Raw genomic sequence first — 72,089 nt, forward strand, 5'->3', positions numbered from 1 at the left:
GCATGAGATGTTGCTTGGATATCCTATGGGTAAAGATGAGGTGGCATGCATTAAGTCAACACTTCCATTTCTCTTTGGGTTTGGGCCTTTGGGCCGAGATTTTTAAAAAGGGAAAAGAAAAATTTGGGCTTTTTCCTTAAGCCCAAAGTTTGAGTTAGTTAGAGTGTGTTTTATGCTTAAAAGAATGTAGTATGATTTTTATATTTTTATTGGACTAGTTTAGGTTATTCATGGCCCAAAGCTTTCAATTCATTTCATTATAGGCCCAACATGACCTAAAATGTTAAAATAAATAAGAGTGGGTCCAATTAGAGCCCAATTAGGGTTCTAAGCCCATGATAGTCCAATTGGAAACTTATTGGTCCATTTGGATCCAATAAGGAAGTTCTAGTCCAAAATAGACTTAACAAGAACTTCTAGGGTTTTCCAATTGTTTGATGACTACTTGTAGTACTTGCGTAATGTATTTACTTGAAGTTTCTGATTCACATTAACTTGAATGTATAGATTACGTGGCTCAAAATTTACAGTTGTGACATCATCCCCCCGTTAGAGGGAATTTCGTCCCGAAATTCTGTTTGAAAGCTAGATTTGAGAATTGCTAGAATAGGTGAGGGTACTTCTGCTTCATTTGATCTTCGCGTTCCCACGTGAATTCTGGCCCACGCTTTGCATTCCACCGTACCTTCACGATCGGGATGCGACTTTGTTTAGTACACTTCACCTCCCTGTCCATGATTTCGATTGGTTCTTCGACGAACAGGAGATTCTCGTTGATTTCGATTTCGTCAAGAGGAATGACAAGGGTTTCATCTGATAGGCACTTTTTCAGATTAGAAACATGAAACACGGGGTGTACACCGTTTAGCTCCGTGGGTAGTTGTAGTCTGTATGCTACTGGACCTATTCGGGCGACGATTTCGAAAGGTCCAATGTATCGCGGGTTCAGCTTTCCTCGTTTTCCGAAACGTATAACTCCTTTCCAGGGTGAGACCTTCAACAATACTCGATCACCGACCTGGAATTCTAAGGGCTTTCGCCGTTTATCAGCATAGCTCTTTTGCCGGTCACGCGATGCCTGTAATCGAGCTTTGATCTGGACAATCTTTTCCGTGGCCTCGCGAATGATTTCCGGTCCTGTCATTGCCATATCCGATGTATGTGTTCTTGCTAGCTGGGTGTCACCTACTTCAGCCCAACATAACGGTGATCTACATTTACGCCCGTACAGTGCTTCGAAAGGGGCCACCTTAATGCTCGAATGATAACTATTGTTATATGAAAACTCGATCAGCGGTAGGTGGGTATCCCAAGACTTTCCGAAGTCTATCACACATGCACGAAGCATGTCTTCAAGCGTCTGAATGGTTCGTTCGCTTTGACCGTCCGTTTGTGGGTGATACGCGGTGCTCATATCGAGATGAGTTCCCATGGCCTTGTGGAGCGACTGCCAAAAGCGTGACGTGAACCTACTGTCCCTATCCGAGATGATAGATTTTGGCACTCCATGAAGTCTTACAATCTCTCGTAGGTACAAACGCGTCAGCCTCTCCATCTTGTAGGACTCTTTGATTGGCAGGAAATGGGCAGATTTCGTCAGTCGGTCGATTATTACCCATATGGTGTCCAATCCTTCCGACGTCTTGGGTAGCTCGGTCACGAAGTCCATAGAAATCCCCTCCCATTTCCACCCAGGGATTGCCGGTTGTTGCAACAACCCGGAAGGCTTCTGGTACTCCACTTTCACTTTGGCACACGTAAGGCACTTACTAACATAAGTCGCGATTTCCGCCTTCATGTTAGGCCACCAATAGTGCTGCTTAATGTCCAAATACATCTTGTCCGAACCAGGATGAATGGAGTATCGTGTCTTGTGGGCTTCCTTCATAACGGTCTCTCTGAATCCTCCGATTTTTGGAACCCAAATACGGTTCATGAAGTAGTATACCCCATCCTCTTTGACTTCTAGGTTCTTCTCCATTCCGCGTATTGCCTCGCTAGTTCTATTTTCCGCTTTCATAGCCTCTGCCTGGACTGATGCAATTTGAGCGGTCAGATGAGACTGAATGGTTATCGAGTGCGTCTTCGTACGGCGGTTTGTGTATTCCTTCCGACTTAATGCGTCAGCTACCACGTTGGCCTTGCCTGGATGGTACTTGATCTCGCATTCGTAGTCGTTTAACAACTCCACCCATCTTCGTTGTCTCATGTTCAGCTCCTTCTGATTCAAGATGTGCTGGAGGCTCTTGTGGTCTGTGAAGATGGTGCACTTGGTACCGTACAGGTAGTGCCTCCAAATTTTTAGGGCGAAGACCACGGCTCCCAGTTCTAGGTCATGGGTCGTGTAATTTACTTCGTGCGTCTTTAGTTGACGGGACGCATATGCTATCACTCTTCCACGTTGCATGAGAACGCAACCTAAGCCTTGATTTGACGCGTCACAGTAAACTACAAAATCTTCCGTTCCTTCAGGTAGAGATAGTACAGGAGCGCTGCAAAGAGCTTGCTTCAAGGTTCGAAACGCAATCTCTTGTCGGTCTGTCCACTTGAATGGCACGCCCTTTTGCGTAAGCAAGGTAAGCGGCTTGGCGATCTTAGAGAAGTTTTGGATGAATCTCCTATAGTACCCTGCTAGGCCTAAGAATTGACGAATTTTTGTGGGCGTAGTCGGAATTGCCCATCCTTCCACAGCTTTGACCTTAGAGGGATCCACATGAATTCCATCTTGGCTAACTACGTGGCCTAAGAAATTCACACTCCGAAGCCAGAACTCGCACTTGGAGAGTTTGGCGTAAAGCTTTTCCGTGCGCAGAGTCTCTAAAATTTGTCGGAGATGTCGGCCATGCTCCTCTTTGCTTCGAGAATAGACGAGGATGTCATCGATAAACACAATGACGAAGTTGTCCAGAAACGGTCGACAGATTCGATTCATTAGGTCCATAAATGCAGCAGGTGCATTGGTTAGACCGAAGGGCATTACAACGAATTCATAATGTCCGTAGCGGGTTCGGAAAGCGGTTTTAGGAATATCCTCTTCTCGGACTTTGAGTTGGTGGTATCCGGACCGTAAGTCTATTTTAGAAAAATAGCTAGCTCCTTGGAGCTGGTCGAATAGATCATCGATTCGTGGGAGTGGGTAGCGGTTTTTGACAGTGAGTTTGTTTAACTCTCTGTAATCGATGCACATTCTGAAAGATCCGTCCTTCTTTTTGACAAAGAGCACCGGAGCTCCCCATGGCGAGTAGCTAGGTCGGATAAATCCCTTGTCCAGAAGCTCACTGAGTTGGCTGGATAATTCCTGCATTTCAGCAGGTGCCAACCGATATGGTGATTTAGCGAGGGGAGTTGCTCCTGGAACGAGGTCGATTCGGAACTCAACCTGTCTCTCTGGGGGTACTCCTGGAAGATCTTCGGGAAACACGTCCGGAAATTCACACGCTACCGGAATGTCTTGGATGTTAGTTTCTTCTTTGGTCTTGTCCACTATGTGGGCCAAGAACGCCAAATTGTTCTTTCGCAAGTGTTTTTGCGCTTTGATGCACGAGATGAGGCGGAGATTCGTACCGGGTTTGTCTCCGTAAATTACTAGGGTTTCGTGATTTGGGAGACGAAGGCGAACGGCCTTCTCGTGGCACATAATCTCAGCATGGTGGGGGCTTAACCAATCCATGCCGATAATCACATCGAAACTCCTAATTGATACTGGCATTAGGTCTATTCGAAAGACGTGCTGGTTAAGGGTTAGGGTACATCCGATGTAGATCTCCCTAGTGGATTCGGTTTTCCCATTGGCCATTTCCACCGTATAGGTTTCATTTAGCTTCTGGGGTTGTTGTTTTAGTAAATGTTTAAACTTCTCGCTTACGAAACTTCGCTCCGCTCCGGTATCAAATAAGATGCATGCATGAGTGTGGTTTAGGAGAAACGTACCGGTCACAACTGCGGGATCTTGAACTGCATCACTCTGACCCATAGTCAGCATTCTTCCTGCTCCTCTGTTTCCTGAGTTGTTGTTGTTAGGGCAATCTCGGCGAAAATGCCCCGTCCTTCCACACCCGAAACAGGTGTGGCTAGGCCCTGCGTTGTTGCCGCCGGCATTGGTGTTGTTGATGTTGCGGTGGTTGTTGTTGTTGTTGTTCTGGTTGTTTCCCTGACTCTGGTTCTGAGAAGGATAAGTCCTGCAGTATCTTGCAGTATGTCCCCTTCGGTTGCAACTGGTGCAATGGAACTCCTTACATTCTCCATGATGATGGAAACTGCACTTATTGCACTTGGGAGCGCTACCAGAATAGGGCCTTGAAGCATTTGAAGCAGCTGAGGCTGGAGCATGTGAGGTGACTGGAACCGGCGCAGTAACAGCGTTAACTGCCACTGTTTGTTGCCTTTTTGAGGTCTCGGGGCCCTGACGCCCCTTTCTTTTGTGGTTCCATCCCTTCTTACCATCCCCCTCCTTCTTCTTCTCGGTCTCCACTGGTTTTTCGCCCTTTTTGTGGTTATGATCATATAGCCTCTTTGCCAACCTCTTCGCGCTGTCAAACGTTTCAGGGTTAGCAGCTATCACATTCCCTTGAATGGGGGATGTCAGTCCCCAGATGAATCGTTCAATCTTCTTTCCCTCTGATGTGATCATACCCGGGCACAACAGGGATAGTTCGCTGAATCTCGATATGTAAGCATCGATGTTCCCATTCTGCACCGTGAGATTCCACAGCTCCTGCTCCATCTTCTGTATTTCACCTCGGGGGCAGTACTCAGTCGTCAACATCTCTTTCATTTCCGTCCAGGGTATAGAGTTGGCGACAGGGAGTGTCATAGCTTCTATGTGACCATTCCACCAAGTGAGTGCTTGGTCCACAAAAGTGCAGGCCGCGAACTTCACCTTCATCTGCTCGGGGCACTCGCATATCTCGAATACCGACTCTATCTTCTCGATCCATCGCTTTAGAGCGATCACTCCCCCAGTGCCGTTGAAAGTTCGGGGTTTAGCGTTCGCAAAATCCTTGTAGGTGCACGTTTTAGTGAGTCCTTGGTTCGTCCCGTTGTTCGAACTTCCGGAGCCTTGACCATTGCCTCCTCCATTGTTTCCTCGGTGAAGTTGTGCCATAGCTGCCGTGACCGCAGCAGACACGGCTGCCTGGAAAGCAGTGGAGTCAACTTCCGGCGGGGTTGGTTCGGGATTTCCGCGAGTAGCTGGGCGAGGCATCTTTCTGTCATGAAACGGAAAGATGTTGAGTGTACGTGGTTTCGGTGAGGTTATGATCCTACTAACTAGGTGTAGGGTACGAACCTAAGCATTACTATCATCAAGCATACAATCATAACGCCTCAACATATAACAACTGAGAATATCATAGCAAAACACACAAAAGTTTATTAATATTATCCGTGTTTAGTACAAGAAAATTTTCTCGCAAGAGCATACATAAGTAACACTAATCCGACAGCATAACGGCTCCATGAGTAGTGTAGTCACTTAAACATAGAGCCGGAGTACATAACATAGTTACTAATATCCTACTACGATAGGTCTATCCCTAACCGCGATGAGCTGCGTCAGGAGGTGGTGCCGAGGTCATATGCCGAAATGTTGCGCCAGTAGCTGCGCCATCTCTGCCATGTCTCCTATAACTTCATCCCTCTCGTGCTCTGCTCTCACTGCCCGAGCCTCCATAGCATACAGCTGTTGTCGCAGTGCGGCGATCTCAGCTTCGAGGGAACGGTTCTCCCTTGGGGGGTTCACTGGTGGAGCGGGGTGATCTGGTTGTGCCTCGTCCTCGCATGGCGGGATGGGGTCCTGGCCCCCGACCTGACCCTCCTCGTCGTCATCGTCGACCTCTCCAAATTTGTAGTCGGTGTCTATATATTCGTCGGGTTCGACGTCGTGTGCTTCTCCTGGATTCTCTCCCGGCTCATCCACCAGCATCCCGTGAGCTACTAAGGCCTGATGAAACTGGATACCCGGCTGCTCCTCCTCAGGCTCCTCCTCCTCCTCTAGCCACCCGTTGTTTCCCTGATTAGGGAAGTAGGGGTCTCCAGGGTGATGAAAACCAGCCATGCTGTCTGCGCGAGTACATAATTATGCTACATTATTCCTAGGGTACTATGACTATTGTACAGACTAAGCAAACATTCTCTTTTTGGGTGATAAAGGGTATAGTTTTAGGTTCCCTGGCTATTCCGATCTCATCAAGACGTGTGTTAGTTTTACCTTGGAGAGAATGTAGTTGATCAGGCTACATTCACTCCTTGGTATCACTAAGAACAGTCCCGAGTTAACCGAGATACCAGCATTATGGTGTTTGATTCAGCGTTAGGTCCTTACTCCTAATGCAAGCAAGTGTATTTTATTTATTTGTTCTGTTCAGAGTTATGTTAGTCCTTCTTTTTGGTTTATAGTTGCATATCAATGTATGGCTCGACATGCTAGTTCACTATAAACAAAGCTCTGATACCAACCTGTCACACCCCCGAACCAGACGGCGGAAACGTCCGGGGGCTGTCGTGACTCAATTGAATACCATAACATTGAATATATATGAAACATAACAACATTCGTCACCATTCATCAACATAGTACAACCAGTAGTGTTTACATATCATACATTGTTTAACATTACATTCCCCAAAAATTAATTTGTTCAATTCATACAAAAATAAACTGCAACCGTCACTGAGTATGATTTCCCTTGATTCACTGGTTCCCTGAGAATACAAGTATTTTGAAAAACGTCAACATATGAAATGTTGGTGAGTTCATAAGTAGTGTTTGAAATCGGATGTTTGTATTGTTTGAAAACCACCAGAAAATCCGATATTTTCTGAAAAGGTAAGCTTTTGAAAACATTTGTGAAGATCCGTAGGTATGCTTGTTTGTTTCTATACTTGTAAAAAAAATGTTCATTGAAAATGTATGCATTTCAAATCTGTACGTATTGAAAACCCTAGGAAAACCCGATGTTCCCCTAGTTCCTTTGGAATCCATTAAGTTGCGTTGAAACCATTACGAAGATAGCAGTGTCAGTCCCAGGCGACGTTGGAAGGTTCTCGAGCAGGATTATTTACTACAAACCCGCGTTACGCAAACGCCCAGTTTGTAGATATACTAACGATTCCCGAAGGCGTCGTCAGTACTAATCGCGTTATCCAATCGCCCGGACAAGGTGTAGTCCCACATCCGAAGAGAAAGAGGTCACGAAGACCCCGGTGACTCCATTAACCGGTTGGGGAAAATATGCGTGCGAGGGGTCCCCGACCCGCCTCGTAAAATATGCAGACTCTTCTAGCAATACCAAGGACCCTTGGGGACCGGTGGTACAAGCCATTGAAAGTCACTCTACGTTGTGCCAAGTCGGTGAAACTCAACACTTCGTAGAAAATATGTGTCTTCGGGCCTTAAGATCAGGTCATTGGGCTAGCTAGGCCCAACAAGCAAGATTTTACACTTTTGGGGCCCGAAGATGGTGCGTAGACGTCTGTGCACACTCGTATGTATATGTATTACCAAACGTTATTTGTATGTATCGTAGAGTTAGTAGTTGTAGATTTCCATTGGCTCGAGACCGAGCCAATTCGTTTAACAACGACTTTTGGTATTGTAATGAGTTGTATTTCGTCGATAGTCGCGGTGTCATTATTTGATCAAATTGTACATATTGAATTAGCCTTGAAATATTTCTGTTTTCAGCCCCTCATTATTTGTAAAATTTACATTTTCAACCCTTTTTATGTAATATTTCCCGGTTTGGTCCTTAAACTATTTTTCTTGACATTTTAACACCAAAAATTATTGAAATTAATATTTTCCAGCATATTTTTCATAGAAAACAGTTTAAGTCCCTGAAAATGCAGTTTTTCTCGGTTTTAGCCCTTCTTTTCGCAATTTTGACAATTTTGGCCCAAATTGGAAAATTTTCGCAACTTTGGTCCTTTTTAAATTTAAAAAGCATTTTAAACCTTTGAAAAGGATTTGGGACACTTATAGTCCACTGTTTTACAGAAATTCACAGTTTTGGTCCTCCAAAACAGAAAAATTCGCATAATGGGCCTCCTTGGGCCGAAATTTTCATTTTTAGCCCAATAAGCTTGAAATTTATGTTTTTAATCCTCTATTTGAATATAATTCCAGAAATAGTTTTATGGAAACTGTTTTGGCACATTTCATCCATCAGAATCTGTGAAATGTCAATTTGGGCCCTTAATTTTGTATTTTTCACATTTTTGGCCCAAAATGTGTGTTTTTAGCTTAAAGAAAATTGTTGCTAACCACTTAGCTATTTTTCTTGTATCACTTTATATGTAGAAATATATTTGAAGCTAAAATCATAAAACATAAGTTATGTCTCGGTTTTGAGGGGTTTAATGGCTAGATCCAACATTAAAACACATAAAAGCATACATATAAGCATGGAAATCATACAAGGCATACAAAACACATATAGATCTACACTTTCACTTGTATTCCCCCCCCCCCCCACAAAACTCATAAAAACAGAAAATAGGGGGTATGAAGCTCACCTTGGGGTGTTGACTCGGTTTTGCAAGGAAAAATGGAAGGAAAATGAAGTGATTTTTGGCCTAAGCTCCCTTTGATGAAGATCTCGAGTTTGAGATGGTTCTAGGGTGCAAGATCACGATTTTTGCATGGATTAGGAGGAGATTTTTGATAAATAAAGAATACAAGTCATAGATCCAAGCAAAACCTTACCTTAGATGGTGATTTTTCTTGAAAGATCTCCTTGAAAGCTTCTTGAAATCTCGAATTTTTGGGGAGGAAATGAGAGAGTTTTCTTGAATGTTCTTTGAGGGAATTTGTGAAATGTGTGTGTGTGTTTGAGATGTGGCCGAGAGTGAGAGAGAGGAAGAGAAAGAAGTGATTTTTGAAGTGATGCTTGCATGGAGGCATGAGATGTTGCTTGGATATCCTATGGGTAAAGATGAGGTGGCATGCATTAAGTCAACACTTCCATTTCTCTTTGGGTTTGGGCCTTTGGGCCGAGATTTTTAAAAAGGGAAAAGAAAAATTTGGGCTTTTTCCTTAAGCCCAAAGTTTGAGTTAGTTAGAGTGTGTTTTATGCTTAAAAGAATGTAGTATGATTTTTATATTTTTATTGGACTAGTTTAGGTTATTCATGGCCCAAAGCTTTCAATTCATTTCATTATAGGCCCAACATGACCTAAAATGTTAAAATAAATAAGAGTGGGTCCAATTAGAGCCCAATTAGGGTTCTAAGCCCATGATAGTCCAATTGGAAACTTATTGGTCCATTTGGATCCAATAAGGAAGTTCTAGTCCAAAATAGACTTAACAAGAACTTCTAGGGTTTTCCAATTGTTTGATGACTACTTGTAGTACTTGCGTAATGTATTTACTTGAAGTTTCTGATTCACATTAACTTGAATGTATAGATTACGTGGCTCAAAATTTACAGTTGTGACACATTGCATACTGTTTCAAACTTTCAACTTTATACTTGAATTAAAACAATAGTTGTCCCATGCTCCAAGCATGTACACTATGTTTTTCTAAACACTAGTCATGCCATACACCAAGTATGCATACTAAGTTTGTCTATGATCTTTACTTTGTGAAATAGATCGATTGAACATAATTCCAATGATCCTCATTTCATAATCCCGAATCCTTACCGCAAATGCATGAATTCCAAATTCATTCCATTTACCGAAATCTGTTAGATTCTAAACTTATATGCATTGATCCTCTTGTAATGATTATGCACAAAGTCACAAGACTTGACAACAAACATTACAGAGCATTCCAAAGGAGACCAACTCCATGGAACCGAAGTCTCATATTCAAAGTTCATTGCCTTTGAACATTCTTCTTGCATTAAGTTTCCTAGTCTTACACAGATTTAATGAATAACTTCCACCTATGGGAACATTTCCATATTCCCCTTTTGACTATTAATCTTGAACAAGAGTTTCCTCTTTTTAGAGTGCGTCAATGTGGTCCTTCCAAAATTAACACTATACTTCCAACTGTCCTTGAGCAACCAATCTTTGGTAAACCTTAGATTGTCCTCGACAATTGCTTAATCCTTTTAGTCATATCCAATTCTAGACCTTTCCCTTCTTAATGCCCCAGGCATTTGGAAAATTTTAGAAAGGATGAATATTATAGCACATGTAATCGATCCTATATCCGAAGCATATGGGACACGATTCATGATGTCCCACATAAAGACATGATTCTAGACCAATATTTTGCTACAATATTTCTATTTGCCAAGTTCTCATAATTCAGATTATGAAAAGAGATGCCGTAATCATAATCAAAATTTAGAACGCAAATAATAGACCCATATATAGAATTTCCTTATGTTGAGCCATTCCAACACAAAATTCATATATATCCTTGACTAAAGATGATTAAAACCTCAATCTAAGCTTTTAGAATTGAAATGAAGTATAATTTCCTCTCCCTTAATTATAGCAAAACAACTTTTCAACCCCTGCAACTTCACAAATTGAAAGTTTTGTTTTTCTGTAATTAACATTGCTAATTTGCAACCTTTATCATAATTATCATGCTCCCACTAACATGATGATTATTAGCATAACACTTATGCTCCCACTAGCTTTGACATATATTCAGAGATCAGCCGGACTTCTAGAAGTCAATACTTTACTGACTTTTTTACCAAAGTTCAGATTTCTGAGACGAGATTGCCTTGATAAGACTTTATCAAAAACATACACCTTATCTTAGATAGCTCACAGGCGTGTCTAAACAATTTTAGATTTATGAAAAGGGATGTCGAGGATCACAAAACAAGGTGTGAAGTAACCATGCAAATTACTTGGTACCCTTAATATTTACCCCTTAATCGATGCGCCGGTTAATCACACGCGCTCCACCGATACTATGATAAATATTAAGTTACCCTTTGCCTACCTTGTTAAATCAAGCTAGTGTGCCGGTTAACCACACACGCTCCACTAACCGACTTAAGCAAAGTGTAAAGTGTAATTTCATGGATTAGCACCTTATTCACATTTTCCTAAAGTAACTAAGACAAGTTGTAAAGTGTAATTTCATGGATTAGCACCTTATACACTTAAGCAAAGTGTAAAGTGTAATTTCATGGATTAGTTACTTTATATTTATCATTAATACTTTTAATGAAGGAAGAATTATAGTCCTTGTCCTACTTGTTCGACTAACGACCCTCCACCAGCCAAGGAAGCGGTAGGTGAGAGTGGACACCCATTAAACTGCCATTTTATAGGCAGTAACCTTATACCCCCCCTTATAGACCGGCTTCGTGAATGAGGCCTACTAATGGTAAGACGACTTGTTGTTATACATATATATATATAGATATTATTAACTTATAATATTATAAAGTATAAGGGTTGAATTTTAACTTTTAAAATTCTAAGGGCTTAACTTGGAACTAAAGTATTCATGAGAAAACTTTACAAATTCCAAAACTTGAGGGCAAGTTTTGAAACTATTCAAAACTCTTGGATTTTCATAACTTATGAGTTTAATTAAAGTTTTAAAAAACTTTTAATGAAGAGACTCTTGAACATCCATAACTTATAATACTATTTAATGAAAAAGACTCTTCATTTTTATGTAACCTATGACACATTTATGAGTTTTAAGATTCATAAATGTGTCCTTTTATGTAACTTGAGGACAAGTTACAAAAACACATCTTATGAACTACCTCTAGATAAATTAGGATTGAAAATAACTAAAACCCAATTTTTTTTCCATTAGTCTAAACTAACTCATAAATTAAGGAAACATAAAAAGCCTTTGGTAATCTATAACTTGAGGACAAATTAAGGACTCCATTAAAATACAATTAGATCAAGAATTAACTAACAAACACTTTTGTAAATAATTCCTATGATCTACCAAAACTCATAATCATGAACAATCCATATCAACAATTTCAAGAATTACATCAACATAAATAAAACTTGAAATTTGATTTTAACCTTGAAATTGGTTTACTATAATCATTACCACTTTAAAAATAGGTTTTATAAGTCCAAAACAGCTTAAGGTAATGATTCTAAATCAATTCCAGCTTTAAAACTCGAAGATATGCTGTCTGGGTGTCCAACTCGTCGAGTGCACGAACCAACTCGGTGAGTTGGATGATTTTTGTCTTGGACTCGTCGAGTCCCTTCATGGACTCATCGAGTCCCCTGTCCAGACAGCACAAATCTTCGATTTTTCAGCAATTTAAGCAAGTATAACAAGAAACCAAGCCTAGGCTCTGATACCACTGTAGGGTTTTGAGCATTCTAACACTCCTAAGTGTACATGCAACCCTAAATACGTTGGATCTTTGTTTTCTCTGTTATACATGCAAATATGAATAGGTATTACCCTAACTAGGATACAACCTTTTATACTTGGGTAATAAAATGGATAGAATACATACCTTATCGATGTAACTTGTCTTCATGAAGCTTGAGTGCATAGTGTCGCTAGTATGACACCTCAAATGGTTCACACAACACCATGAACACTTGGAATAACCTTGAGAATAAGGATACTTTGGTTCTCTCCAGTGAAATCAGCCTTGCCCTTTTTGTGTACTCACACTAGTCCAAATTTCACCAACCAAGGACATCTTTATATAGTGTGGAGATTAGGGTTAAACCCTAATACCCATGACTTTTCATTTCATATGATCCATGGGTTAAACACTCCATGGACTATCCATGAAAGCTTAGCCCAACCTAAATGAACTTGGCCCATCATACATATATATATATCTAAGAGTCCATATTTAATTAGTTCCTTTTGATCACTTAATTAATTATAAATTAATTCTGGATAAATACTAATTAAATAATATGATTATATATTAATATATTAGAATATATAATATATTAATATAAATCATTAGTATCCTTTTTCCTCATCTTGTCAATCCAATTGTCTCGATGCCTTGCAACCCAAATGGACCATGCCGGGTCGGGTTAAGTCTTACCAATTATAGTTATGGAATTAGACATTAATCCAACATAATCACCATAATAATTACGACTTTATTCATTATATAATGTTTCGAGTAATCAACTAACCATTTGAATTAAATAACATCAGCTACGCCATGTCATGAACATGCATACTATTCATTTCTGTGGTCCTTCCTTTGTGAACAGATCAACTAGATATTATTCCAATGATGCTCATTTCATAATTCCAAAATTCCTGTCACTGTCTAAAATGTATTGGAATTCCAACCTTACATTCCTTGACCTTCTGGTCATGTCGAGTATTCAAAGTCACAGAGACTAACCCAACGATATTATAGAATGTCCCATTGGAACTTTGTTACTAGAAACAATTCCATGGTAATGAAGTTTCAAATTCAAGGTACACTCCTTGAATACTTATTTTGCATTAAAGTTTCCAATTCACATGTGGACTTAATAATAATCAATTTCCCATTATGGAAACTTTTCCATATTCTCATATGACCATCAATTTTGACCATAAATCATCTAAAAAATGTCACTATGATCTTCCCAAACAATACCATACTTCCAACTATCCATAAGCAACCAATCTTCAGTACACCTCAGAATGCTCTTGTCAGTTGTTTAACAACTTTAGTCACAAAATTATAGTCCTTTTTTTTTTCTCACAATGCTCTGACCATTTGAAAAAATTATGATAAGTGAATATTATAACATATGTAATCGATCCTATATACAAAGCATATGAGACTCGATTCTTTATGTCTCACATAAGGATTTCATATTTGTTTAATCTCTTGTTATAATATTATAGTCCTTGTATTTTGAATGGTTTTAAAACACACCATATATATAGACAATTAAAGGTTAATTACTATATGTATAAGACTAATTCAGTCGAATCGCTAGTATGCCTCATTCATAAAGCCATGCTATAAGGGGGTATAAGGAAGCGACCTATAAAATGACTACCAATGGGTGTCCACTCTCACCCACTGCTCCCTTGTATGGTGGAGGGTCGTTTGTAGAATGGATTCGATAACAAATAATCTCACTAAAACTACAATGATATAAAGTAACAAAATTATTTTAAAATCCCACTCTAGTTACTTTAGGAAAAATGTGAAAAAGTATGCTAATCCATGAAAACGCATATCGTACTTTAATATGTTGTTAGTGGAGTGTGTGTGGTTAACCGACACACTAATAGGGACTTTAAAGAGAAATTATGGGCATCTCGAAAATTATCATTGTTAGTGGAGCATGTGTGGTTGATCAACACATTAATTGGAGATGATAAATGACATTGAGGGTGCCAAGCGGGTTTGCATGGTTATTCACATCTCGTTTGTGATCCTCGACATCCCAGTCACAAAAGTGGGAGCATAATCGAAGATTAAACATGCTATTGATAAGATTCAATGAATCTCAAAATATCTAGGTGCATCATAAGATTGGAATTGGTAAAAGCCTTACCTACCTAAAATAGATTTGAATTTGATTACGTCAACCCTCTTTAAATTTCGAATCTAAAATATGGATCCTAGCCTTAATCTATAATTTTGGGTTAATAATTAGGATTAAAATCAACTAATAAGAATTCTCTTTTCTTCTGCTTCTAGATGTCTTATGAAGATAGAAATGGTCTTCCTCATTCGTATAGAAATGGGTTTCCCCAATCTTCTAGAGATGGTCTTCCAATTTCAAGTCAAGGTGAAATTATTTTACCTTCCTTAGGAAATTATGGAATTGGACACCACCTCTCTTCAACTCTTCTACTTCCTCCTCCTATGACTCTCACAACGTTACATTTTTCCTCAAGTTAAATGATATGAGACAACTCAAGCTCTATTGGCATGTAGACATCAAGACGAAAATTCTATGTATAAACATATTCTGAAAATGAAATCACATGTTGACAAGTTGGATAGAATGGATGTCGTTTTCCCAAGGGAGAAAGCCATTGATTTCGTTCTTCTTTTGCTTCCAAAGTCATATGATTTGTTCATTGAGAAGTTTTATATGAGGAAATCGACATGACCATAATTGATCTCCCAAATGTTGATAGTTGTTGAAGCAGAAATGCTTAAGAGCACATCTAAAGCAAAGATGCTTATTGGATCTAATTCTAAAGTTTCCATAGACATTGACAATGGTGGTACAGAGAAGATTTCTCTTCCCAATGGAAAAGGGTCGTTCAAGATCACACCGTTTGATCGAATGGTAAAGAGAAAAACTAGTTTTGGGATCATTCCAAGTGTTAACCTTAAAGAGTCCAGTTGTTTCTACTACCAATTGAAGGGACATTGGAAACGAAGCTGCCCGAAATACCTGAAAGATCTTAGATATAGTAAAGTCAAGTTGTGTGACTCTATTTCAGGTACATCCATTATCTAACTGCGTTATTTTATGAGTTCCTATTCATAGACTCTTAATACATGATGTGATGGTCACATTTTGATTATATTAAAGGAGTTAAGAAAAAGAAGGAATCTTAAGCAAGGTGAGTTGAATCTGATCATGAGAAATGGACTTTGGTCACATGGTTCGAAGATCAGTTTTTGGAGCTACTACTAAGGAGTTAGGATAATTTAATAGATTTCTATTGCTCTTTGGAGATGTCTAGAAACATATTTTTCATTTTATGCGTTGTAAGGACAAGTTCCAACTTTTCGTTTATTTCAATAAAAGTGAACTTTTGGTTTATCTGATTGCCTTGTTTTATATTTCCTTGCAATGACATTTATGAAAGTACTGGTTACATTTCTAATAATAGCAATATTAATTGTGAATTTAGTTCTTATGATATCGCTTCTGGTATTGTCATAGTTAGCCAAGTGAAAAAAAATTCATCACCAATTTTAAAATTGGATAGAAACTTGGAGTCATGCAATTCAAATTATGTGATGCATGAGAATCTTGGTCATTGGAAAATTATGACTAATTCATTAATCACATGTTTATGTGATTCAAGTGAAGGATGACTGGATCTAGTACATGTTGATATTGACTATTCAGATCCATCAAAAATGACGATAACTCTATTCTTCATGATTTTATGATGTTTCAGTAAATATTGTTGTGTTTATAAGATTAAGCATAATTCTGATACTTTGAAAAAGTAGCAGAACGAATAAGAAGAATCTATTAGGCAGAAAGATAAAAGATTCTCCAATCTAAAAAGGAAGGAGAATGCTTTAGTATCATGTTTTACGATCATCTTAGTAATTGTGAAATTGTATCTCAATTGACTCCTCCAAAAACATCTTAGTGCAATTGTATGACTAAGAAGGGGAATCGAATATTGTTGGAAATGGTTCGATCATAGATGAGTCATACTTTGTTCCAATCAAGTTTTAGAGTCATACTCTAGTAACTACAAATCGTATCTTGAAACTCCTTCCAAACTAAGAAGGTTGAAAACACCTCGAAATATGTTGAGTAAAAATGTTTTCTTACTCTAGCACATATAGAATTGGAGTTGTTATGTTAATCGAGAAACAAAAGATAAACAGAGACCTATTCTATGAATTGTTTTCTGGTCAAGAATCCACACAGACTTTTTAATATTTGTTTTATCTCGTCAAGGAATGTTCCTTGAGAGAAAACTCATATGTTAAGAAGTCAGTAGGAGTCGTATTGATCTCGAGAGTTTCAAGATTCAATCGACAATAAACATTTTAGTTATCACTAGCATGTGACCTAAGGTTGATAACATGTCATGTTTGATCGACACATTCTTATTTCTGTGCACTTCTAGTTGAGTTGACAATGCTTATGAGTTCTATGTCTTCATTTAAAAGAAAAAGCAAAAGCGCGTTGTTCAGTGAAAGTACATTGATCAATATGGGTGAGCTGCTAACAACATGGAAGCATTGGTAGGCCCTTGAGCTACTAGAGGGAATGAAATTTGGAATATCGAAGTTCAGTCCACAAAGGAAATATAAATTTGAATTTGGTATTGTCCTAAACCTTGTCTGGTAATTGTAGGTTGGAAATGATGGATTCACATGGATGGGAACGTATGAACTATATGATCTTGGTGGTAAAGGTTTCACTCTAATTCATGGAAATGGTTATGAGGAAACACTTTTGCTAGTAGATTTTAAAGATATGCTAAAGATCAATATGGATATTGGTTGTGTTAATTGCATTCTCAAATTCTTAATATGATTACGACATCTCTCTTCATATTTCGATTATGAGGAATGGCAAGGAATTGCTTGAACTTTCAAGACATATGCCTAAAAGTTCTGAAAGGGTTTAAACACATACATATTGTGACAACATGAAATTTCTATCTTGTACAGTTGTTCAACTCAATCACACTTAACCTTATTTCTGCTAGCTTTTAGCACAGTTTTGAGTCTATTTGAGTGTTCTAATCATAATGCATTCAAGATTCAAGCGTCAGGAAGTATCTTCTAGGGTTCAATGTGCAACAAACTAAACCCTAAACCTAAAATGTAGTGTTTACGGCCAAACTTTAGGAGTTTGGGTCGTAAACTCTCTTATGGTCGTGAACTCATGCTTAAAGCATGAGTTTACACCCTTTTCTTCATTATTTCCATTTTCAAGCCAAAGAACTTCCATTCTCTCTCAAGTATCATAAAGATCTTCATTTCAATCTTCCAAAAATGTAAGTATTTCATCCTTTGATTTGTTGATACATCCCTTTATCTAGTACACTCCATTTATTTCATCCATGAAATCATTCCATTTTGATAGATTTTCAAGTGTTCTTCATTTCACCAAGAACACCAAGAACACACACCAGTGTTCTTGAGCCTTAATCATATTTACAAGCTTCTATATTGTAAGTACTCTTGTCTTAGCTTGTTATATACTTGAATCATCTAGTTTACACCTAGAAAACATCAAGAAATCATGATCAAAAGGGAGTTTACGACCAAGGAACCTCCTTGGGTCGTAAACTCTATTTATGGGTCCAAATGAGCCCTAATCCCTTCCAAAGCCTTGGGATCATGACTAGAACACTTCCATCATAAGCTAGGGACCTTAAACTTTGATTTGGTACAAAATACCATGAGTTTATGGCCGTAAACTCATGGAGAAATGATCCTTGGGCCGTAAACTCTAGTTAGTGGTGCAAAGGTGCCACCATTCCTTCCTAAGGCTTAGACTTGATCATAGAACACTTCATATTGACTTGTAAGACCTTGTAACACAACTTGGTACTTATTACCATGAGTTTACGGCCGTAAACTCATGGGGAAATTACCCCTTGGCCGTAAACTCATGTGGTTCTTACCATATGGGCCATAAACTCCCAAGAGAAGCCCTACACCCCTTATATGCAACCCTATGTGGTTTAACACTTCAGTACAAGTGTTTCCTAGTCCCTAAGGTTGTTCCATTACATAATTAGTTGATATAAACACTAATTATAAGCATATATGTGTCATTATATGTTAAATAGGATCCGTGTGTGCTCAAGTCCTCACTTGACACTTAGCATCCTTTACCGATCTTACATTCGCATCACTCACTTCACGTGAGTTCATACCCCGTAAAATTATCTTTTAAATGATTTTATGGGGGGGGGGGGGAATACAAGTAGAAAACATGGTATTTATATAATCAATCACATGTGGTTTATAACAGTGTTTCAAACAAGGATTTCATATGCTTCAAACTGTGTTTCAAAACAAACTACTTTTTAAATCGTTTTATAAACTGACATCAAGTCATTATTTACTTATTGTTCAAAACTCTTTAAATGTATTACAAAACTTCTTTTTAACTTATATATACTGTCAAAAGCATGTCTATATATGTATAGTTATATACATAATGTTTAAAGGACTTAGGACTGCTAGCTCGTTTTATTTCCTTTTCCTTGTTTGGATGTGGACTTAGGGTACCGGCCAGTTGTCCGAAGGTCGTCTAAATATTAGATATATATATTATGTATACATATGCAGACATAAAAGTTCTATTCAATCAGTTCAGTACCTTTGGGTAGCAAAGGTATAGATTTATCTATTCATATACATAACTTACTAATAGGTATAGTTTAGGAGAATACTATCATATACAAATACTATAAAAGAGAATACTAGACAGAGAATACTATAACAGAGAATACTAGACAGAGAATACTATCATAGAGAATACTATACAAAGGATACTATAACATAGAATACTATACATAGAATACTATTACTATAACAAGTATAATATAACAAGATTCAGAGATAACATAATGTGAGATACTACTTCATGGCACATCGACCATTTCGTTATGTCACGTTTTGTAACCAGAATCTCCTGGAGGGAGAGTGTAAGTTTGCGTACAGATTTATACTGGATTGACTATCCTCCTGTAACAACGTAAATTTTCAAAATAATTTTTCATTTTTAAAACATTCATTCATTCATAAAATAATGTCAAACACATTGTATCAAATGTTATTGTCACAAAACATCTCCCCATAATCTCAACAAAAACTCCAATGCGTGTGTGTACGAATCATGTCGGCGCCTTCCCGCACTCATCACTAGTACCTGAAACACATAACACAACAACTGTAAGCATAAATGCTTAGTGAGTTCCCCAAAATACCACATTCAACACATACTCCACTCGAGGCTATAATACGACCCTCCGGTCGATGTGTCTCAACGGGACCCTCCAGTCCTGTAGCTCGTTGGACCCTATGGTCCGGTCATAGCTCATTGGACCCTCCAGTCCGGTCTATATACAACATACAAATATCACATAGCACATAATCTCATACATAACACATAAGACCCTCTGGTCATCGCATAGTACCAATATAGGTAACGTATAGTGTGAAGACTTACCTCGATGTCTCGGTAAATATCTGACTCGGAAGAAGTGTGATCTAGCCTCCACCTAATCACATAAAGTAATACTCTCATAAATACAACTGTACTCAACCCTAAAAGTCAACAGGTCAACGGTCAAACTTTGACCCGACTCGTCGAGTGCACTAGGGCGACTCGGCGAGTCTACACGTGTCCACTGACTCTCTTAGACCCTCTCTTGGCACGTCAAGCACTTCCCTTGGCTCGACGAGTTCCACCTGGCATGAATCACGGGGCCACCCCGACTCAACTCGCCGAGTCTCAAGAACAACTCGGCGAGTTCCAACTTGAACTCAGACCCCTGACTCTCCCTGACTCACCGAGTCATTCCCCCAACTCGACAAGTCCACTCACTGAGTGATTAACGGGCAACCTTCATACTACTCGCCGAGTCTGTTCTTCAGACTCGGCGAGTTCATGCCATGCACAAACTCAATACAACATCTGAGGTTAGATTTGTTCCATACAATCATAGATCTGGCCTCCCTAAGCATGATAATCACGCAAAGTTCGGACCTTGACACTCATATAACATCTAAATGGTCCAAAATGGTGATTTAGCCCCAAAAATGACATTCCAAGCTCATGGCTCCCAAAATGACTCATAAAGCTCCAAGGGTTAAGGTCTTTGGACCTCTTTGGGTCTAGATCCAGAACACAAACTCGAGAACGGACCAAATGCTCCACTTAATCAACCTCTAAAAGGGTTAGAAAACCCTAACACTAAGAATCAACGCAAAAACTGAAGAATGTCTGAGAATAATACCTCAATACAATCTCTATGAGCTCAAAAACCACCAAAATCGCACCTCCTTCAGCCTCCTCTTGCCTTGGTCACTTCCTTCTTGCAAAAACACCCACAAAAGGATCAAGAATGGCCTCTCCTTCCTCACAAACGCTCTAGATCTCTTAGGGTTTCTCTCTGGGGGTTGGTGGCCGCAAATGACGGCCATAAGGGCCTTTAAATAGGTCCCAAACCCTGGAAATTAGGGTTTCATTAAACAGTGTGGACTCGCCGAGTCCAGCTGTGAACTCGCATTCGACTTCGCGACCATACTCGGTGAGTTTAGACGCCAACTCGCCGAGTCTCCTCACATCCCTCAAAAATAAAAGAACAAATAATATACCTGGGAATCCAGATGTTACAATTCTCCCCCACTAGAATCAGACTTCGCCCTCGAAGTCTCATTCTGCAAACAACTCCGGATGCTGCTCCCGCATCTCACGCTCCGGTTCCCAAGTCAACTCTGACCCTTTCCGATGCTGCCACTGGACCTGCAACAGAGGCACTTCGTTGTTCCTCATAACCTTGATCTTCCGATCCCTGATCGCCACCAGTCTCTCAACATAATTCAAGCTCGCATCCACTTGAATATCTTCTAATGGCACCACTGCCGACTCGTCGGCTATACACTTTCGCAACTCCAAACGATAGGCTACCTTGCCTACCCTCGCGATCACCCTGAAAGGACCAATATATCGGGGCCCCAACTTGCCCCTCTTCCTGAATCGGATCACTCCTTTCCAAGGAGAGACCTTTAGGAGCACGAAGTCGCCGACCTGAAACTCGAGCTCGAACCGGCGTCTGTCCGCATAACTCTTCTAACGACTCTGAGTGGTCAACAACCTCTGTCTGACCTGCTGGATCTGCTCTGTCGTCTGAAGCACAATCTCGGTGCTGCCCATCACACGATGCCCTACTTCTCCCCAGCAAATAGGGGTTCGACACCTCCTCCCATACAACAGCTCAAAGGGTGGCATGCCAATGCTCAAATGATGGATGTTGTTATAAGAAAACTCTACCAAGGGCAAATACATGTCCCAAATCCCGCCGAAATCCAACACACATGCCCGAAGCATGTCCTCGAGCGTCTGGATCGTCCGCTCACTCTGCCCATCAGTCCGTGGGTGGTATGCGGTACTAAAATGTAGTTTCGTACCCAAATCCTCGTGAAGCTTCTTCTAGAATCTGGAAGCAAAACGTACATCTCGATCTGAGACAATGGAGATCGGCACTCCATGCCGCGATACCACCTCTCTCACGTACAACTCTGCCAACTTCTCCACAGAAGAGCTCTCACTGATGGCCACGAAGTGAGCACTCTTCGTCAATCTGTCCACAATACCCAAATCGCATCGACGCCCCTCGCGGTCCTTGGCAATTTGGTGATGAAATCCATGGTAATCTGTTCCCATTTCCACTCGGGAATCTCTAATGGCTGCAGCTTACCATGTGGACGCTGCTGCTCGGCCTTCACCCTGCGACAGGTCAAGCACCTCTCTATAACCCATACGACATCCCTCTTTGTAAGTCCCTAAAATGCTTGTGTATCAATCAGATCCGTTTGATGGTGCGGAATCCCAATCAAACGGATGATGTCAGATCAAATAGAAGAGAAGGAGAAGAAGAATAATATGAATCTCAATGTATTAATGAATAGAATGATGATCCGGATACAAGAGATTCACACACACACAATAGTTCTTCTCTCTCTCTGGCCGTAAACTTTCTTCGTGTTCATTAATCTCTACTCCTCACCCTAACACCTATATTTATACTTGGAGAACATGGGCCGGATAACATGGGCCGTAAATGGTTTTACGGCCGTAAGGTGTTTACGGCCGTAAAATCAACCGTAAACATGACCGTAAACTCCAAAAATATTACAGAAAAATACAATTGCCCAGAAAAGCAAAGTATAAACCATATGTTGACCCAACAATCTCCCCCTTGGTTTATAGCTTTCTTTTCTTAATTGACCCAACAAGCTCCCCCTAAAATGTAGCTGACTTTTCTTGTTAATCTTCATTGGGAACTCGACTTCAGCATTAATCTTCAAATTCTTCACGACTTCAAGATGAACATGATGAATCTTCAATGAATGACTTCATCTTGAGCGGTTGGGCTTTTCTTCAGAGTTTGGCATTAAACGCACATTGGGTGAGGAGGCTTGACGTACTGATTCTTGAAAGATAGCGCTTTAAGCTTGAAAATCTTCAAAGAGAACATCAGAGAGAAATAATCTTCTGGATCACTTCAGCAGGTTCATAGATAGCAGCAGACTGATTGAGGAGGCTTCAATACAATCCGTCACATAATCTTCAATTTTAGCTTCACCTTGCTTTTGGGGTTGAAAGATTGAATGTTGAAAGAATAATCTTCATTTCTTGCTCCTTCGAATGAGAATTCTTCGATGCTCACGGACGAAGCCTTTGGCTCAGAAATCTTCAACACAAACTCCATGAGTCTCATCTATACCTGAAATCACTTTTCAAGACAAAACAAAACTAAAAGAAAACTTAGCACACAAATTAAAACAGAAACAAAAATATTTTTGGATATTTTATTTTTATTTTTTTTAACAAGAAATAAAACCTTTTTTTTATTTTCTGATTTTTTTTTGGTTTTTAAAATTTTTAATTCTCCCCTAATATTTAAATTAGAAGAACACTATGAACAAACTTAACAAAAATAAAATGATATCTAACTTTAAAAGTGATTTGGGATCAAAGTTGTTGGACAACTTTATTCCACTTGTCGTTACCCTTATCTTCACATCTTCGTCTGACAGATCACCAGTATTGTGGTCCACTTAAACACGAAAAATTTGTGACAGTTTTGGACAGTTTACCAATGACATGACATATGCACACACCTAATTGTAACTTTATCATCATGATTTGCTCTAATTCTTAAATAAATTTTTCTTAAGACTATTTAATTGACTACAACCAGGGATATTGTTGTGCACCTATATCGAGCAGCGAGATCTACAGACAATCTATATGTGTTCAATTTTAAGTGTACTAGAACGTGTTTCCCGCTTCCTGATATGCCCTAGCCATCAAGAACTTCCAGAGTACTCCTTACACCGGGTGTGCAGACAACCATTCAGAGAGAAGATAGATTCAGAATTCTATTACTTATTGTTTTAGAGGGGTTGAGAAGTAGAAGGTTGCATATGTTGTGTACCAGGTCGGATTGGAAGTCATGCAAAGGAGACAACATATAGCTAACAGATAAGAGGAATTTCATATATATATATATATATATATATATATATATATATATATATATATATATATATATATATGTATGTATATATATATATATATATATATATATATATATATATATATATATATAACATGCAGAGAAATAGAGTTGCATATGTTGTGTACCAGGTCGGATTAGAAGTCGCGCAAAGGAGACAACATATGGCTAACAGACGGAAAGAAAGAAAATGATATTCTACAGACCTAATTTATCGGAATTTACCAGTCGCCCCATCCAATCGGAATTAAGGACAGAATCCGCACATCGAGGAAAAGTTAAGCCACGGTTCCAAGTACGGGTTCAATTAATGTGACGAGTAGATTCCCATGTATATCTCCCTACTCAACCTATCCGAGCGTCATGACATCAGGTTAAACAGATCTAACTAGGTCAAGGTTTGTCAAGTCCTTAAAATTCATTAGGTTCAACTTTTCCTAGTCAAGTCCATTTAAAATCTTTTGTGCCTACCAGCACATCGAGCACATAGCGTAGACGATTCAACTTAGGTACGTTACACCGATTTAGATTGCCCGTTATCACTTGATAATTTCATTTCCCAAAACATCTCCCTCAAGCACATTTCATAACCAACATATATATATATATATATATATATATATATATATATATATATATATATATATATATATATATATATATATATATATTTGATTTTCTATGTTTTTGGATTTTTAAAATTTTAAAATTTTTGTTTTGTTTTTATTTCTCCCCCTAAATTTGTGCATAGGAGAGAAACGAAAGTAAATGCGCAAATTTAAACTATCCTAAAACAAAAATTAGTCTTTTAAAACGAATCAGCTTAAGAAAAACTCAGGAGTATAGAGAAGAAAATTCAAACCATAAGTCACCGATTGAATTTGCATCCAGAAGGTCTGAGAACAGCATCCGTAATCTCATAACAGATCCGAAAATTCTTTGTCATTAAGCATTAACCCCATGAGTGAGCCCTTCATTTCTTCCCTTCCCGCAAAGGACACATACTCTCAAATAATGTTCTGAGTGTTGTACAGTTGAGAGATGTCCCCAATCATATGCCAGGAGTAGCCACCACCAACAAACCGAAGTCTGATGATATGCCTCCATAGCTGCTCCAGCACAGAGCGAGATCAGTTGGTCTTTGGAACCCAATCCATTTTGAAACTGGGTCGACCTTTGTCATCAACGCACGATACTTTCTCCCATGACATATCCTGCTTATCACAAACAGAAGATGTAGAAACATTAGAAGCATTAGGAGATTTTGGAGTTTTCACCTTTGGTACCCATTTATATTCGGGTTTAACCCATTTCTTGTTCGATCCGGTGGGTGCCTCGGCACTTGCTTTGGAACTTGAAGCCGATCTTCGAGATGACTTTGACTTAGCCGATCTTTGTTTCACCGGAGCATCTCTTGGATTGTGCTTCTTGGCCGACACTCCCTTCTTGCCCTTGGCATTCGGATTCTTGGCCTTGTGGGTTGAGTTCTTGGCCTTCATGGCATTCCATTCGGCGTTATCTGAACGTGACCTTGAGGGGTTTCTTTTGAAAAATCTCCTTCTTGGCGCGTTCTGCCATCCTTGTGCGCAGTAGGGAACGTATGCGCGATTAGGACAATTCTGGTAATGTGTCCAGGTGTTCCACAGTGAAAACATGTCTTTTTCTTCACTGTGAAGTTATTTCTTCCTGCCCCTGGTGGCGTATCCTTGCCTTGTCTCTTGCTTTTCCCACACGCACAGTTGCAACAGACACTCTGTTTAGCTTGAAATGGTGGCCTGTATGTACCAACGACATGTTGATTAGAAGCAACAGATTCAGAGTTCAAGGGGCCGTTTGTTTGTTCAGAAGAACTCTCCTTGTTCTCATCCTCTATTACTTTGCTTGCACAAGAAGTAGCAACATTAGTATCTTCAATATTAATAACTCCTCCTGACACAAATCCAGCTCGTTTGCCATATCGAAGATGTGGCTCCCTGTCAGTTTTGTCTTGTGTCATAGGGATGAATGTGTAGTTATGATTATAAGGAGGAGGTACACTATCATACCCTAGACCCTTGTTTTGATTTTCTTTGAATTTTAATTGGGTTTCATATAAGGACTCGACTGTCTGACTTAACGCAATATAATTTTTGAAACTGACATCTGTTTTTCCACACTTCATTTTTAAAGCGTCAAGTTCATCAGTTACAGCAGCAAGTTGTCTCTTAATATAATCATACTTTTCACACTTGTTGCTATACTCTTCCTGAAGCTTCCTAAAGTCCTTGGTTTTTGCTTCTAATTCAGCCTTCAGGGGTTTCTGTCCTTTCCTAAGTTGATATCCTTCATATCTCAGGTCCTCAACTTTTCTTTTTAATAAATCAATTTGTTCCCGAAGAAATTTAATCGTATCTTCACTAGATAGTGTACATGAAACTTCACATGATTGAGAACCTGAAACTTCATTGACCGAGATGTTTGCAGAACTCGTTGTATTTCCACACTTCAAAGCATCAAGTTCTTCAATTACATCAGCAAGACTAAGACGATTGAGATCTTTTGTCTTCTTGATGATAGCCACGTCCATATCCCACGATTTTGGAAGTGAATTCAATAGATTTTTGTTTATCTCAGATTTAGACAAGAATATCCAAGCTATATTCATCTCGGTAATAAGTGTAGTAAATCGCTGCAACTGAGTTTCAAGAGTTTCTCCAGGGATATAATCGAAAATGTTGAAATTTTGTCTTAACATATCCTGACGACTCTCTTTCATGTTTTCAACTCCCTCTTAGACCTTAAAATCAATTAAAAGCACAACTAGAAGCTAAGATAAAACTTAAAAGTCAAACCCTTTGATTATAAACCTCAAAAGTCAACCTTAAAAGTCAAATTTAAAAAAGTTAAACTCAAAAGTCAAACTTGAAAAAGTCAAACTGAAAAGCTAAATTTGAAAATTTAAAAGTCAAACGAGAAAGTCAAATTTTAAAGTCAAAGGTAAAACTTGGAAATCAAAATCAAAATTTTAAATAAAAAATCAAAAATCAAAAATAAAAGTTTATAAAATGTATATATATATATATATATATATATATATATATATATATATATATATATATATTATTTTTTTATTTTTTAAAAAATTAATTTATTATTATTATTATTATTATTTATTTATTTATTTATTTATTATTTTATTTTAATTTTTTATTTTGGATGAAAAAGGAATTTAAAACTAAAAAAAATTGAGTTTTGGGCTAAAAGTGTAAAAAATATGAAATTAGGAACGAAGGGAACAAGTTATGTTTTACATTTCGAAGAGAGGAAACAAAGGACTTGCTATCCGAGTTGGTAAAACGCTTCTGTTCTTGATTTGGAGGTCGTGGGTTCGATCCCCAACAACTTCAAAGTCCCGTCCGATTTTTTTTAAACGCGAAGCGAGGGTGGTTCTTGCGAGGCTGCGTTTGCGAGGCCGAGAACTCAGAAGCCGGAAACGTGCGAGACCGAGCCGCAAACCTCGGGCCGTGAACTCCTCAGAAACCCTAGCTACTGGCCGCCACCCCCTCGCAGGTTACGACCAAAAACAGTGATGTTTTTGCCATTTTTTGCTCCAAAACTCGATCAAAAACACTTTTTTATGAAAAACACGAAGAACAAACCCCCCTTAATTTTCAGAGATCTATCCAAAAACTTAAGAATATTTCGAAACTAAGATCAAATAATGCCCCAAATCTAACAAAATTGACTGATACAACTTGGCTCTGATACCAATTGTAAGTCCCTAAAATGCCTGTGTATCAATCAGATTCGTTTGATGGTGCGGAATCTCAATCAAACGGATGATGTCAGATCAAATAGAAGAGAAGGAGAAGAAGAATAATATGAATCTCAATGTATTAATGAATAGAATGATGATCCGGATACAAGAGATTCACACACACAATAGTTCTTCTCTCTCTTTGGCCGTAAACTTTCTTCGTGTTCATCAATCTCTACTCCTCACCCTAACACTTATATTTATACTTGGAGAACATGGGCCGGATAACATGGGCCGTAAATGGGTTTACGGCCGTAAAATCAACCGTAAACATGACCGTAAACTACAAAAATATTACAGAAAAATACAATTGCCCAGAAAAGCAAAGTATAAACCATATTTTGACCCAACACTCTTCATACAGGGCCACCAATAATCGTTTTTCAGGTCCAAATACATCTTAGTGGCCCCGGGATAGATCGAGAATTTCGATCGACGAGCCTCTTTCATCAAGATGGTACGCGTTCCGCCCACGGACGGTACCCATATCCGACCCTGAAATGTCATAAGCCCCCGGCTATCGGTAACTAATTCCGATACTATCCCGACAACTCGCTCTCTCTTCTGGCTTTCTAGCTTCACAGCCTCAGCCTGGGCCCCACGAATAGCAACTAACACCGGGGTCATCATTGTCAATCTCAAACAGACATCTCGTATTGGGGTGCCCTCCGCCCTACGACTCAATGCATCGGCTACAACATTAGCCTTGCCCGGGTGGTACAGGATCTCACAATCATAATCCTTGACCACGTCTAACCACCTCCTCTTCGCATATTCAGGTTGGGCTGATCCATCAAATACTTCAAGCTCTTGTGGTCTGTGTATATGGTACACCGAAACCGATACAGATAATGTCGCCAGATCTTGAGGGCGAACACTACCGCTCCCAACTCCAAATCATGAGTGGGATATCTCGACTCATGAGGCTTAAGCTGCCTCGATGCATATGCTATCACATGCCCCCTCTGCATAAGCACCGCTCCCAATCCGGATATCGATGCATTAAAATATACCACAAAATCTTCCATCCCTTCCGGAAGGGCTAACACTGGGGCTTCGCATAATTTCTGGCGAAGTGCCTCGAACGAGGCCTGCTGCTCCGAACCCCAAGAAAACGCAACACCCTTCCGGGTCAACTTGGTGAGTAGCACGACGATCTTGGAGAAATCCTTAATAAATCTCCGATAATAGCCGGGCACACCCAGAAAACTCCTGATCTCGGTGGGTGATCTCGGTACCTCCCACCTCATGACCGCCTCAATCTTGGCCGGATCGACCAATATCCCATTCTGGTTAACGAGGTGCCCCAGAAACTGAACCTCTCGTAGCCAGAACTCACACTTGGAGAACTTGGCATAAAGCCTGTCTGATCTCAGAACTCCGAGGATCTCCCTCAAATGCTCCTCATGCTGCTCTCGGGATCTCGAATACACCAATATGTCGTCGATGAACACGATCACTGAGTGATCCAACATCGGTCTGCACACCCTGTTCATGAGATCCATGAACACCGCCGGTGCGTTGGTGAGTCCGAAAGGCATCACCACGAACTCGTAATGCCCATAACGAGTCCTGAATGCTGTCTTCTGGACGTCCTCCTCCCGTACCCTCTCCTGATGATAACCAGACCTCAAATCGATCTTGGAGAACCAAGATGCTCCCTGCAATTGATCGAACAAATCATCGATCCTCAGCAAAGGGTAACGGTTCTTAACCGTTAGCTTATTCAACTCACGATAATCAATTCACATCCGGTGCGAACCATCCTTTTTCTTGACAAAAAGAATAGGCGCCCCCCATGGCGAACTGCTCGGCCTGATAAATCCCTTCCCCAGCAGCTCCTGGAGCTGTGAGGATAGCTCTTGCATCTCCGGAGGCGCAAGGCGATAAGGCGCAGCTCCCGGAACCAATTCAATACCGAACTCTACCTGCCTATCCGGAGGCACACCCGACAACTCCTCTGGAAACACATCCGGGAACTCATGCACTATCGGAACCTCATCAACCGACTTCGGTCTCTCTGAATCAACCCCTACAGCCCTGCTGTAGACTCTGTCTCGCTCTGGCGGCCGAACAAAATGCTGACCCCATACGTGTACCCTCTTCGTACACCGTACACTCGCAGTTTATCACAGCTCCATATCGGCTCATCCAATCCATACCTACTATAACACACACGTCCCCCATCGCGATCGGAACCAGATCTATCGGGAACTCCACACCGAAGATCTCAAGGACACATCCTCGAATCACATCTGAAGCGTACACTGCTCGCTCATCAGCTATGGAAACTCGCAGAGGCCGATCCAACGCCTCTCGACGGACACTAATATGTTGACCAAATGCTACGGAAACAAACGACCGACTTGCACCCGAGTCAAATAATACCAACGCAGGCACAGAACTCACAGGAAAAGTACCTACGCATATCATCATATAAGCATAAAAACTCAACTCGAATAAAAGATGAAAAGAGAATACATACCAGCCACAACATCGGGCGCCGCAAGGACCTCCTCCGCGGTCAACTAAAATGCTCTCCCACGAGCCTTCGGGGCCTCGGCCTTCACCGGACGAACCTCGGTAGTCCTAACAGCAGGCGCAGATCCCTGCGCTGATCCCTGAAGAAGCTGCGGGCACTCGGCCTTCCGATGGCCGGTCTGGTTGCAATGAAAGCAAACTGAAAATCCCTTGGGGCAATCCCTCGCGATATGCCCCTTCTTCCCACACTTGTAGCACACCCCAGCCCTGCACGACCCCTCGTGAGTCTTACCACACTTCCCAGAAGTGCGGCCCTTCGCAACCCCAGATCTCGAATCAGCGGGTCTAGCCCGCTTGGCTGCCCGCTGAGACTGAGCAGGCCGCCGATCCACCCTTTGTGACTCGGCCTCCTCCCTGGCCTGAGTCTCCAACTCGATCTCCCTCTTCCGGGCATTTGCCTAGAGCTCAACAAATGTTCGGTAAGTCGATTTCGCCACGAACTCCCGAATATCTCTCCTTAGCACACTCAGATAACGGCTCATACGAGCCTGCTCAGACGACACCTGCTCAGGGCAAAACATCGCCCTCTCATGAAACTTCCTGGTGATGACTTCCATAGAATTAGTACTCTGCTTGAGGGTCAAGAACTCCTGAATCAACCGTTCCCTCTCCACCGGGGGAACATACTCCTCTCTGAACATAGCGGTGAACCTCTCCCAGGTCACCTCGTAAATCTCCGCCAAAGAGAAGTTCGCCGTCACGAACTTCCACCAATCCTTCGCTCCCAGGTGGAGCTAGTTCAAGGCGAAACGAACCCTCAAGTGCTCTGGACAAGAACACGTATAGAAACATCCCTCGATGTCATAGATCCACCTCATAGCGGCAATCGGGTCCTGCGTCCCGTCGAACTCTGGTGGCTTCGTGTTGTTGAACTCCCAGAACAACAACGAGTCACCTCCCTGAGGTCTGGCAGCAGCAACAACAGCAGTAGCTGCAACTACAGCAACCTCAGTCAGTGTCGCGTATCGCTCATCAAAAGTCTCAATCAACGTGGTCTTGATGTCCCCAAACATCTCCGGAATCTCAGCCCAGATGGCAGCAACCACCTCCTCATGAATCAATCGACGGATCTCCTCGTCGCTGACACCACTACTCTCAGGTGTGTGTCGAGTCCCAACCATGATGCTTCTGAATTACAACAAAAATTATCAGAGACTCGATCGAGCATACACATACTCGATGACGCAACCTTACTTGTCCTTCGTGGTCCAAAAGATTCTTACTTGGAATGCCCACTGATCTGGTGTCTCCAGTAGTATGGGCCCAATACTACTGACCACACCGCATCATCATTCACTCCAAGGCCTCCTCCTTGGATCTTGGATTACAAGTACTCTACCCTCATGAGCTCCTAACTGCTATCTACTCGCTCTCAAAGCATCTCAGCAGCAGAAATCTCCTAGGCTAAGGCATCACAAATCAAGCCACTCTAGTCCTAATATGTATACCCAGCCTACTCTAGCATGCATAACATAACATATCTCATAACATATAATGTAAGGGTACTTTTGGGGATTCACCGTTCGGGCGTTGGCTGATCGTACACACGGCTCTGCTCTGTTTGTCTCAAAACTCTTTTTACTCTTTTCAAAAGTTTTACTTCATTATCAAGATTTTCCTCAAATCCTTAGTTTGAGTTCAGATACGCCCGAAGGTGCATCCGAATCCCTCAAACCAAGGCTCTGATACCAACTTGTAACAACGTAAAATTTCAAAATAATTTTTTATTTTTAAAACATTCATTCATTCATAAAATAATGTCAAACACATTGTATCAAATGTTATTGTCACAAAACATCTCCCCAGAATATCAACAAAAACTCCAATGCGTGTGTGTATGAATCATGTCGGTGCCTTCCCGCGCTCATCACTAGTACCTGAAACACATAACACAACAACTATAAGCATAAATGCTTAGTGAGTTCCCCAAAATACCACATACAGCACATACGCCACTCGAGGCTATAATATGACCCTCCGGTCGATGTGTCTCAGCGGGACCCTCCAGTCCCGTAGCTCGATGGATCCTCTGGTCCGGTTATAGCTCGTTGCACCCTCTGAACCGGTCTATATACAACATACAAATATCACATAGCACATAATCTCATACATAACACATAAGACCCTCTGGTCATCGCATAGTACCACTCTAGGTAACGTATAGTGAGAAGACTCACCTCGATGTCTCGGTAAATATCTGACTCGGAAGAAGTGTGATCTAGCCTCCGCCTAATCACATAATGTAATACTCTCATAAATACAACTGTACTCAACCCTAAAAGTCAACAAGGTCAACGGTCAAACTTTGACCCAACTCGTCAAGTGCACTAGAGCGACTCGGCGAGTCTACATGTGTCCACTGAATCTCTTAGACCCTCTCTTGGCACGTCAAGCACTTCCCTTGGCTCGACGAGTTCCACCTGGCATGAATCGCGGGGCCACCCCGACTCAACTCGCCGAGTCTCAAGAACAACTCGGCGAGTTCCAACTTGAACTGAGACCCCTGACTCTCCCTGACTCACCGAGTCATTCCCCCAACTCGACAAGTCCACTCACTGAGTGATTAATGGGAAACCTTCATACTACTTGTCGAGTCTGTTCTTCGAACTCGGCGAGTTCATGCCATGCACAAACTCAATACAACTTCTGAGGTCAGATCTGTTCCATACAATCATAGATCTAGCCTCCCCGAGCATGATAATCACGCAAAGTCCAGACCTTGACACTCATATAACATCTAAATGGTCCAAAATGGTGATTTAGCCCCAAAAATGACATTCCAAGCTCATGGCTCCCAAAATGACTCATAAAGTTCCAAGAGTTAAGGTCTTTGGACCTCTTTGGGTCCAGATCCAGAACACAAACTCAAGAAGGACCAAATGCTCCATTTAATCAACCTCTAAAAGGGTTAGAAAACCCTAACACTAAGAATCAACCCAAAAACTGAAGAAGGTCCGAGAATAATACCTCAATACAATCTCTATGAGCTCAAAAACCACCAAAACCGCACCTCCTTCAGCCTCCTCTTTCCTTGGTCACTTCCTTCTTGCAAAAACACCCACAAAAGGATCAAGAATGGCCTTTCCTTCCTCACAAACGCTCTAGATCTCTTAGGGTTTCTCTCTGAGGGTTGGTGGCCGCAAATGACGGCCGTAAGGGCCTTTAAATAGGTCCCAAACCCTGGAAATTAGGGTTTCATTAAACAGCGTGGACTCACCGAGTCCACTCGTGAACTCGCCGAGTCCAGCTGTGAACTCGCATTCGACTTCACGACCATACTCGGTGAGTTTAGACGCCAATTCGCCGAGTCTCCTCACATCCCCCAAAAATAAAAGAACAAATAATATACCTGGGAATCCGGATGTTACACCTACACCTTTGTTGTTCGCTACAGTGGGACTTGCAAGTCTACGGGTGCCAAATGTCATTTCTTCCGACGTCTTTCATCGTCTTGTTATAGTCAGATTAGTATGGTAACAATCATATCACATTTTGCCTTAATTAAACCATTGGTTTTAAGGTAGTTATTACTCCATTGATTAATACAAATAATACTGTAGTACACATACATTTTCCCATTATATTCAAATTTTGATCTTCCCACATAAAGGGTAATATAAAACTATATTTTGGTAATGATAGTCATTCTTGGGAAAAACACTCACTTTTACAAAGGAACAAACATACAAAATAGTTAGGTCTTGTTAGAAGAGTACTTTTTATACCAGTAGAAAATATAGGATTGTCTAGGAGTTTTCAAACATATACAAACATTTACATTGTTTAATTACAAACATTTTCATCAAACTTATACAAACATTGACACTAAATACTTATGAACTCACCAGCTTAAATGCTGATCTACGCTTTCAAAATAACTTGTATTCTCAGGTCACTAGTAGACAGGTACCAATGATCAAGTTTTGTGAAGACGGAGCATCTTCAAGACTCGTCTTTTATTTTGATTATTCATTTTTTGGTATCTTATTACTATTAAAGAACACACTTGTATGAAATTATACTATTAATGCAATGGATGATGTTGTTGCTTATTTACTACTTTGCATTGTTATGATACTGTACATGACGTCCTACGCCCCAGAACATTTCTGTCGTTCTTGGTTTTGGGGTGTGACAGATTGGTATCAGAGCATTGTTTATAGTGAATCGAGTATATCAACCCACAAAATATATACAAACTATAAACACAACGGGATTAAAATACTCTGACCAAGAGTTTGTACTTTTAAGTACTAAAATACTTAACGAGAAGTATACATAATTACATACCTACATACTTACTATAGAACAGTTTCATACTAGAACATAACAAAAGTATTACGATTGTTGAACATCATAAGTGAGCTCAGGGATGTATGGTTAGTTCTGGGAGTGACATAGCCTGATAAACTATGTTGGTCCGAAAAGTGATTAGCATATGCCGAGAATGGTTGTGATGTATCAACAAGTCTAAGAACTTACCAACACTACTACAATGAGAACATTAGAACATAACATAAACTTAAAATACTATAGGAGTATTTTGTGTTACTATAATTACTTATTTGAGAACTAAACAGGTCTTTATTAGTATGTCAATAGTTGTTGAGTGGATACACTATGGTTATATGTAACTATGGTGGTATAGACTTAGAATCTGTGATCTTTGCTTTACCTCGTGTTCCTTGTTTGGTTATGGACTTAGGGTTAGGATCACTTATTCGAAGGTCTATCCTGTTTTGATTACGTATGACTAGTATGCACTACGCAAATGTTGGAGTAACTAATAAAGATCATCTTATAATTATTTTAGTTAGTACGTCTATTAATTATTTCTTTTACCCCTACTTCTCACGTAGATATCATGGCTGGATTCCATATCCCCGGAGACCCGTACTTCCCAAATCTGGGCAATGCTGGATGGCTAGATGAAGAGCCAGTAGATGACCATCCAATCCCTTTGGATGATCACATCGAAAAAGGTTTTTCGGATGGTTCTGACTCCGAACCAGAAGTCAACAACCTACCTCAAGCAGATCAAAACCCAAATCTCAACCCCCGACCCGCATATCAAGGTCCCACACCCTTGTGAGCGACAAACTTGAATCGTTGGAGTGATGAGCAGGGTTGTGACAACCCGATATTTCAACTCTTTGTAACGACCATAATGGGTCAAGTATTGTAACCACTTCTGAATAATAAAAAGTTACTTTCATAATAACATGTATAAATAAGTTCTACTTAATTTCCTTCTATGATTACATGTCTTTGAAACATAATCGTACGTGAAAAGAACGCCCAAATCCGACTTCATATAGCGAAGATGTGATTTTTCCAAGTTCGGCTTAGCAACAGACAGCTAAAAACTCGAATCGGAAATCGAGCGACTTTTGGCCGGAATGACCTAAACGAGAATCGAAGGTCTCGTCAATGGTATTCCAGCGGTAAAAAAAGTCTGGCAAAAACCGACATCAGATAAAGAAGTTATGAATTTTCTAAGAAATTCCTTAAACACGATGGATTTTTAATAAATAATAAAAATATAATTTTGGAATTTGCCGACGGAGTCTAAACGAAAGTTGTAGAGCGTAGTCTCACCTACGCGAGGATATAAAGACCATCGAAAACGGAGTTCGTATGAAGAAGATATGGATTTTTGAAGTTTATTAAATAAATTAATTATTTATTTAATTCAAAATTCGGATATTATCCGAAGGGGAGTCAGCATCCTCCTCCGAAGTACGCGCTGCGTACTCCTGTACGCCCCGCGTAACCGAGAGGATTGGCCTCGGATCGTCCACGTCGTCATATCCGAGGAATCCGATCCATCCGACCCGTCCGACCCGTCCGACCCGACGTCCCATCCGACCCGGCGTCCCATCCGACCCACCTCCCCAGCAACCCGTCCCATCCGACCCGAGAACCCAACAACCCGTCCCATCCGAACCGAGGCAGTCGAGGCTTCGGTCATGCATGACGTACGCGTACGCAGCGCGTACGAGCGTACGCCCCGCGTACCGAGGCAGACCAGCCTTCCTATAAATAGAATGCGAGGGTTTCCAAAGAAAGGGTTCATTTCTCTTCTCTCTCTCTCAACATTTCCTCGTTTTCCGTGTTCGTTCAAACCCGAAGCTCTGGTCTTTTTGGCTCAAGTCCCGAAGGTCGATTTTACTCCCGAGATTCCCGAGAACCCCGAGGAAAATCCGTTTCCCGAGACGAAACTCTGCCCGGTTTTCCATCTCGCTATCTCCAAAACTTTCAAGTGAGTTTCATACCCCTTAATCAACCGTTTTAATTTTTCTAAATACTTTTATATGCTTTCAAGGGGGGGATTACAAGTAAAACACACGAGTATTATCGTGTGTTTCATAAGGAAACTCTTTTATATACTGTTATATATTCAAATATCATGCGATTTATAAACATTTAAAGGAACTTTTATATATATATAACATATGTCACAATAGCATCTTACCTTTTAAAATATAATGTTGTTGTAATACATGTATAAACTAAACTGTTCTTAGATTTTTCTTGTCTATCCTAGACTCTACACCAAAAATCTATACTTTCATAAACAAGTGATTTCTTTTCTCAATATTTCTAAACAAACAAGACACGCTTTTTTTGGAAACTATAATAGGTATGGTTTTACGAAACAAACTTCTAACTCTTATGTAGTAGAATCACATATTTCAAGAAGTTCACTTTCGTGTACAAGAACAAACGTAACATTTTAACAAGTAGATCTGTTTTTATACCATGGATTTGTGAGACACTAACTTCATGTACGTTCGAGTACACATTTCAAGTCCTGTATTATATACCAGAATCCCTTGGAGGGGGAGCATGGTGTTTGTGTATAGATCTATATGGGCTTGACAAACCCGCGCCCTGACTGTTAGCTGCAGTCCACCGTTTGGAGTGACAAACGTCATAACATTCCAACGCCTGAAGAACGTTGTGTATAGGCATTCAGAGTCAATAGTATGGTTATAAAACTCACAAGGGGTATTAAAATGCATTGATTTACAAGGTTTTCAAATTCATTGGTTCTTTTACATTTACATACATTTTAGAAACAAACATTGGTCTTGAGTGAAGGCTACTTTTATACTAGTAGAAAATATTGGATTTTCTAACCACAAACAAACGAAGATAAAACATTTCAGTTCATTCAAACATTGTCACTTAAATACTTATGAAATTCACCAGCTTAAATGCTGATCTACTCTTTCAAAATTACTTGTATGTCCCAGGGAATCAGTAATTTCAGGTATTCATTTCGCTTTTGATGAAGGGATGCTGCGGCGCCAGTTTAATCTCGTATTTTGACATCATATTGTAATTGAGTTTTGAACATGTAACTTTTGACAAATGTAAACTTTCAATTATATATATGATGGTTGTATTGCTTTCTTTACTATGTATTCATTTGTTACGTTACCACATGAAGTCATCCGCCCCCGAACGTTTCCGCCGTTCAGGTTTGGGGGTGTGACAGATTGGTATCAGAGCAATGTTTATAGTGAACTAAGTATATCGAACCACATAAGATATACAAACTATAAATGCTTAAGGGACTAATACTCTCTGACAAAACAAATTTTCTTTTTACACTTAAGCAGCATTTCGTTCAACTTAAATTGGTAGTTCATTTAAGTACAAATACATGCATACCCCGAACTATTTTCATGTTATACAACTATACAAGTATTTAGACAAGTTGACACTACGATTGAGACTCGATATATGTAATCAGATTTTGGACAAATATAGCGTGATCAACTATATTTGCCCAAGATTGGACCAACGTATATCGAGGAATGATCATAGTAAGCAACAAGTCAAAACTTACCAAACCATTTCAAGAATCAAACACAAGAATTTAAATACTATAGGAGTATTTGCTATCTAAACTAGTTTAACTTACATGTTTTACATGTTCCGACTTTACTCAATTCTTATAACCCTATTTCTCGTACAGCCAAATGGCTGGATTTCACCACCCTGGCGACCCCTACTTTCCCAACCAAGGCAACGGAGGATGGATCGAAGATGATCCCGAAGAGGACGAGGAACCCATAGAAGTGGGTGATGACTCCGGTACCGACTCAGAGCCGGAAGTTATCGATCCACCACCCATTCAACCTCCCGTCTTCGTAAGGAACTTTCAAGGACCGACTCCCGTCTGGGGAAGTCACCTCCACCATTGGAGCCAACAGCAAAACCTACGCCCTCCCTACGGCATGTGCCGAGACTTCTATGATGTCCGCGGTGGAGGTTCGGCTGATCGAGCACTCCCGGTAATGGTGGGTAAGTTAGCCAATCAGCCCTATCAGTCTGGAGTACAAGCTAGCCGACTCCGGGATATCAACGTGGAAGTGCAGGTTCACACTTCTGACATCCGTAGGCTGGACAAGATGCAAGACAACGCTCAATTCCAAACCGAAGCGTTTCAAGCGCAAATGATTGCAGCCCTCGCCGAACTAAGGGAACAACAAGCCGCTTTCGATAGGCGTCTAATGGAGTCAAAGCAATCAGATACGGAGTCAAGCTCCAAGCGCAACCTTCGACGCAAGTAGTGCTTGTCTAGGACTCAAATTTTGTTATAGCTTAGGACCCCGGCTAAAAGTCTTTAAATTTCTCGAACTTTGTAATCGGAGACCCTTATGGGGGTCAAATTTTCATGATCGTTGTAACAACTTTTATATTAATATAAGTGGCACTATTACTACTATGTTGAGTATTTCGTTCGAAACATTGAATGGTCTTTGTGAACCCAAACACTCGTTTCATACCTTCAGTCTTACAAATAACTTTCATTTTTCTATTTTAAGACTTATACTTTCATCTGTTGTTGAACTATAGCGATTTAGTTCATGAGACACATACATTTTTCCATTCTATGAAATTCTTATCCTTGTCTTTTCAATCTATAGTTGAAGGATGCCTCCGCGTAGGAATCCAAGGCGAAACAACGGTGAGGAAGCACCTATACCACCACCACCTCCACCACCTCAATTTGATGCTGTTATGTTTCAAGCAGCAGTCACCGCGGCAGTGGCAGCTGCCATGTCACAGATCAATAACTCGAGTACTAATGGCTCGGGATCTGGCACACACCCATCCAACCATGGCGAGAGTCATGGACCACCTCGGGAATGCACCTATAAGGACTTCACTAATGCCAAGCCCCGAATGTTTTATGGTACTGGTGGTGTGATGGCCCTGAGGCAGTGGATCGAAAGGACGGAGGCAGTCTTTGAAATATGCTCCTGCCCCGAGCACAGCAAGGTCAAATTTGCAACTTTCACCCTTCTCGATAAAGCTTTAACTTGGTGGAATGGCCACGTTAAAGTACTTACCCTAATCGTGGCGAACTCCATAAGCTGGGAGAACTTGAAGGCCATGATGATGAGAGAATACTGCCCACGGGGAGAAATTCAAAAGCTTGAACACGAGCTATGGACTCTCGGAATGGTGGGTACCGACATCGCTACTTATACCAACAGATTCTGCGAGCTGGCAATCCTTTGTCCAGATATGATTGCTCCCGAGAGCAAGAAGATAGAAAGGTACATCTGGGGACTGACGCCCCAAATGCGATCAAGCGTGTTAGCTTCTAAACCTGACACCTTTGAAAGTGCTAAGGAACTGGCACAATCTCTGATCGACTACGGAGGTCATCAGAACTCAATCACTTTTGCACCAGCACCACAGAAAGCAAACAACAACTACAACAACTACAACAACAACAACCACAACAATGGCAGGAAGAGAGCATGGATTAAAGGGAAGGGTGGATCTTCCCAAGAATCCGCGAAGAAACAACTTGTGTCAGTAAATGCTGCCATTGTACCTACTACAGCCCCTATAAATACCTACCCAACAAAGCCTTATATAGGCAACCTCCCAAAATGCACCAAATGCAATTACCACCACCATGGACCTTGTCGAACTATGCAGTGCACTAACTGCAGCCAGAAAGGGCACACATCCCGTTTCTGCAAGGAACCCGCGAAGCCGATCACTCAAGTTCCCGGTGCGGGTGTAGGGCAGGCTTGCTACGGTTGTGGCGAGGTGGGCCACTACCAGAGAAACTGTCCTAAGGCAGCAGGCACCGGAGGTGTTAGACGAGTTTTGGCAATAGGCCACGACGAAGCTGTAGCTGACCCAACTATAGTTGCTGGTACGTTTCTTCTCGATAATTCATACGCATGCATATTATTCGATAGTGGAGCGGAGAGAAGCTTCGTGAGTCAAAATTTTATTCATTTACTTAAACCTAAACCTAGCAAGTTAGAAAATTCATTCACTATAGAGATGGCCAATGGAAAAACCGAAAACACAAATTGCATATACATGGGCTGTACGTTAACATTAGACGGCCATTCTTTCCCAATCAATCTCATGCCTGTTCAAATTAAAAGTTTCGACGTCATCATCGGCATGGATTGGTTGAGCCTTCTTCGCGCCGACATCATGTGCTTTGAGAAAGCAGTCCGTCTTAACCTCCCAAACAACGAAACATTAGTTGTCTACGGCGACAAATCTAGTACAAACCTTCGCATCATTTCGTGCATCCAAGCTCGAAAGTGCTTGCGGAAGGATTGTCGAGCATTCTTAGCGCACATCGTCGATACAAGTCAAGAACTGAAGGACATCAAGAGCATCTCGGTAGTACGCGACTTTCCCGATATCTTTCCAGAAGAACTACCAGGATTACCACCGCAACGTCAAGTCGAGTTCAGAATCGACTTAATTCCAGGAGCTACCCCAGTAGCGAAGTCGCCTTATCGTCTTGCACCAGCAGAGATGCAGGAACTTTCCAGTCAACTTAATGAACTCCTTCACAAAGGATTCATAAGACCAAGTTTCTCACCTTGGGGAGCACCAGTCTTGTTTGTAAAGAAGAAAGACGGATCGTTCCGTATGTGCATCGACTACAGAGAGCTGAACAAACTTACTGTCAAGAACCGCTATCCTCTACCCCGTATCGACGACCTATTCGATCAACTTCAAGGGGCGAACTACTTCTCCAAAATAGACCTGCGATCCGGATATCATCAATTACGAGTTCTAGAGGGGGACATTCCAAAGACAGCCTTCCGAACTCGTTATGGACACTACGAATTCGTAGTGATGCCGTTCGGATTAACCAATGCACCAGCAGTATTTATGGACCTAATGAATAGGGTATGCCGCCCTTACTTGGATCAGTTCGTCATCGTCTTTATCGATGATATACTTATCTACTCTCGAAGTGAGGAAGAGCATAGTCAACACCTACGAAAAGTCCTAGAAACACTGCGAACGGAGAAACTATATGCGAAGTTCTCTAAATGCGAATTTTGGATTCGAAGAGTCGAATTTTTAGGTCACATTGTTAGCGAGAAAGGTATACACGTGGACCCCTCCAAAATTAAGGCTATTGAGAACTGGTCTGCACCAAAGACACCTACAGAAATTCGTCAATTTCTAGGTCTAGCTGGCTACTATCGTAGATTCATAAAGAACTTTTCGAGCATTGCGAAACCTCTTACTTCATTAACCCAGAAAGGAGTGGCCTTTGACTGGGAAGCGAAACAAGAGAAGGCATTCCAGACACTAAAACAGGCCTTGTGCACCGCACCGATACTATCCCTCCCCGAAGGGATAGAAGACTTCGTGGTGTATTGCGATGCTTCAAATCAAGGACTTGGTTGTGTTCTTATGCAGAGAGGGAAGGTTATCGCTTATGCCTCCCGACAGCTTAAGACACACGAAGTGAACTATACGACACACGACCTCGAGTTAGGAGCAGTGGTATTTGCTCTGAAGATCTGGAGGCACTACTTATACGGAACAAAGAGTACTATATTCACCGATCACAAGAGCCTTCAACACATTTTCGATCAGAAGGAACTCAACATGTGACAACGACGATGGGTTGAGTTACTGAATGACTACGAATGCGAAATTCGTTATCATCCTGGCAAGGCCAACGTAGTAGCCGACGCCCTCAGTCGAAAGGAATACACTGGTCGGAGGGTCAAATCTCTGACCATGACTATCCATTCCCACCTATCCACACAAATTAAGGAAGCACAAATGGAAGCTTTGCAACCTGAAAATGTGGCGGGTGAATCCCTGCGAGGAATGGAGAAGAATTTAGAAGTCAAGGGTGGCGGAGCCTACTATCTCATGGACCGAATCTGGACCCCAAATCATGGTGGTTTCAGAAACGTAGTCATGACCGAGGCTCACAATTCAAGATATTCCGTTCACCCGGGTTCAGATAAAATGTATCTGGATCTTAAGAAACTATACTGGTGGCCTAACATGAAAGCAGAAATTGCTACCTTCGTGAGTAAATGTCTTACTTGCGCTAAGGTTAAGGTCGAGTATCAGAAACCGTCAGGACTACTACAACAACCAGAGATACCGGAATGGAAATGGGAGCGGATTACTATGGACTTCATAACCAAGTTACCCAAGACGTCAAGTGGACTCGATACCATATGGGTCATTGTCGACAGGTTGACCAAATCCGCACATTTCCTACCCATCAAGGAGACTGACAAAATGGAGAAGCTTACAAGAACTTACTTAAGGGAAGTAGTACGACTGCATGGTGTTCCGATATCCATTATCTCCGATCGAGATAGTAGATTCACTTCAAGATTCTGGCAGTCACTACAAAGTTCCCTGGGAACTAGGCTAGACATGAGTACAGCCTACCACCCACAGACAGACGGACAAAGTGAGAGAACAATACAAACTTTAGAAGACATGCTGAGAGCCTGTGTGATTGACTTTGGAAAGGCATGGGATATTCATTTACCCCTTGTCGAATTTTCATACAACAATAGTTATCATACAAGCATAAAGGCTGCTCCGTTTGAAGCCCTCTATGGTCGAAAGTGCAGATCCCCTCTGTGCTGGACTGAAGTTGGCGATACCCAGTTAGCTAGAGGAAGAGTTCCTGAAAGCACTCTCACAGGTCCGGAGATCATACGTGAAACAACAGAGAAAATCGTTCAGATTCGTGAACGATTGAAAGCCTCAAGAGACCGACAGAAAAGCTACGCTGACCAAAGGAGGAAACCTTTGGAATTCCAGGTAGGAGACCGCGTCTTATTAAAGGTCTCACCGTGGAAGGGTTTAATACGATTTGGAAAGCGTGGGAAACTAAATCCAAGATACATAGGGCCTTTCGAGATTCTTGCCAGAATCGGCCCAGTGGCTTACAAGCTAAACCTACCGCACGAACTTAGTAACATCCATCCAACCTTCCACGTCTCAAACTTGAAAAAGTGCCTTTCCAACGAGACTCTTGTTATTCCACTCGACGAGATCGAGATCAACGAGAGCCTCAACTTTGTGGAAGAACCAGTAGAAATCATGGACCGAGAGGTCAAACAAACAAAACAAAGTCGCATACCCATCGTGAAGGTTCGCTGGAACGCCAAGCGGGGACCTGAATTCACATGGGAACGCGAAGATCAGATGAAACAAAAGTACCCTCATCTCTTTCATGTTCACTAGTATCTTTACTACTTTAAATTTCGGGACGAAATTCTCTCTAACGGGGGGATGATGTGACAACCCGATATTTCAACTCTTTGTAACGACCATAATGGGTCAAGTATTGTAACCACTTCTGAATAATAAAAAGTTACTTTCATAATAACATGTATAAATAAGTTCTACTTAATTTCCTTCTATGATTACATGTCTTTGAAACATAATCGTACGTGAAAAGAACGCCCAAATCCGACTTCATATAGCGAAGATGTGATTTTTCCAAGTTCGGCTTAGCAACAGACAGCTAAAAACTCGAATCGGAAATCGAGCGACTTTTGGCTGGAATGACCTAAACGAGAATCGAAGGTCTCGTCAATGGTATTCCAGCGGTAAAAAAAGTCTGGCAAAAACCGACATCAGATAAAGAAGTTATGAATTTTCTAAGAAATTCCTTAAACACGATGGATTTTTAATAAATAATAAAAATATAATTTTGGAATTTGCCGACGGAGTCTAAACGAAAGTTGTAGAGCGTAGTCTCACCTACGCGAGGATATAAAGACCATCGAAAACGGAGTTCGTATGAAGAAGATATGGATTTTTGAAGTTTATTAAATAAATTAATTATTTATTTAATTCAAAATTCGGATATTATCCGAAGGGGAGTCAGCATCCTCCTCCGAAGTACGCGCTGCGTACTCCTGTACGCCCCGCGTAACCGAGAGGATTGGCCTCGGATCGTCCACGTCGTCATATCCGAGGAATCCGATCCATCCGACCCGTCCGACCCGACGTCCCATCCGACCCGGCGTCCCATCCGACCCACCTCCCCAGCAACCCGTCCCATCCGACCCGAGAACCCAACAACCCGTCCCATCCGAACCAAGGCAGTCGAGGCTTCGGTCATGCATGACGTACGCGTACGCAGCGCGTACGAGCGTACGCCCCGCGTACCGAGGCAGACCAGCCTTCCTATAAATAGAATGCGAGGGTTTCCAAAGAAAGGGTTCATTTCTCTTCTCTCTCTCTCAACATTTCCTCGTTTTCTGTGTCCGTTCAAACCCGAAGCTCTGGTCTTTTTGGCTCAAGTCCCGAAGGTCGATTTTACTCCCGAGATTCCCGAGAACCCCGAGGAAAATCCGTTTCCCGAGACGAAACTCTGCCCGGTTTTCCATCTCGCTATCTCCAAAACTTTCAAGTGAGTTTCATACCCCTTAATCAACCGTTTCAATTTTTCTAAATACTTTTATATGCTTTCAAGGGGGGGATTACAAGTAAAACACACGAGTATTATCGTGTGTTTCATAAGGAAACTCTTTTATATACTGTTATATATTCAAATATCATGCGATTTATAAACATTTAAAGGAACTTTTATATATATATATATATATAACATATGTCACAATAGCATCTTACCTTTTAAAATATAATGTTGTTGTAATACATGTATAAACTAAACTGTTCTTAGATTTTTCTTGTCTATCCTAGACTCTACACCAAAAATCTATACTTTCATAAACAAGTGATTTCTTTTCTCAATATTTCTAAACAAACAAGACACGCTTTTTTTGGAAACTATAATAGGTATGGTTTTACGAAACAAACTTCTAACTCTTATGTAGTAGAATCACATATTTCAAGAAGTTCACTTTCGTGTACAAGAACAAACGTAACATTTTAACAAGTAGATCTGTTTTTATACCACGGATTTGTGAGACACTAACTTCATGTACGTTCGAGTACACATTTCAAGTCCTGTATTATATACCAGAATCCCTTGGAGGGGGAGCATGGTGTTTGTGTATAGATCTATACGGGCTTGACAAACCCGCACCCTGACTGTTAGCTGCAGTCCACCGTTTGGGGTGACAAACGTCATAACATTCCAACGCCTGAAGAACGTTGTGTATAGGCATTCAGAGTCAATAGTATGGTTATAAAACTCACAAGGGGTATTAAAATGCATTGATTTACAAGGTTTTCAAATTCATTGGTTCTTTTACATTTACATACATTTTAGAAACAAACATTGGTCTTGAGTGAAGGCTACTTTTATACTAGTAGAAAATATTGGATTTTCTAACCACAAACAAACGAAGATAAAACATTTCAGTTCATTCAAACATTGTCACTTAAATACTTATGAAATTCACCAGCTTAAATGCTGATCTACTCTTTCAAAATTACTTGTATGTCCCGGGGAATCAGTAATTTCAGGTATTCATTTCGCTTTTGATGAAGGGATGCTGCGGCGCCAGTTTAATCTCGTATTTTGACATCATATTGTAATTGAGTTTTGAACATGTAACTTTTGACAAATGTAAACTTTCAATTATATATATGATGGTTGTATTGCTTTCTTTACTATGTATTCATTTGTTACGTTACCACATGAAGTCATCCGCCCCCGAACGTTTCCGCCGTTCAGGTTTGGGGGTGTGACAAGGGTCAACCATTACCCTTCAATGGAGACTGAAGATTTTACAATCTCAGCGAATGAGGCTCTGCTGACCGAGTCCTGCCCATTATGGTCCGCATGATTGCTCGGAATAATGAGAAAGGTAGAGCAGCTATCGACTGAGTCATGGAAATTGATGCTAACTCAGACGTTAACACGGTCTGAATTATCCATCTTGAAGAAGCAATGGAAAGGACTAGGAGAGTTAATGAGACTCTACAGTAGGAATTATCTGCGTCCCGAGCTGAAGTTATAGAACTTTGAGTGCGTTAAAGATCTCATGAGCGACACCTTCAAGACGTAGTACGTTAACTGGCAGATCTGAGGGTTCGCCCGATGAACACCCGTCGCTAGTAGAAGATGTATGTCTCATCTTTTTCTTTTACTTTAAGGAATATCCTTTTTTATTGGTGCTCTATGAAGCACTTTTCTGTAAAAATATTCTTGTTATTCAAGTCCTTTAACTAGACCTCTAAGTTGTCAAAGTTTTGCTACTTTTGATATGATGTAAGACCTACTCTTAGGTCAAAATTTCCCCCAAACTTATTACATCCTTAATATCAATGATATTGGCAGCCAACTAATCTTTTGTAGAAATATTTGTTCAAATACTTTCATTCTTGTGATTCTAGAACTCTATGGAACTCATACTCTTATCTAGTTGTTGAACTATGGCGATTTAGTTGATGGGACTCATTCATTAACTTCACTATTGAATTCTTATCATTGTACACATCTTTTAAACTTATAGTTGAATGATGCCTCCTCGCAAGTCAGCAAGGCGTAATCCTCCGATTATTCCAACTCAATGTTGCGATAGTTGCAGCTGTTGCTACAACCATGGCACAATATCACAAAAACCAGGGAACTAGTGGAGGTGGAACAGTCGTTCATTCCACGCAAGGTGACGTCGTCGTGCGCTCGTGAGAGTACACTTATAAAGACTTCACCAACTGTAAACCCCGAACCTTCAATAGGATCGGTGGAGTCATTGCGCTGTCGCAATGGTTCGAAAAGACGGAATCAATCTTTGAGATCTGTTCCTATACTGAAAGAAGCAAAGTAAAATTTGTTGCATGCACCTTCAGCGATAGAGCCCTGACGTGGTGGAATAGCCATGTCAAGTCACTAACTTTAATAGTGACAAATGCTATGGGCTGGGAAGCTCTTAAAGGGCTAATGATTGAAGAATACTGCCCGAGGGGTGAGGTACAGAAGATGGAATAGGAACTCTGGAGTCTGACCATGAAAGGCTCCAACATAGTGGCTTACACTGCCAGGTTTAGCGATCTGGTGGTGGTATGTGCCAATATGGTTCCCACTGAGGGGAAGAAGATTGAGAGGTACATTTGGGGGCTAGTGCCTCCATTTCAGGGGAATGTCTTAGCTTCAAATCCCACTACTTTCGATGGTGCCAATCGATTGGCACAACGACTCATTAATCATGGAGTCTCTACCCCAACAACGACAACAACCCTAGCTATCCCAGAACCCTCCAAAGTCGCAGACAATAAGCGGAAGTTCTGGGATAACAAGAAAGGAAAATCGGCGCAGAACTCGGCCAAGAAGCAGCAAGTGGTGGCTGTTAATGTCGCGATTGTACCTACTGCTACAGCGCCAAGGAAGCCATATACCGGAAATTTGCCGAAGTGCAACAAATGCACTTTCCATCATAATGGTGCCTGCCGGGAAATGCAGTGCGCTAACTACAACAAAAAATGGCACACCGCCCGATTCTGCAAAGCTCTGGCAAGGCCAATTAACCAAGTCCCCGACATTGGTGTGGGACAGGCTTGCTACGGTTGTGGCGAGGTTGGTCATTTCAAGAGAGACTGCCTGAAGGCAGGGAATGCCAGCGGAGTGGGAAGAATTCTGGCGATAGGCCACGAGGAAGCCGTAGTTGATCCTACGATAGTTACTAGTAAGTTTCTCCTCGATAATTCATATGCCTGTATACTATTCGATAGCTGAGCAGAGAGAAGTTTCGTAAACTAGAAATTTGTTCGCTTACTTAAACAAAAACCACGTGCACTAGAGGAATCATTCACCGTAGAAATGGCAAACGGGAAAACGGAAAATACTAACTGCATCTACATAGGTTGTACTCTAACTCTAGATGGTCATTCTTTCCAAATAGACCTCATGCCGGTCTCAATTAAAAGTTTCGACGTCATAATCGGCATGGATTGGTTAAGTCATCTTTGCGCCAACAACATGTGCTTTGAGAAAGCAGTTCGTCTTAACCTCCCTAACAACAAAACTCTAGTTATCTACTGTGACAAATCTAGTACGAACCTTCACATCATTTCGTGTATTCAAGCTCAAAAGTGCTTACGAAAGGAATACCATTCATTCCTTGCTCACATCGTCGATACGAGTCAAGAAGTGAAGGACATTCAGAACATTCCAGAAGTACGCGACTTTCCCAACATCTTTCCAGAAGAACTACCGGGATTACCACCGCAACGCCAAGTCGAGTTCAGAATCGACTTAGTATCAAGGACTACTCCAGTAGCCAAATCTCCATATCGTCTGGCACCAGCAGAGATGCAAGAACTTTCCAGTCAACTTAACGAACTTCTCAATAAGGGATTTATTAGGCCAAGCTTCTCACCATGGGCAGAACCGGTCTTGTTCATCAAGAAGAAAGACGGAGCGTCTCGTATGTGCATCGACTACAGGGAACTCAACAAACTTACTGTTAAAAATCGTTATCCTCTACCCCAAATTGACGATTTATTTGATCAACTTCAAGGAGCAAACTACTTCTCGAAGATAGATCTACGATCCAAGTATCACCAATTACGAGTGTTAGAGGAGGATGTTACCAAGACAGCCTTCCGAACTTATTATGGACACTATGAGTTTGTCGTGATGCCGTTCGGATTAACCAATGCACCAGCTGTATTCATGGATCTAATGAATAGGATGTTCCGTCCTTACTAGGATCAGTTCATCATTATCTTCATCGATGGCATACCTATCTACTCTTGAAGTAAGGAGCAGCATAGTCAACACCTACGAAGAGTCTTAGAAACATTACGATCAGAGAAGCTGTATGCGAAGTTCTCTAAGTGTGAGTTTTGGATTCGAAAAGTCGAATTCTTGGGCCACGTTGTTAGTGAAGAGGGAATTCACATGGACCCTTCCAAAATCAAGGCCATTGAGAACTGGTCAGCACCGAAGACACCTATAGAAATTCGTCAATTTCTAGGTCTCGTTGGCTACTATCTCAGGTTCATACAGAACTTCTCTAGCATTGCTAAGCCGTTTACTACACTGACCCAGAAAGGCGTGGCCTTTGACTGGGAAGAGAAACAAGAGAAGGCGTTCCAAATGCTGAAACGAGCCTCATGCACCGCACCAATACTATCCCTCCCAGAAGGAATAGAAGACTTCATAGTCTATTGCGATGAATCCAACCAAGGGCTCGGATTTTTCTGATGCAACGAGGTAAGGTCATCGCCTATGCCTCAAGACAGCTGAAGACACACGAGGTCAACTACACTACACATGATCTTGAGTTAGGAGCAGTTGTGTTTGCTCTAAAGATCTGGATACACTATCTGTTCGGTACGAAAAACACTATCTTTACATACCACAAAAGCCTTCAACACATCTTTGATCAAAAGGAGCTCAACATGAGACAACGACGGTGGATTGAGCTACTCAATGACTACGAATGCGAAATTCGTTATCATCCCGGAAAGGCCAACGTAGTAGCTGAAGCCCTAAGTCGGAAAGAATACTCTAGTCGTAGAGTCAAATCATTGACTATGACTATCCATTCACACTTGTCCACACAAATTAAGGAGGCTCAGCTCGACGCTTTGAAACCTGAAAATGTGGCAAGTGAATCCTTGAGAGGGATGGGTAAGAACTTGGAAGTTAAGGGTGGCGGAGCCTTATATTTCATGGACCGAATCTGGACACCGAAACACGGTGGCTTCAGAGACGTGGTCATGACCGAGGCACAAAAAACTCGATATTTCGTTCACCCAGGTTCGGATAAGATGTATCTGGATCTTAAAAAGTTATACTGGTGGCCTAACATGAAAGCAGAAATTGCTACCTTCGTGAGTAAATGCCTTACTTGCACAAAGGTTAAGGTTGAATACCAGAAACCATCAGGTTTACTACAGCAATCGAAGATACCAGAGTGGAAATGGGAGCGGATCACAATGGACTTCATAACCAAGTTGCCTAAGACATCGGATGGACTTGATACCATTTGGGTCATCGTCGATAGATTGACCAAGTCCGCACACTTCCTGCCCATCAAGGAAACTGACAAGATGGTGAAACTAACAAGAACTTACATTAGGGAGATCGTACGAATGCATGGTGTTCCCATATCCATTATCTCCGATAGAGATAATAGATTCGCTTCGAGGTTCTGGCAGTCGCTACAAAGTTCCCTTGGAACGAGGTTGGACATGAGTACAACCTACCATCCACAGACCGACGGACAAAGTGAGAGAACTATCCAAACCTTGGAAGATATGCTGAGAGCCTATGTGATTGACTTCGGGAAAGCATGGGATACTCATTTACCCCTTGTCGAATTTTCCTACAACAACAGTTACCACACGATCATAAAGGCTGCTCCATTCGAAGCCTTCTATGGCCGCAAGTGCAGATCCCCTCTGTGCTCGGATAAGGTTGGTGACACCCAGTTAGCTAAAGGATGAGTTCTTGACAACACTCTCACAGGTTCGGAAATCATACGGGAAACAACAGAGAAGATCGTTCAGATCCGTGAAAGATTGAAAGCCTCTAGAGACCGTCAGAAAAGCTACGCAGACAAGCGAAGGAAACCTTTGGAATTCCAGGTGGGAGACCGAGTCCTTTTGAAAGTCTCACCCTGGAAGGGCTTGATACGCTTCAGAAAGCGTGGAAAGCTAAATCCAAGATACGTAGGGCCTTTCGAGATTCTTGCTAGAATCGGCCCTGTAGCTTACAAACTCAATCTACTGCGTGAGCTCAGTAACATACATTCTACTTTCCACGTCTCAAACTTGAAAAAGTGTCCGTCCGACGAGACTCTTGTAATCCCACTCGACGAGATCGAGATCAACAAGAGCCTCAACTTTGTGGAAGAACCTGTAGAGATCATGGACCGAGAGGTCAAGCAAACGAAACAAAGCCGTATCCCGATAGTGAAGGTTCGCTGGAACGCCAAGCGAGGACCTGAATTCACTTGGGAGCGTGAGGATCAAATGAAATTGAAATATCCTCATCTTTTTAATTAGTTACTTGTAACTTCTTATTTGCTTAAACTCTAATTTCGGGACGAAATTCCCTCTAACGGGGGGATGATGTGACAACCCGAAATTTCAATCTTGTATAGTTGTTCAACTCAATCATAGTCAACTGTATTTCTGCTAGCTTTTAGCACAGTTTTGAGTCTATTTGAGTGTTCTAATCATAATGCATTCTAGATTCAAGCGTTAGGAAGTATCTTCTAGGGTTCAATGTGCAACAAACTAAACCCTAAACCTAAAATGTAGTGTTTATGGCCAAACTTTAGGAGTTTGGGCCGTAAACTCTCTTATGGCCGTGAACTCATGCTTAAAGCATGAGTTTACACCCTTTTCTTTATTATTTCCATTTTCAAGCCAAAGAACTTCCATTCTCTCTCAAGTATCATAAGGATCTTCATTTCAATCTTCCAAAAATGTAAGTATTTCATCCTTTGATTTGTTGATACATCCCTTTATCTAGTACACTCCATTGATTTCATCCATGAAATCATTCCATTTTGATAGATCTTCAAGTGTTCTTCATTTCACCAAGAACACCAAGAACACCTAAAAAACATTTTGATATATCTTAGCTTGTTATATACTTGAATCATCTAGTTTACACCTAGAAAACATCTAGAAATCATGATCAAAAGGGAGTTTACGGCCAAGGAACCTCCTTGGGCCGTAAACTCTATTTATGGGTCCAAATGAGCCCTAATCCCTTCCAAAGCCTTGGGATCATGACTAGAACACTTCCATCATAAGCTAGGGACCTTAAACTTTGATTTGGTACAAAATACCATGGGTTTACGGCCGTAAACTCATGGAGAAATGATCCCTGGGCCGTAAACTCTAGTTAGTGGTGCAAAGGTGCCACCATTCCTTCCTAAGGCTTAGACTTGATCATAAAACACTTCATATTGACTTGTAAGACCTTGTAACACAACTTGGTACTTAGTACCATGAGTTTACGGCCGTAAACTCATGGGGAAATTACCCCTTGGCCGTAAACTCATGTGGTTCTTACCATATGGGCCATAAACTCCCAAGAGAAGCCCTACACCCCTTATATGCAACCCTATGTGGTTTAACACTTCAGTACAAGTGTTTCCTAGTCCCTAAGGTTGTTCCATTACATAATTAGTTGATATAAACACTAATTATAAGCATATATGTGTCATTATATGTTAAATAGGATCCGTGTGTGCTCAAGTCCTCACTTGACACTTAGCATCCTTTACCGATCTTACATTCGCATCACTCACTTCACGTGAGTTCATACCCCGTAAAATTATCTTTTAAATGATTTTATGGGGGGGGGGGAATACAAGTAGAAAACATGGTATTTATATAATCAATCACATGTGGTTTATAACAGTGTTTCAAACAAGGATTTCATATGCTTCAAACTGTGTTTCAAAACAAACTACTTTTTAAATCGTTTTATAAACTGACATCAAGTCATTATTTACTTATTGTTCAAAACTCTTTAAATGTATTACAAAACTTCTTTTTAACTTATATATACTGTCAAAAGCATGTCTATATATGTATAGTTATATACATAATGTTTAAAGGACTTAGGACTGCTAGCTCGTTTTATTTCCTTTTCCTTGTTTGGATGTGGACTTAGGGTACCGGCCAGTTGTCCGAAGGTCGTCTAAATATTAGATATATATATTATGTATACATATGCAGACATAAAAGTTCTATTCAATCAGTTCAGTACCTTTGGGTAGCATAGGTATAGATTTATCTATTCATATACATAACTTACTAGTAAACTATAATGGGTATAGTTTAGGAGAATACTATCATATAAAAATACTATAAAAGAGAATACTAGACAGAGAATACTATAACAGAGAATACTAGACAGAGAATACTATACAAAGGATACTATAACAGAGAATACTATACATAGAATACTATTACTATAACAAGATTCAGAGATAACATAATGTGAGATACTACTTCATGACACATCGACCATTTCGTTATGTCACGTTTTGTAACCAGAATCTCCTGGAGGGAGAGTGTGAGTTTGCGTATAGATCTATACTGGATTGACTATCCTACACCTTTTTTATTCGCTACAGTGGAACTTGCAAGTCTACGGGTGCCAAATGTCATTTCTTCCGACGTCTTTCATCGTCTTGTTATAGTCAGATTAGTATGGTAACAATCATATCACATTTTTCCTTAATTAAACCATTGGTTTTAAGGTAGTTATTACTTCAGTGATTAATACAAATAATACTGTAGTACACATATACATTTTCACAGTATATTCAAATTTTGATCTTCCCACATAAAGGGTGATATAAAACTATATTTTGGTAATGATAGTCATACTTGGGAAAAGCACTCACTTTTACAAAGGAACAAACATACAAAACAGTTGGGTCTTGGTAGAAGACTACTTTTTATACCAATAGAAAATATAGGATTTTCTAGGAGTTTTCAAGCATATACAAACATTTACATTGTTGAACTACAAACATTTTCATCAAACTTATACAAACATTGACACTAAATACTTATGAACTCACCAGCTTAAATGCTGATCTACGCTTTCAAAATAACTTGTATTCTCAGGTCACCAGTAGACAGGTACCGATGATCAGGTTTTGAGAAGACGGAGCATCTTCAAGACTCGTCTTTTATTTTAATTATTCTTTTTTGGTGTCTTATTACTATTAAAGAACACACTTGTATGAAATTATACTACTAATGCAATGGATGATGTTGTTGCTTGTTTACTACTTTGCATTGTTATGATACTATACATGACGTCCTACGCCCCAGAACGTTTCCGCCGTTCTTGGTTTTGGGGTGTGACACATATGCTATCCAATTATGGTGAATAAGCTTAAGAAGTATAGTTGGAGACTTATCGAAGCATCGCGTAACAGAAATCTATACTTCAGTAAGAAAGTCAAGAGTATTGGTTTCTAGAAGTCCAGTTGATTTCTTGGTAGTGGGAGCATAATTATGATGCTAGTATTGCATGTTGACAATACTGTCTGTAGGGAATAAAGTTTTCAATTTGAAAATTTCAAAGGTTGGGAATTGTTTCGCTATAGTAAACTTAAGGGAGAGGGCACTCATACTTCTGTTAGAATCTAAAGGTTTATATTGTATAGTTTAATAGAATTTACTCATAGACATATATGAATATCATTTAGAAATGGTTTAACATACGGAATTTAATATATGGAAATATTATAGCAAGAGATTAAACAGATATCAAATCCTTATATAAGATATAATGAGTCGAGGCCCATATGCTTCAGATATAGGATCGATTATATATGCTATAATATTCACTTATTCTAATTTTTCAAATGCTCAGAGCATTGTGAAAAAAAGGACTAGAATTTTGTGAAACTAATGTTACTAAACAAACTTTCAAGAACATTTTAAGGTTTACCAAAGATTGGTTGCTTGTGTACAGTTAGAAGTATTATATTAATTTGGACGAACCATAGTGACATGATTCTGGATTGAGATGGTTCTTGATTAGAATTGATGTTCATATGGAAATATGGAAATGTTTCCATGATGGGAGATACTTGTAAAATCTACATGTGAGTTGGAAACCTTAATGTAAGAGAAGTGTTCAAGGAGTATACCTTGAATTTGAATCTTCATTACCATGGAATTGTTTCTAGTGACAAAGTTCCAATGGGATATTCTGTAATATCGAAGACTCCATCTTTGAGACCTTGGAATCTTGATATCACATGAGATTAATGCATATTAAGTTGGAATTGCATCACATCTTGGATAGTGATAAGAATTTGGGATTGTTAAATGAGCATCAATGGAATAATGTCTAGTTGATCTGTTCACAAAGGAAGGACCATAGAGAGGTATAATATGCATGTTCATAACATGACATTACTTATGTTTAATTCAAGTGGTTAGTTGATTACTCGAAACATTATACAATGAATAAACTGGTAATTATTATGGTGATTAAATAATAGAGATTATTTATATTCAATAGTTTTGAGAACATACTTAATTAGTTTATTATTGTGTTTCACTTTTCATGTTTTACTTCCTAGATGATTTGATTATTCAAATTCCACAATCACTCATACTTTGGGAATTAAGTAGTGAGTTAATACTGTCATGAATTGGATTGTAGATTGTCTCAGTGAGTTAGACATAACAATTATATTTCTACAAACATTCAAGAGTACTAAGAAAATGGAGATTTTGAGTATTGAATAAACCCACACTTAGAGAATTACTTCATGGATTATATCACGAGTAATTGTGAGATGATAATATCTTATGTTCTTGAAATGGAGATATATGAGTTGTAATTTACAAGTCGATTGTGCATTGGTGTTACAAAAATGCGTCAGTAACGTGATGTTATAAAACTAGGCGTCATGCATGGTTTGATGAGTAAAAGATACAAGCATATAAGTCAAATTTTATCCGTTACTTTTTCCCTAACGGGAAAAGCGATATCTTTAGGCCCCTCGATGATTTGATGTCAACATCTGAAGTGCTTGGTCGAGCCCGGACTGAACTGATGTTTCAATTAGTAGTCTGAATTTAGTCGTCATAAATCAGGAAATCGAGAAACAGAATCTTGGACTATGAGATTGATTCTAATCCATGTCTCATGTCCATATGATATCTTAAAGAGAGGAGGAATATTTGATCACTTATCTTAGGACCAATGTCTGATTAAATTAGAGTTCGACAGTGGCTTTGGAAAGCACTCTTTGCTGTTTGGTTATACTTGCAATTGTAGTTATAGGCTTATCCAAGTGGGAGGCTGTTGGATTAAGGTGTCTAAGATCATAACTAAATTGGTATAAACTTGAAAATAGAAGCAAAGTCCTTTCGGGTTGTCTTCATAACCAGAAATAGCTAGAAATCATATTAAGAGAGAGAGAGGGAGAGAGAGAGAGAGAGAGAGAGAGAGAGAAAGAGAGAGAGAAATGTTTTGTTAGTATATTATGTGATTAATATATTAATTGGGAATAGATAATTGATGTGTTAATTTGTTATGTGATTAATAAATTAATATGAGATCAATAGTTAAATAACTGATTTGTTAATTTATATGGTTAATAAATTAATAAGAAATTAATTAGAATTAATTAATTATTAATAAGAATTAATCTATAATTAGTTTGAGATTAAAATTAATTAAAGGTGCAAGGGGGTGAATTGTAATCGTTTAATAGTTGAACAAAAGAAGCAATTCTAGCATCATCCAAGGGGTGAACGAAATTAGGAGTCTTTCTAGGATTTCTAGAAGCCTCCTGGTTGCACAAAAGGAAAGGATTTGAATTAGGATTAAATCTATTATTTAATCAATTCAGATTCTACTTTGCTTGCATGTTACCTAAACTATAAATACGACCCTAAGGCCACCAATTTTCGTTCATGACATTCCTAAGAGTATTAGGAACGAAATTTCCTTCTTCTTCCTCTATCTCATCTTCATTCTAGGGTTTTTAGGGTTTTAGGTGTGAGCCATCAGAGGCACTAGATTTCCGGTGTTTGCTTTCTAGAACTTATTCAAGAAGGATTTTATTTATTATTTACAACAATAATCAAAAGGTATGTAAATCCTAATTCCTCGTGAATTTTAAAAAGTAGTAGAGTACTCCTAAAGTTCTTGATTTTCAATTGTTTGTTGCAAATCAATAGAGAAAACTTAGATCCAATAGGTTGCATGAGAACTTAGGGTTAAGTTTTTTCCCCACATTTTTTTTGTAACCTATAAGAATATATCCTTACAAAAGAGGATCATGAACACAATGGGCGGATTGGTTTACCATAGAAAGCATCAAGTCTTCACCAGACTTAGGAAGTGGATTTCAACAATGGTAAGAAATTGGTTAACCCATGCCAAAGGGTTTTAGCAGTAGGATCGACATCAAAGGATAGAATGTTTTCGTAAGCACGATTAGAAAACCATATGAGTAGACCATTCAAAAAGGACTATGCCCATTAAGCATATGATAATGCTTCAGTGTTATTTTAGGCTTCATGGTAAACAATGCATTTGGTTTAGTTATTCCTTTAGTCGATAAGCAAAAAGATTAATAGAAAACTAGGATCAAATTTCAACATTCATAGGTTAACATAGGCATACAATTAGACTTTAGCACCCGTACACTATATATGAAGGACCTTAAAATTAATTATAATCTTAAAAGTTTAAAAAAAATGCAAAGATTTGTTGTGATAAGTAGATATCTAGGAGGGAGTGTGGCTTGGTTCCTTTAGGACAACCATATAATGGTTATGAGTCTTTAAAACAACCGAATGATTGATTGTGAGTCTTTAAAGCCTAGGGGGGTGATGACAAGAACAATCTGGCATTGAAATCCCAGTAGTTGGATAGTGTCACGACGTAGTTGTACCTCGATATAGATAATGTAGTTAGAGCCTTGTGAGAGGGCTATTTGGTGACCTAATGGTCATTATAACCTAGTAGGTCAGTGTGTAGGCATTACCCAAAGGTGCGATAGGAGTAGGATTTCGGGGACGATATATTTATAAGTGGGGAGGGGGGGGGGGGGAGTTGTAACACCCCAGTTTCGAATTTCAATAGAATTCAATATAAAACGTTGTTATAAAATTTGAAGTATAGATATACTCCCTCCATCCCAAAATTATTGTCTATGGACAAAAAACACACAAATTAAGAAAACATTAATTACCATTAACTTTATTAAATGAAATGACAATTGTACCCTTTTTTTGCATTTAATTCCATGGTAGGTTAACTAATAATGAGGGGTATTTTGGTAAAAGGGATATTTATTTTTAGAAGTAAGCTATTATTTTAGGACAAACCAAAAAGGAAACATGGACTATTAATATGGGATGGAGGGAGTATTTCTTTTAGCCAAATTAATCATCATAAACATATAGGAAACATCAATACGATTTTCGTAGATATATAGAACATCCGAATTCGACTTCATATGAAGAAGTTATGCTTCTTCGAAGTTTCGCGATTAAACCGACACGGCTATGCACGCCATAAAATACAAATCAAAGATAGATCACTTATTAGCAGAAGCAATCTAAACAAAATCCGTAGTAATCATAAAACCGAGAGCGTGCATATAGAGTAGGGATGTGCTTCGGGTCGGAACCAAACCGACCCAAACCCGAATAACCTGAAACCCGAATTGGATGAAAAATGGGTACCAAAACCCGGACCGATTATACTAATACGAACTGGTTCGGTTCGGGTAATACGGGTTTTGGTTCGGTTATTAACCCGAAAGGACCGAAATAACCCAAATAAACATTTACATTATGTTTTTGAACCGGACAACCCAAATAAACCGAAATAACTCGAATAACCCAAATAAACCGAAATGGCCCGAATAACCCAAATAAGGAAATTCTATATCTAGTTCAAGAAAAAACACTAATCTAATATATTTTTTTCTTGAACTAAATATAGAATGTCCTTATTTGGGTTATTCGGTTTATTTGGGTTATTCGGATCATTTCGATTTATTTGGGTTGTTCGGTTCAAGTGACTATTCAATTTCCGGGTCGGTCTTTTTGGCCCGATTAATCTTTTATTCGGATAACCCGAACCGAATAACCCAAAACCCGAATTGGGAAAAAATAGATACCCGAGAACCAACCCAAATAACTTATTCGGTCCTAATTCGGGTTGGTGCGATACGGTCTGAGTTTCGGTTTCGATTCGGGTATTCGGTCCAAACGCACATCCATAATATAGAGAACGTCCAATTTTGACTTCGCATGAGTAAGTTATGATTTTAAGAAGTTTCAGCGTAGCAGTGTACGATATAGAGCGAGGCGATTGTTAGAAAAAATAATCTAAATCAGAGTCGAAGATCTCGTACATACCTATCCGTTGATATAAAAACAGTCGAGAATGGATATCATGTGAGAGAGTTATGACTTTAACAATCTAAGTCTGTAAAACTATAACTTTAAAAATAAATTCAAAATTAGCCGACGGAGTCTAAACAAAATTTGTAGATCTCGTCGATAGCTATGCGTGGATATAAAATGCATCGAAAATGGAGCTCGTACGGAGAAGTTATGCAAAATTTAAGAAATCAGAAATCCTTGTGCGCAGCCGCGCGCAGACCAGATGCGCGGCGTGCCTGACACCCCCACCTGAATCATGACACGTGTCACCACCCGTTGCTCACCACGTCATCACTTCCGACCAGGTGCGCGACGTGCACCCAACCTTGTGCGAGGCTCACACCCCTTCCTAGCCTATAAAAACCTTCGTTTTCAGCTCTTTTTCTGCACACCCTTCCTCCGATTCTCTCTATAATACTTTCTAGTTTTTAGCCCTTTAGTACTGAGTTTCCGGCCACTTTAGTGAGGCTATGCAGTGTCAGATACGTGGCAATCAGAAGCTCTCGGGTCGGAGTTTTGCCAGTGCAATCTTCCAGTTTCATTAGAAATTATCTGTAAGTTAGGTTATACTTACTATGCTTTAAGTGTAGCTTATATTTATATTCATAGTCGTTGTTATGAATGTATGAATAGGAATATTAGTAATTCCAGTTATAATGCTGATTGATCTACTTATGGGAGAGGTGTCTAAAATGGTTATGTTGGCTTGGTTGTGGGATTTCCGAAAATCTATATGTCGAAATGATCATGACTCCCAACAGTCCTTCCTGGTTGATCCTTATTTGATAGAGTTCTCCTTATTCATTGGGATTAATGATGGATCTAACTTTCATTATCAGATTGTCATAGGAACTAATAAGCTATAGTATTCTAGGTTAATATATGTTAGACATGTTACTTGTTACGCCGGAGGGATATCTGTCAATCGTTAGAGTATTGTCCAGGTGAGTTATCTCACTATATCATGTGTTACAATATATATACATGTTTGTTATGACATAAGAGTTAATAGAATAGACATATTAGTATAGCCTCTATGTACGTGTATCAGTAGAACTTAATGTGTCGTCTCTATGTATGGTTATGAATGTCGGGTGAGGCCCACCATGTAGTTTGGACGGGGCCCGTTATGTATGTTGGACAAGACCCATTAGGTAGCTAGGGAGGGGCCCATTATGTAGTTTGGGAAGGGCCCATTTGTATGCATGTATATGTATTGTGGTATATGATATCTTGGGGGTACTCACTAAGCCTAGAGCTTACCCAGTTGTTTATAAATATTTTTCAGGTACTCATATGAAGGGCAAGGTTTGACTGTAGACACGTGCATTCGATGCATGTTTCCGCGCAATGTAATCACACACTGATATATTTTAATAAATAAAAATGAAAAAATTGGGTTGAAAATTGGGATGTTACAAACACGTTCCCTAACAAAATGTAAATCTATTTTCACATGTTTGGTACGTTGATACTGTATAGGGTTAGAGGTTAAATACATAACACTCACATTATTGCAGAACACAACCATAGCTTTAGACAATGGAAAAGATAACTCAAGAAGAAGGTTGCGAAGCCAGGCAGCCTAGGCAACCACATTGGCCACCCCGCGATACTCAGCCTCAGCTGAGGAGCACGAAACAACATGTTATCTTTTAGACGACCAAGAGATAAAGTTATCACCAAGATAGACAAAAAAACCAGAAGTAGAGCGAAGAGTGTGAGTACAACCAACCCAATCAACATCAGTGTAAGAAACCAAACGATCGATAGAAGAGGGTCTAAGAAAAAGACCATGAGACAACATACCTTGAATATAACTAATGATGCGTTTGAGAACAAAGAGATGCAGCTCACGAGGATCGTGCATGAATAAGCAAATCTATTGAATCGCATAGGCAATTTCAGGATGTTTGAAGGTGAGATATTGAAGAGCACCAGCAAGGCTCCGATAAAGGGTAGGATCTGGTACAGGATCACCATCAGGAGAGAGTTTCGACTTGGTGTTAGAGGGAGTGGCATAAGGATTGCATGTTTGAATGTGGGAAAGCCTCCTTGATATGGGTTTTGTATTTCAAGAATATATATATATATATATATATATATATATATATATATATATATATATATATATATATATATATATATATATATAAGTATAATAACATACAAACTTTACAAATTATAGTCAATAATCAAAGATTTATAAAAAGTTATTTTTATATATTGTTTTATATTTTGTTCGTAACTGTATCCTCGTTATTTTAAATTAATATGAAAAATGGTATAAAATATAAACAGTGTTCTTTAAGTTTAGAGTAAAATAATCAATCATGAAAATAACATTGTTTAGTGTAAAATAAATTACAAATCAAGATGATGAATAAATATGTGTTATCAATAACTGATAAAAATATGTTATAAGGAAAAAAATCATACTATTTTTCATAAATTTCTAAACATGTCTTTATACACAATATAAGAAGTTGTACTTGTAAGTGTATGATTTGGATATAAAATTATTAGTTTTACTCTGGTCTTGTGTAAAAACAGGTTGTATAAAGCTCATTAAAAATATATTTTTATTCAAAAATCTTTTAAATTTTTTACTCATCAAAAATAAATTATCACTTTAATAAAATTATTGGATATATATAAAAATAATGAAAATAGATGGATTCATATAAAAATCATTGAATGGATGACTTATTAAACGAACTTACCACTTTTTTAAATGACTATCAATTTCCTAACGTGTCCTATTGCTAATAGTGAATTTTCTTTTAAAAAAATGGTCATCTCCTCAAAAAGATTTTAAAAGAAGTTAAAAACATTAAAGTAAAAATATATAATTACATGATTTGGATGTATTTCTCAATTTATGGTATATTTTGCAACGTGTAAACGTATTTTTAATCTATGAATATAACCGGTATATTTCCTTTTCTTTTCATTCCATAAACATTTTCAAAAGTTTTTAACATGTTATAATTCAACCTTATTTTACTATAATTGTTTTTTTTCCTTTTGGACAAACAAAATTTCCACTAAATCACACCATAGTTCACATTATAAGATATCCCACTTGATCAGAAAGGATTTTAAAATTTTAAACTTATTTAGTTATAAAGTTTCTAAGTATGTTTGCTCCTTTGGTTTTGGCGCACACAGGGCATTAAGAAGTCAAACAATTGAGTGAATGGAGCATAAATCCACCACATATCTTGTTCAGACTAAATTGGAACAATAACTTTATGAAATTTCAGAAAATAAAAAAGAAACTCAACAGAGAATTAAACATTTTTACTTAAGAATATGAGTTGAGTGAATTATTAAAAGTTAACACATTTAATTAAAAAAAATACAACAAACATTGACATTTTCATGACAAAAGAATAGTAAAATGACCACAAGGGTAATTTTGTAACAAAAATAACTTTGAATAAACTATAAAGCACAAACAGAAGGTTAAATGCATAAAAGAGCAACCTTCATTTCTTAGATTAATTAGCAACATACTTTATAGCACCAAAAAGTTAAATGCATAAAATAGCCCCTCATCCAGTTTGATTAAATAGAAACCTACTTGTAAAAGAAACAACCCATCAACTAATACGATATCAGTTTAAAAGAAACAACCCTCATTTTATAGCAACAACAACCTAATTTTTAAAATAATCTGCCCTTAATCAATGTTGTATCAATTTAAAAGAAATTTTCTATCATCCACTTTGATTTATTAAAAAGATGGTAAACGACATCATTTGTATTAATATCAAATTGGATAGTTTATAATGAAACATCAATACAAATTCTTTGTTTGTGCTAATATTTAGCCCATGCAAGTATGTTTCTATAGAAGCATGGTAGAGAAAAAGATTATAACCTCTTTAATAACAGTTCCTTGTTATTAGAAATGATATATTGACACTGGGACCACTGCAAACTGGAAACACTAATTATGTGAAAAAAGTTGTAACAAATCTTGAAAGACAGAAAGCAAATAAGTACCTTAGGGAATCGAGGCGTCTAGAACTAACACAGAGAGTTCCCAATGAATGAAATAGTGATATAATGACATTGGTATGATATTTGAGATTGCTCAACATCTCTGCACATCCTAATGTTGAGATGTCAGGGACTCAAAGTGACAGAAAAGAAAGGCTCTATACTTCAATAAGAAATCCTAAACCATGCCAAACCACCAAAGGTCATGTTGGACAACTTTCAACCTTGGAGACGTACAAAATACAAAAGATTTAAAAAAGAAACATGGTAACATAAACATAAAAAATAAACAACACTATTCAGATCAAATCCATTTGATTTTATTCATCCAAATGTAGTTACAAAGCATAACAGGACAATACGTACACATAATCTTACAAACACACATATAGACATATGCATATAGATTAATCAAAAAATCAATGAAGCAGACGTACTTTAACACAAGAGAGCGTGTATATGTAGGAATTAGACGACCTCTTTCACAAAAAGCAAGGAATTGTACTTACTTAAACCTCTTCCACTCTCAAAGAAGTTACAGGGAAAATTAATAATAAAGTCGAGATGTACCTTATAGAACTCCATTGAAAAATTACAAAACCAAGGTCAAATGGAATTTAACCTAACACATAATTCCTAATTTTCAAGAAAATATTCGTAGATCGGAGTTTACCTTACAAATCCATAAGTGGGGTAGTGAATCAAGCCCTAAAATAAACGAAAGCAATAAAGATCAATGGCAAAATAGAAAAAAAAAAATAGCAATCCGTTTCAAATTTAGAGGCAGATTTGTTGGAGCAATTGATATCCCAAAAAACTTGGGATTAAGTTACCGATTAGAAATGATTTGAATTGATAATTGATAAGGTTATACATAGGCGGAAAAATCATTTGGTGAGCGTTTAGAAGAATGCAACGTGGCAAAGAAAGGATATAGAAGTATGATATGTGGTGTTTAAGGGAGACAATTATTAGGAATGGATATATATATATATATATATATATATATATATATATATATATATATATATATATATATATATATATATATATATATATATATATATATATATATATATATACTAGTCGTTTACCCGCGCCAAGCGACGAGTGCGATTAACTTTCTTTCAGAAATTAGTTTGCCCTAAACAAAAAAAATACAAAATCGGTAAATAAATAGACCTGATGAACCAAACGCAAAAATGACTTCTTATTGCTGGACGGTGGAGGTTTAGGTGATAATCACAGATGGAGAGGCACTGATTTGGATGTGTCTTCAATTTTATATGAACAATGAAGATAATCTGTCGAGATATGGGGAAACAGTGAGATAAGGAATGAGTCAGGTCAAAACAATAACGCCTTAATAACAAGGGCGATAAGATTCATTTGAAACAATAATGTCCAATTCAACTCATTCAAGAAGTCAGATTTGATCAAACCGATTCATTTGATTTTGACCAATTTAAAAGTTGAAATTGAGAAAAGGTTGGTTTAACATTTGTTGACTGATTCACGGATAAGATCTGATTGCATAAACTTGTTGTATATTATGTTTTAAGGATTGTACCATGTTGACTCATTCTAGTCAAAGAATATGATTTTATTTTAAAATTTAAATCATCTATATTGGGTAAGATAAGGATGTAGGTTTGAATGTTTAAATATTAATTTTACATTTGTACTTAATGCATTGTATTTTGTAATTTGTTGATAAATGTTTGTACATTCAGCTGAAAGGTTTGGACGTCTTAAATCTATTTTTAGAAATAGTAAGGTTTGTATAATAAGATAGTATATATATATATATATATATATATATATATATATATATATATATATATATATATATATATATATATTAATGCATATTACATGTTGAAGATATAATGAATATTAATTACATTTTCAGCATTTAATATGCATTAATTACTTTCTTAAAATAACTAAAATGATTGGTCCAGAATCAGTCATACATGCACACAATAGATAGTGAAAACATTTGAACCTAACTCTCTCTCTCTCTCTCTCTCTATATATATATATATATATATATATATATATATATATATATATATATATATAATGAAGTTACATAAGGGACCCTACACTATACATAAAGTATAAATAGACAATAATCTAACAAGCGATTAATTAGGGGTCAACCCTTTTTGATGTAATTCTTTCGGTTATGTATTTATTGTATTTTTTAAAATATTAGGTTTTTCGTTACATTTTTTTTTCTTCAGTTTTTATGCTTTTAGTTGTTTTTTATTTCGTTATTGAAAAACATTTAATAAAAAAATCAAAATATCATAAATATAAAATGCCAAAATACCTTGTAATCAAATAATATTTTCAGTCTTTTAGTTTTAAAGAAACATACGTAATAATAATTATTAGTTTATATGTATATAACTTCAAAGTCATACCACATAATAATGAAAAACATAAAAGCTCTTAAGAAATACTTGTCAATGAAGTCTATATTGGTAACCGGATTCAAGAAAAAATCATTTGGTAAATGGTAAGGTCTAAAACCAAGCTATTCTTCCAACCTTAAACTTCAAATCTTACACATAAACCATGTCATGAAAATAAAGAATTCATCAAGTGGAGTATTTAAATTCCCATGGCCAGATTGCCAACAATTATTGATAGAATGAGGAAACTTTCGTACTGGTCACTCATGGTTATCGGCACCTTTCCTTTCTAGCATTTATTTTTGTGTTGTAGTTATTGACTTTAATTATCTCTATACTTCCACCAGTTCACATTTTAGTTACCAAAAGTACTTCTTATTTTGTCTCCTCAAACCATCGCAACATGGCTGTTAAGTACTTTAATTTTCAAGCATAATATGACAATGCATATTACTCCAAAAATAATGAAAACATCCACAAAGTAAAAAATAGATTCATTATTAATTCCACCTGCACAATAAAAATTAAAGGAAGAATTAGCCTGAACTTAATAAATAAAGAACTTCAGTATAAAGGAGTATTTTTTATTGAAAAAACTATCCACATAAACACATACGTTTTCATATTAATTCAAAAATTGGAAAAATAGAAGTGTGAATAAGAGACATTTTCACATACACACATTACAACAGACAGAGACACACACACACACCACAGGCACACATTACATCACATATACGCAACAACAAGAGGGCCATTCGACATCTTTTGTGACTTGTCTTGCACATAAAATTTTAAAAACAACAATATCAAAAGGGCTACTTGCAAGATGTTTACTCAACTATATCAGTCAAATTTCTTTTGACTTTGGGTGACATTGCAAACATTTGGTAGACTTATCAAAGCATAACTAACTATATCATTTTCACTTGTCTGACTTGATTGAACTATTAGGGACTATATCAGATTTTTTTTTATTTATTTTTTTTAAATCAAAATATGATGGCAAAATAAACCTGACCAACCATGACTGGATTCCTACAAAGCCTGAAAAAAACCTCTTCTAAGCTCCACCAAAAATCACAAAAGATCAGTAAAATAAGAACAAAAAATTAAACAATATCGTTGTCTTTTATTACAAGTCAAGAGAAATCAAACACAAAAAATCAACAGAACAACAAAAAGAATATCAGTGAAGTCATATAAAAATGTTGAGGATTCTTCTAGAGCTGTTTTTTCGAAAAATAGACAGAAATGTGATCATTCTTCTAGATATACAAACTAAAACATGGATCTAAGTCCAACATTTAAATGTTCAGATACAGAGTGAGTTAGAAAAAGGGTTTAAAACAGAGAGAGATTTGGATCTAAGTCCAATTTGTTTCTTATTAGGACATCATACTTTGAAATTTTTACCCAGTTATAGCAGTGAAAATTGATTTTTATTAGAATGACATTGCTCTAACTGTGTAGTTTATCAAAGCACAATGCTGTAACATGAAGAAAGTGAAGTAGAAAGCTACAAAAAACAAATTAACAAAAGTAATCTGCTATTTCATGCACCTTTGCCTTGTTGCAAGAAAGATAAAGAAGCAATTATGCACTCCGTGAAGTTGCCTGTTGCATTAAATCAGACCATTGCTCATTTTTTTTTTTACCAAAGTAGGAGTGAGTTTCTCTCTCATTGTTTTCATATCGTTTGAAAAAACGTGGATCAACCGGTTTCTTTCCATCAAAAGAGTCTCTAGCAATATGAGCCCAAAGCTACATTTAAAAATTAATAAAGCACAAACACATAAAAATACATTTCAATCTGTTACCAATTTTGTATAATAATGCATATATTGTTGCAAGGTTGCAATCATCACATGAAAACTATCCACATGCAATTATTTATTCTTTATACATAAGAGACATGAATGTTAAATTGGCGAGAGCTATAGAGCTACCTACTTAAATTTGGAACTTTTTCGACAATAAACTCCCAAACTAAATAAAACACTGCATCAAATGGGTAACTCCCATAAATTTTATTCTTATAATTGGAGGGGGTATAAGGACTCAAGAACTTATAGAGAGGCGGAGTTCCTCACGCAACTTCTCCATCGGGTTGATCAAGGACCATCATTCCCTTTGTCTTAGCCATCTAGCAGCCTCTCTCTCCTTCCAAACACACACATGGCACCCTTTTCTTTTTGTAGCCGAGTGAAAAGATGGGAGGAAGGGGGTCGGATGCCACTTTTTTAAGGAAATTAAGTAAACTAAGCCTTATAAATGAGTAATTTATTAATAATAACCAACTTTTATATATTTTAGGAAAATGGCCACTTTCTCCATAATATGGCATTCCGGAGAAGTGCTATTTATTCCAGAGTATTTGGTGGTAGGTGTTGTTTTGATTCCAGAATCTACACCGTATGGAATCACAATGTCAATTTGGAGTATGGTAGTCAAAACCGTACATGTAGAATTGATATTATGGACTCATTGATTTGTTGGAAAATTCGTGTTAACAAATTTATAAAAATAAGGTTTCCCTATTTTTTAACACGTCCAAAACGGATTTAATATGAATGAGAAATTAATCTTTAAAGTGAGAATGTTGGAAAAAGTAAATAAAAAAGTTTAAAGGGTGAGAGAAAGAAAAGAAAAGTTCATGGACCTTTCTGAAAATATTAGTTCTCCTTGTAACTGAAAATACATATTAATTACAAAATTAATCTTATGATTAATGTCTGCATTTATGTAGGATTAGGTGTCTTAAGTCTATAATTATAATTGGTATATATTTAAATTGATAATAGCATAGTCGTTTTGGTTTTGCCATCAAACCTAGCAATTGGACAATATGACTTATATATATATATATATATATATATATATATATATATATATATATATATATATATATATATATATATATATATATAGAGAGAGAGAGAGAGAGAGAGAGAGAGATTAATTAATTATGTGATTAATAAGCAATTGGACAATATGACTTTTAGAGAGAGAGAGAAAAAAAAATTAATTTATTATGTGATTAATAAATTAATATAAAAAGTTTATTAATGTATTATGAAAATAATATATTAATTAGAAAAACTATTATTTAATTAATAATTGATCAGAAATTAATTGGAATTAATTTTGGGATTAATAGGATTAATTAAAATGCAAGGTCTAAAGTGCAATTGTTTAATAGTTGAACAAAAGACTCCATAACCTTCCAACCCTAGGGGTGGACGGTTTCAAGGAGGATATTCTAGGGTTTCTAGAATACCTCATGTGGATAAATAAGGAATGAGATAAATACCAGATTTGAAGTATTAGTTTAATATTTAAATCAAGGTTATCTAGGGTTTCCCTGTACCACTATATACAAACCCTAAGGCCTCCTAATTTCGGCCACTCCTCCTCAAGGGATAGCCAAGATTCTTACTTCCCCCCTCTTCTCTCTCTTAAGCCTCCTACTTGCTAGTTTGGGTGTGAGCTATTATAAGCACGGTATTTGTGATGCTTGCTTCCAAGATATTTACAAGTGAAGGATTCTTGTTATTTGCTACAATAACAACAAGGTATGTAAACCCAAACCCTATTAGGATTTTCGAAATATACCTAGGGTTTCTAGGGTTCCTTTTTTGATGTTCTTAGTTATAGGTTCAATAGTGAAAACATAGATCCTTAGGTTGCATGTGAACTTAAGGATTTTAAGTTTATTTGTTTTACCTAAATCCTATAAGTAGTATCAATGTGTTTGGTTTGTTTTCAATTGAATAGCTATAATAGTAGAATTATATGAACTAAACCCTAAAAGCCAGTAATTTCAACCATGGTGAGGGTTTTTTGAAACCCTAGATCCCCCCTGGATTTAGAAATTTAGGGTTAGGGTTTTGTAACCCTAGCCTTCCTCCCCAAATTTTCGAAAATGGCTTGTTGTTAGGGTTTCCTATTTTAGATAATTATTAGTTTAATTTGATTAAAAGGATAATTATATAATTTGATAACTCGTACACCCTAATTTTCAAAAATTAGAGGGTTAGGATTAGGATTAAATTATTTGATTAATTAGTTAGTTAATCCTTATTTGATTTAATATATTTAATTAACTGTTAATTGATAGATAAATAATAAATAAATTTTTTGGTTTCTTTTAAATTTAAATTAATTAATTATTAATTTTTGAAATTTAAAATTACATAAACCTAGTATTTTGAAAAGTTTTAAATACACCTTAAATATATTATTATTAATTCTTAATATATTATATGTATAAGAATTAGACAGTCCAGTCGCTAGTATGCCTCATTCACAAAGCTAGTCTATAGGGGGTATAAGGAAATTGCCTATAAAATGGTAGTTGAATGGGTATCCACTCTTATCCACCGTTCCTTGATTAGTAGAGGGTCATTAGCATAACATATTTGATAGGACAACTAAATCTCATTAAAAGTATAATTTTATTAAAAGTACTAGAACCATTTATTTAAAATGCCAAATCTAGTTACTTAAGAAAAAATGTGAATTAGTATGCTAACCCATGAAATTGCACATTACACTTTATCAGTCGTTAGTGGAGCGTGTGTGGTTAACCAGCACACTAATAGGGGCTAATAAAGAGTTGTAATGGGTATCTTATAAATTATCATTGTTGATGGAGCATGTGTGGTTTACCTGCACATCAATTGGGATGATAAATGACAATGAGGTTACCAAGCACATTTGCATGGTTATTCACATCTTGTTTGTGATGCTCGGTATCCCAGTCACAAATAGAAGAGCATAATCTGAGATTAAACATGTCATTGAATAGTTTCAATGAATCTCAAAAGACCTAGGAATTTCACTTAATTTCATTTCTGGTGGAATTGGTAAATAGTCATTTACCTACCTTTATAATTTACAATTAGATTACGACATCCCTTTTCTAAGTTGTGAATTATATGGTTGGGTCCTAGCCTTAATATTTTATTTTAGGTTACTATATTAAGGATTATTCTTGTCTAACTAAAACTACCTTTTCTTTTATAGATGTCTACTCCAGCTGATGCTTCTGCTTCCTCCTCCTCCAACCACCATAACTTCTTGTAGGATCGCTACTAGCCCAATCATGCTCAACATAAAAGAACAATGAGGTTCCATTTTATAAAACCAATTGGTGATAGAAGGGATTACCCATTGGCTTATATTCTAGCATATAGTTTCTCTTTTTACCAATGTGGGATTGGGTTTGCATCTCAACATGTTGGGTTTTGAGCAATCTAACACTTCCTAAGTGTGCATGCAACCCTAATAAACCTTGGATCTATGTTTGTCTAAATACATGCAAAATAATAATTTTCCAAGGTTTATAACCTATCTAACATGGCATGGGTAACATTTCAACATAAAAGAGTTAGAAGAGATTACATACCTTTTGTTGTGTCGGGTTCTTAGGAGTTTGAGGGCCAAGCACCAATAGTGTGAATGCCTCAAATGGAATCACAAACACCACAAACTCTTGGAAAACTTTGAGAGAGTATACACACTCTTGTATTTTCGGCCACACACATGCACACACACACTAGAACACTAGCTTTCTCTTAGGCTATCTTAGGCTCTCTTTCATGCTCCATAAGCATGCTTATATAGTATGCATGGTTAGGGTGAAACCCTAATAACCCATGTCTTTTCCTATTCCAAGGATCCATGGGTTAAAAGCTCCATGGATCATCCATGGACTTCCACATAAGCCTAGCCCATTAACAAATGAGTATTAGCCCACACTATATAAAACAAATAGCCCATAATTTAATTAGTATTCCTTTTAATCTCTAAATTAATCCATAATTAATTTAAGACTAAAACTAATTAAATAACGTAACTTCATATTAATACATTATAACTCATAATATATTAATAAACATATGTGTATAACTCTCATAAAATTATCCATAATAGTTTGGATGAGATGCAACCCAAATGGACCATGCCGGTCGGGTCAAGTATATACCAAATAAGTTATGGACTTAGACACCTTATCCAACAGACTCCCACTTGGATAAGTCTAATAACTATATTTGCCTATAACTTCAGGAACCAACCAACAATCGTAGCTCTCGAAAACTCCCTCGAACAATGAAGACTCTGTCGAACTATGAAGCGCCATTTTAGATAAGTGATCACATAATCCTCTGTTCTCATGATATCAGCCGGACAAACACATGGAACTATGTCTTGCTTATTGTCTAGCAGTTGTTTCTCGATTATCCGATTTGTTTGACGAAGAACTTCACTGAACACATCGGTTTAGTTCTGACCAGGCCTGGTATATGGGTCAACA

Source organism: Lactuca sativa, chromosome 8, assembly GCF_002870075.4.
Source record: "Lactuca sativa cultivar Salinas chromosome 8, Lsat_Salinas_v11, whole genome shotgun sequence".
Lineage (NCBI taxonomy): Eukaryota > Viridiplantae > Streptophyta > Magnoliopsida > Asterales > Asteraceae > Lactuca > Lactuca sativa.